Source organism: Barbatula barbatula (genome assembly GCF_947034865.1).
Source record: "Barbatula barbatula genome assembly, chromosome: 3".
NCBI classification, from domain to species: domain Eukaryota; kingdom Metazoa; phylum Chordata; class Actinopteri; order Cypriniformes; family Nemacheilidae; genus Barbatula; species Barbatula barbatula.
In genome coordinates this window covers 20,523,586-20,593,122 of record NC_136764.1, presented here as the reverse complement: position 1 = coordinate 20,593,122, position 69,537 = coordinate 20,523,586, and the positions used below count along the sequence as shown (strand labels likewise).

Genomic DNA, 69,537 nt, shown 5'->3' with positions numbered 1-69,537 from the left:
GTATATTGTAACAGGAATACTTCAACTATACTTACTTCAGTAAAAACATAATTAATTTTCCAAATGGCTAAATTATTTTTAAATGATATAGCAGCAGATCAGAAGTTAACACGCAGGCGTAACTCAAGGTGTACGTGATGTTTATTTACCATTTATCCGCAGGGCTGGCTCGCGGGCACTAGGCAAGACATAAATATGGGCCCACTAGTGTAAAAATTGTAATAGCACTGCAGTTTGACAAGTGAAAATAAAACACACAAAGATGACAATTTGTATGTAAACAGATTTAAATAAAGATAAGTTTGTCACCGACGGACATCCTCCACCATGCCCGGCCACCAGAACCGCTGGCGGATGGCAGCCAGCGATCTTCTGATGCCCGGGTGGCAAACGAGTCTGGAGGTGTGGCACCAACGGAGAACAGCCGCGCGAACCGAATCATGTACAAAAAGTAGATTCGCTGGACATCCCTTAGGGACCTCGATTCCGCTCAAAGCTCGCTTGACGCGATGTTCAATTCCCCACGCGACCCCCCCCAGCACGCACCCAGAGGGCAGGATGGTGTCAGGTGGGAGCGGATCACACAGGGAAGTAAAACACCGCGACAAGGCATCTGGCTTGGCATTCTTAGATCCCGGCCGATACGAGAGCACGAAATCGAAGCGCCCGAAGAAGAGTGCCCAGCGAGCCTGTCTGGAATTCAGCCGTTTTGCGGACCGAATATATTCCAGATTCTTGTGATCGGTCCACACAATGAAGGGGATGGTGGATGCCTCTAACCAGTGGCGCCACTCCCCCAGAGCCAAGCGAACAGCCAGCAGCTCTCGATTGCCGACATCGTAGTTCCGTTCTGTGGGAGACAAACGATGGGAAAAGTAAGCACACGGGTGTAACTTATTGTCACGAGGGGAAACCTGAGAAAGAACCGCCCCAACCCCCACCTCCGATGCATCACACTTCTCCGCTTTAACAAACAGCTGGTTCTCCAGCAGTCGGTGAAGCACCCGTCTGACGTGCTGAATGTGCACCTGGAGAGAAGAGGAAAAGATTAAAATGTCATCCAGGTACACAAATATGAACTTATTGATCATATCCCGCAGCACATCATTAACGAGCGCCTGAAAGACGGCCGGGGCATTAGAGAGTCCAAAAGGCATGACTCTATACTCAAAATGCCCCGTAGGGGTATTAAATGCCGTCTTCCATTCGTCCCCCTCTCTTATGCGGACCAGATGGTAAGCATTGCGAAGGTCCAGTTTCGTGAAGAACCTTGCGCCCTGCAATAACTCGAAGGCCGACGACATAAGTGGCAACGGGTACCGATTCTTAACGGTTATGTCGTTCAGTCCCCGGTAATCTATGCAGGGACGCAAGGAACCATCCTTTTTCTTCACGAAAAAAAACCCTGCACCGGCCGGAGACGAGGAGGGACGAATAACACCAGCTGCCAGAGAATCACTCAAATATTTCTCCATGGCTATCCGCTCGGAAGCGGACAAGGAGAAAAGCCGGCCGCGCGGCGGAGAAGTGCCCGGGAGAAGGTCGATAGCGCAGTCGTACTGACGATGCGGAGGAAGGAATGTGGCCCGGGACCTGGTGAAGACCGCTCGCAGGCTATGATAAACCTCCGGGACACGAGCCAGGTCAACTTGTTCATCCTGTAACACAGAAGGAACAGAAGAAAAAGCAGAACCAAGACAGTGAGCATGACAATACACGCTCCAACCAGAAACAAAATTATCTGCCCAGTTAATGGCAGGGTTATGTAACGATAGCCACGGGTGACCCAAAATAAGAGGAACGACAGAAGACTTTAATACAAAGAGAGTGAGCTCCTCACGGTGGTTGCCGGAGGTGATGAGACCTACCGAAGTGGTGGTAAATGATACCGTGCTGATCACCTTGCCGTCCAGGGAGTGGGCGAGAATGGGTGGATGGAGAGAAAAAAGGGGAATCCCCCTCTCACGAGCCCAGGTCTCGTCCACGAAATTGCCTTCCGCCCCTGAATCCACGAGGGCCGATTCACGGAACGAGTCATTGACACAGGTAAGCACGACCGGAAGAAGGGTACGCGAACCCAGGATGGGCAGATGGAGGTGCCGCTCGCCAGGACTCCCCTCTTTACCGACGAGCGCTGGCTTTTAACGGACAGGCAGCCGCTTGGTGTCCTTGTCCCACACAGTAGAGGCACACTCCGTCGTTTATGCGACGCATCTTTTCCTTGGCCGAGAGGCGAAGTCTGCCAAGTTGCATGGGTTCCGTTTCATCAGGAATAGGGGGTCTGCGAAGCGAAGCCCACGGATCCAACTGAGCGGTAGCTGATGACCTGACTCGCTGACGAACCTCTCTCCTCGCATCCAGCCGGATGGCCAACTCCACCAGTCCGTCAAAATCCCCAGGGAAATCCCTGGCATAAATCTCATCCTTGATTTCGCTGACGAGTCCCTCTAAGAAACGTGCCATCAGAGCTTCGGCATTCCAGGCACAAGTGGCGGCCAGGGTACGAAACTCGATCGAATAGTCCGTCACCGACCTACTGCCCTGTCGCAGTGAGGCAAGATGTCGAGAAGCCTCCCGAAGACTGAACGGTCAAACACCTTGATCATCTCCGCCTTAAAATCCTGAAAGTCGTGCCTGTAGCAAGCCTGTGCCTCCCACATAGCTGCTCCCCACCCGCGAGCCCGTCCGGTAAGAAGGGAAACCACGAATGCCACCTTGGCTCTATCAGAAGAGTAGGTGCGAGACTGGAGAGAAAACACAACTTCACACTGCGTGAGGAATGCTCTGCAAAGGGTGGGCTCACCGTCGTACAATGGTGGGTTATTTACCCGGGGCTCAGGAGGTAGTCCTTGAGAGGTTGCATCGAGCTGTAATGTGTGTTCCATCCGGGACGAAAGATCATTCACCAGAGTGGACAACGCATCCACCGTCCGCTGCGTTGCCGTTATGCCTTCCTGATGATGGCCCAATAACGCCCCCTGCCGCTCCACGGCCGTGTGCAACGCTGACGCATCCGCTGGGTCCATGATGGCCAGTGTGTTCTGTCACGAACAGATGGAAGACCCAAGAGCAGATGCGTTAGAGTTCAGTTTATTTAATGAAACAAAAAGGCAAACAAAGTTACGCGACAGTACAGCCGGAGTAATGCGGGAGAAGACAGGAATCGTAGTCGGGCAGGCGTTTTGTCGGTCGAGGCGCATGCAGTATCCGTACAGGGAGAAGAGAGAGCGTAGTCAAACAGGCGTAGGTCGGTCGAGGTGCGAACAATAACTGGAGACAGATGGCAAACTCTTAGTCGGAGCGAAGGATCGGAGAACCGAGAAGACAGCTGTAGAACGGCAACTCCTGAAACACAACCACCAGAACGAGCTGGGGGAAAACAAGATTAATCACAAGACAGGGTACGACCGATTGATGTCCCATAAAGGAAACAACACACTGGCAACGGAGGAGAGAGTTGAAGGAGAATATAAAGCAAAGGGAGGTAATGAGAAAATCAAGAGCAGGTGCGCGAAATGAAGAGCGCGTGAGTGGAAACAGCTGAGCGTGCACAGAAGTGAATGGTAAGTCAAACCTGAACCCTGACAAAGTTAAGACAAGGAGTAGATTCTGTAGAATTGTACCACAGTTTAGTATAGTAAATTATAATAGTATTTTTCATGTGGGTTACATTTAAGAGGGTAATGGACATGGTTCTGATTCTAGCTCCCGAAAAGTACCAATTAGATGCCATAGTTTGCCTAAGCCTACAACCGCAACCTTACTAAAATAAGTCCTTCTTGTCAGGACTCTGTTCTTCCTGTCTCGAGTTTTCTAGCTCCTTGGGCAGAGTTATGACATTGCCACGTTTTGTGTTATGTGTGGAGACACGTGGCTTTTGTTGTTACTTGGCACCACGTGTCCTCCTGTCATGTCTCTCAGCCCTACCCTTGTTTCTTCGTTAGTCATACCATTTGTGTTTAGTCTTGCCACCATCCCCGATCAATCTTCCCTTTAGTGCAGGGCTGTCCAAAGTCGGTCCTGGAGGGCCAGTGTCCTGCAAAGTTAAGCTTCAACCCTAATCAAACACACCTGAACCAGCTAATCAAGGTCTCGGTAGGCAGACTAGAAACTTCAAGACAGGTTGTTGGGCCAAGTTAGAGCTAAACTCTGCAGGACACCGGCCCTCCAGGACCGACTTTGGACACCCCTGCTTTAGTGTTTCATTCCCCTCACCTGCTCCGTTCAATCCTCCTGTTAGTTTTCCCTTAGTGTTTCATCCTTGTCACCTGCTTACCACTCTCCCTATGTAATCAGCCCTCTTTAGTGTCTCCCTTTTATATTTGTCCAGTTTCCCTCAGTCCTTTATTGAGTCATTGTCTAATTTTGTCTAAGGTTGTCTGAGATTTTTTCGTGACTGTGGGTCAATTTCAAAGTTTGTGGACTTATTTAGTTTTTCTTAAGGACTTACTTTGTTTCATTTTGTCCCCCTTGTGGGAAGTGTTTGTTTGCTAGTGTTTTGTTCATGTTTTCCCCATTGTGGGTTTTTTTATTTAACAAAGTTTTCTAAGTTAACCCTTTTGCCTGCATCTGGGTTCTGTCCTAACCAAACCGTGACACTTTATCTCTTAATCAATTGAGATGAGGAGCATTTCTTGATGTAACGTGAACATGACGTTGTTATGAGATACTAAATTTATTCTGTTCTTCAATTCCTTCTGTTATTCAATTCCTTTGTTTTTTTTCACTTACCGTTTCTTTGATTCCTTTGTTAATCAACAAGGTCCCTGTTGCACTTAATTACAGCTTGATGCGTGAATGCGGTTGGTGCAATAGCACAATTCATTTAAGGTTTGAGGCCCTTCGTGGGGTCCCAGGGAAACGCCTGTATTGCCTGTTGCACGGGCCAGCACTGTTTAGCCGTTATGCCGATCATTTTCATGAAAATGTTTCTTCTATCTTTGACTGATCGTAACCCACAGATGATGACAGTAATGGCAAGAGTAAAAGGTCCTGGCAGATCATAAGCAGGACAAATTGCGCACATAGGAAACCGAGCTACATAGAAAACACTTTTTACTTTTGGACCTTTTTAGAAATGTAGTGGAGTAGAAAGTATGATATTTGTCTTTCAAATGTAGTGAAGTTAAAGTACAAGTAAATAGTACTCAAGTAAAGTACAGATACTCAAAATGTGTACTTAAGTTCAGTTCAGTTAAATTTACTTTGTTACTGTCCACCTCTGAGCAGTGCAATACACTGGAAAGAGACTTAAACTGATCTGAACACAAAATTATCATGCCAACTTATTAGCTTGATCTTATCATACATGTAATCCGTAATCAAATTGTTATGTCTTAATGTAGACAAGAAGTTGGTAGATTCCTTTCAGTAACTTTATTAACGACTAACACGTTCAGGATAACATGCATGCACCAGCTCAGCATATCTAAACTTCTTATATCTGCCTTTCTATGCAACTCAGGTAGATCGAGTGCACCTAGCGGCACATTTATGTAACAACACCACCACATAATTTCCTTTTCATTAAGTGATGTTCCTGTAACCAATAAGTAAAACGAAACAAAATCAAGAACAGCAAATCTGCCATGCATCAACAATGTCACCCATAGTGAATCACATGAAGCAACACATGAAATGAATACAAAAGAGCATTTAAAGTAACAAGCAATATGAACCAACTACTCAATTACTATTCAGCACTTGACTTGAGTATTTCTTTGAAGTTTTTTCCTTCCATGAAGCAATTTGAATGGGGAAACACCTGTTACAGCATGAGGCGTAGCGCGGTAAATCTGCAGGAAGTCAGTTCCGGTTGTTTTCCATTGTGTGGATTGTAGGATTGCTGATTGAATTGTACTCTTGAGAACTCTGTGAAAGCGATCAATAGCAGCATTTGCAGCAGGATGATACACTGAAGTGCGGATGTGGTTAATATTCCTCTTTCAGGAATGCAGCAAACTCAGGGGAAGTGAACTGAGGCCCATTATCACTGACCAGAGAGGTTGGGTTGCCTTGTCTACTGAAGACAGAGTTAAGAAATGCAGTTGCCGGTTTCGTTGTTACAGACACAGTAAAGGCTACCTCAGGCCATTTACTATAACAGTCAGTGAGTGTCAGAGCATATCGACAGTCCCAGAGAGCCGTCTCGAATGGGCCCACAATGTCTATCGCCAGTTTTTCCCATGGTGCAGAAGGTAAACAGGCTGTAGTGGGACAGCAGAGATTTTCGCAGTTTTGTCCAGAGAGAGACATAACTGACAAGCAGGCCCTTCTGTTCCAAAGCTGTAATAGCATCAGCCAGATCATTACCGGTATTAGGCAGTGTATTAAACATTCTCTGACCTTCGGTTCCATGGCAGTGGAGAAGCAAAGCACGTTTTCTGGCTTCTGACAATAAATCCCAAGTAGCATTGATGACTAGCATGTTCCGGAACATCTTCAGCCAAGTGACTAGCAATTTAGCAGGCTCACTGGGACTAGGCAAAAGAGGATTGGGAAATGGAGCACTTACTGAAGCCATCCTCATAAAATCTTGCAAAAATGTTGCTATGTCTTAATGTAGACAAGAAGCTGGAAACTGTATTTACTTTACATTTACTTTACAATAAATGAAAATCGGCTGAGTCTGTTTTGCGGGTTGTGCATGGGTGGTGCGTGCATGGTATTCTGGTAAACCCGTGGGCTCATGGGATATAGAAGTATCTCAAGTATCCGTCGCTGAGTACTTCTGAATCTGGGCATAGCCAGTAAGCCATCCAGGAATTTCTCGCCTACTCTTTTATGAATACTGATGATTCAGACATACTACTATGCTCAAGTACTGTTTTCTCCTACTACATAGTAGGTAAGTAGGCATATTTGGACGCAACATTAGTATAATCACGTCCAAATCTCACGAAAAATAGACCACCACCCGGGTATTTCTGGCCTACTGTTTTGACGATTCGGACATACTATTTGTTTTCCTACTGCTTTTTGCCTACTATATAGTGAAGAAGTATGCCATTCGGATTCAGCCCGGGACTTTCGGACAGAGAAGACCGGTTTACCGATTCTTTTATTCGCCCTGACGTTAACTAATCAAGTCTATCACAGCGTTAAACAGACCAATCACAGCGCTTGCGGTCCACATTGAGTTGACTAGTTTTTGGAGAGGTGCACATCAGGGCACAGCATACGCCGTAGCTATAAATTGGGCTTAAGCCACTACAACCCGCGTCATAAAAACATTTTAGATTACTAGTTATAATAATATACATTTATTTATTTGTGGAGTGAAACGTTTTCAAACTTAAAAAATATCAGGGGCTTTTGGCAAAACACAAGTGGCTCAAGCTCCCAAAGCCACCCCTTCTCAACGTCACTGCGAAAAAGACATTTAGGCTTTTCTTTAACAAATTTACCTCCCACTCATTTGTTGCTTTTACCTTTACAATTTTGTAAATGAAAAGTAAGTTCCACCATATGATTACAGCTTTGTTCTGGGAGACGCAGCTTGTGCTGAAAGTTTGTCAAGGACACTTCATACAGCGGGCTGAAGTGTATTATTTATGGATCATCGTTTCAAAGAGAGTGAGGTCCATCCCTCCTACAGTCCCTCAATTACTGCATGTTTCTGAAATGTCCTGCCTACATGCAGTAGCCTACAGTACAGCTGTTATCCACGTATATTCGAAATGATCCTACTTAAAAAGGCTTAGTAAAATGTTGCATTGCTTTAAACTAAGTGGTCATTAGGATTTCAAGAGCAACACACAGTAGCCTACTTTATAATCACATGGTGCTACAGTAAGTTTGTATAACCCATTAATGTAGATTATGCAACATGTTCTGTCTTTGTAGACATTTAGTTCCAGGCTTTCTGTCAGCATAACAGATTTATCAAACTTCGGAATTAAATAACAGAACACAACTATTTGAAACTCGTTTAAAAGTTTGTGGTTTGTTTGACTCAGTTTGAACTAACAATAAATCAGTCTAAACCACTGTAGTTTAAACACAGTGAACAAAAAGTGAGGTCGAACATTTACCTAGGTGAAGAAGGAATACCTGAAAATAGTGTTTGAAAGTGGTGAAGAGGGTCTTTGTTAGATACATTAACAGGTGCATTTTCCAGCGCATGCGTCATGCTCTGCACACAGGTTGCTGCGCAACGCAATGCTAATGGAATTATTTCCAAGCTTTCCAGTGTGTTAGTCATAATTCACAACAACGTAAACAAATCGCAAAAACTTTCATAAAACTACACAAGTCCAATCTTATTGTACTCATCTACTTAGCACAGCCATAATGATTATAACGTCATATGACAAGCACACCAAGCAGCGCCGCACAAGTGTTTATCGCGTCCCATGAGAATCGAGGATTTAACTTCACACTTTTGAACATACTCTTTATGGAGTAGGTTAAACAAAACAGAACAAATGGTAAAAATAAAAGATTATCATGCAATTTCTCCATATAACCTGGAATCTTCCGTCTGCCTAACCACGAGACAAACTCATTGTAAAAAATGATCTGAACACAACATATATATCCTAGTTCTTAGGCTAAGGTCCAGTGGCACAGCATAGTTTTGAGCATGGTACAAAATAAAGTGATACTGTGTATCTGTATAACGTTACCATGTAACAACGTCAAATGTACTGTAACTACTGCGGCATATGTCTTTTTGCGGTTAAAGGTATCTAAAGTATGTACATTTTTTAATACTAGATTAGCCTATATCTTTACGGGACCAAGGACATGGTCAATTTGTCAGGTCTGCAGTGGAAGGAAGATTATGTTAATTCGCTGTTTATAATTAATATGTCACCATGTGCATGTACAACAAGAAAAATGATTAGTGGAAAAACAAACAAACCCAAATAGCCTGGCGTTTGTGTTATAGGGCTGAGATATATAAGGCTGATTGATTGTTGATACCTGTTCGTGGTTGATATAACCCATTCCACACTAGGGAGGTTTAAACATTTTAAATGGTCTTAAAATTGATAATATTATGTATAACATGATGTAATAATATGAATCCAGCATACGGTATTTCAGGAGGAATGCCTCATAAGGGCTGCTGCACACTACAAGACAATCGGGGTGAATTTGGGCCAGCTTTCAATCCTACCAATCGTCTTGATGGTAGTACCGATGATGTGACTTGATTTTGTTGTAGGTGTGTTAAGAGGGGTGGGCTAACCTGGTCCTGGAGAGTTTAGCTCCAAATGTCATCATTTACACACCCTCTTGTCATTTCAACCCTGTATGACTTTCTTTTTTCAGTAGAACACAAAAGAAAATTTCCTGAAGAATGTTGGTAACCGAACAGCACTGGAGCCCATTCACTTCAATTGTATGGACACAAAACCAATGCAAGTGAATGGAGGCCAGTTAAAAACATTCTTCAAAATATCTTCTTTTGCAAAATATAGAAAGTCATACAGGTTTGGAATTACAAGAGAAGTAAATGATGAAAAGGATTTTAACTATCACTTTAAGAGTGATTGAATCTGCTCGGGAGCACTTTAGGGCTGCTCAGATCAATAAATTGGATATTTACTGTTTTTTTGGGGAACCCAAGAGTACAAATGTACACGCATGATGTAACTTGTCACGTTATACAAAACGTACCCATGTAGAAAGTGAGCTGATGAAAGACAGAAGCATAACCACAGTGATGGCGCTGCCCGTCATCTTTATGTTCAGAGTAATCAGCATTCATATGCTTAACCTACAGTAATCTGGGCAACATTTTTAATGACCTTGGCATTACAAATGACGCACAGAATAGAAAGATGGCAGCAGTGCATTCATGTTTTTTATTAAAATATATACTTAAAAAATGTGAATATAAAACACTTGGACTTAACATTCATTCACACAAGCTCTGTGTGCTGCAGCTTTGTAATCTGCATGTTCTGCAAATCAAGCAAATTTCACACAAGCAAATGAAGTCGAGGAGAACTACCTTTCATCCAGATTTAAAAACACTGCCCTGTTCCTCAATGAGCTTGTCGGTGCTGTAAAGATAATGTTGCGATATTGTTTCAACAAGAGAGCAATTCAAAAGATGTGCAGAGAAGCTACGTCTTTATGCAATAAAACATTCTTTCAGGGCATCTACACTCACTTTCAAACTGAAATCATTCTGTAGCCCTATTCAGACATTGTTTTACAGGGGGACAAAAGTGACTCTTGCAATTACAGGGGATACAAGTGGTGCGTTTTTGCCTTATAAATCAAAGAGTCTTTCTTCCACCACGTGCAAGGAACTGTAACCTTATAGTTTGCGTCAACCTTGTTTCCACAGTTTAAAAATGATGTCTGTGATGTTTAAAGACAAAATGCAAGAAAGAATGCTGGGGTGTAATGATAAATTGCACATGTTTAATTCTATTGGTTAAGCCGCAAGCATGTGACCTGCAACTTTAAGAAGTTCTCTCTAAGGGTTTAGCTTTCATAATTCCGTTTTTACTTTTATTTTGTGTTAAAATTCAGTTTCATTTTTCAGTGCCAGATCTATTTATTTTTATTTATTTACATACAAACGGTTCAATTAAACCTCGAATATTGTAAAATCTCAATTTCCGTAAATATTTGAATCTGTTACAAGTTTCATTTTTTATGGCTCAATACTTTGATAAAATTGTAATTGTGAAACCAGTACCGTATCGTGTCATATATCACATCATTTATCGTGAGATGAGTGTGTCATTACCCCTAAAGGAAACAATAAAAATAATTTAAGATTCATTTTCTTTATAACCATTTTAATGTGGTATGTGTCTTGACAAGCCTAACCCTTCTCTCTTTCTGTATCCCTTATGAATTTGTATGCCTTGAGGCATTTTAACATACTATATCTGAATATATGTATCTGTATTACTGTTTGTAATTCTCGTTTTGGGATATGGTTCCCAAAACGTAGAGGAACAGGGAGTCCCGTGTAATCTGTCAAGATGAAGGCAGTCCTGTCATGTTTTTTTTTTGTTTATCGCAAGATCATCCATTCTTTTTTCTTGTCTTGTTATTTCTGCTAGTGAACAAAAAAACAATATCATCATCACAAAATCACCTTACCACGACACCGTCCACGAAAAATCCACCATGAAAGTGAAATTCAGCTCATGTTGTAGAAAACAAGGAGAAAGATTTCAGTTGATGCACCTCCTTTTTTCCCTTTGTCTTTTTTTCTGTTTCCTTTACGTCTCGCAGCCCAGAACGACAGCCAAGTTTACATATAGAGAAAATGAAGGTTCATTGAATGTCATCTTAATTGGCAACTCCCGTATCCTTCCCCATGTACATGTCAGCGAGCTTTTTAAACTGCGGTCCCCAGTTAGAGAGGTAATCATATTCATGGTCTCCCTCTGTCGCAGAAGACTCCAGAGAACTCAGTGACTCAGCAATTGATCCATTGCCCTCATAAGCATATGTGGCGAGGGAGTCATAGGGAGGTGCAAAAGGGTCTGTGTCATTTTCTTGCAGTCTGCTAATAATGAAATCCCTGACATTTGCACACTCCTTCATGGGTGAAGGTCTGAGATATGGAAACAGCATTTCGGGGATGATGTCACGTCTTAACTTGTTGCTCTCGATCACCTCCGGGTGGCGCAGTGTGCCGATGTCAAAGGCTTGTGTGTCCTCCTCACCACCACCCTCGTCATTATAGCTGACAACGTTATCCCTTACGTCCTCTTTGGACATGATCAGCGGTTCCTTTCTTCTCTGTTTCTTTAGAGCCGAGAACAGGACCACGATCACTGAGAAGAAAAGAGTAAACAGAAACTATATTTCGGAACATAAAATGGTTGGTGTTTTCAGCTGGTCCAAGATGATCTTTACTAGGGATGTGCTAAAATATAGATATAGCAAACTTTATTTTTTCACGATAGTCTAACCTGCTATTCGATAAATTTTTTTTATCACGTTTAACGCCATATACCGTACAGTCCATACAGCCAAGCAGGAGTGACCATGGTGCTCTAGCTTTCAGAGCCGACAAGTGGATGCACTTTGAGTTAAGATGCGCAGCCTATGTTTAGAGCGTGCATGAAACACGCATTCGACCCATCTTATTCACATGTGCTACCCACTAATGGGTGGTGAACCACAGTTGGTGAACCTCTGTGGAGGTCCATGCACGCCATGGCCACTATTTAAACCTCTTCTTAGACCGATTCCACATTAATACGTTTTCATTTAAAAAGAGAGTTTTTGTTTTTAAAACGCTGTCTGTCCACACTCGCGTTTTCCAAGTGCTGCCTATCCGTACTGAAACATAATGAAAACACGTAGCCTATATCCATGTAAAACATACTGTTAGACACTTTAACCTGTATAATTGCAAGCGCAGGGGCTTATTTACTTATGCCTTATGTTGCGGCAATGTAGAGGAAAGGCACAGAGGTTGGAATGTGGCACAAGACTATAAAGTATCAAAAACGAAAGTGAACCATCCTCACGCTCCGCTGCCGATCAACAACGGCAAGTTATTAGTTATTTCCTCTCCTAAAATGCAATCTAAAGTATGCACGAACTGACATTAACGCTATCAAACTTAAGAGCAACCAAAACAACCCTGCTGAAAAACTATAAAACCCTGACCAAAACCCATCTATCGTGATATGGATCATATCGCAAGTCCCTTGCCAATGCACAGCCCTAATCTTTACCTGGTTTCGAGAGCCGGTTAGTTGTTGTTAAAAGGCGGTTCACTGGCTTAGACTTGAAACCACCTATTCTGTTCCAGATACTATATGGGTGATTCTCATAAACTCTTGGTTTCAAGATATCAAACATGATTTTCTTAAACACTTGCGCTTCATTCTATTGGTTGAACTTCCAACTGTGACCTGCAGGTTTAAGAAGTTCTCTCGTGTTTGGCTTTCGTAATTCCGTTCTTAAATTTAATTTTGTGTTTTAGTTTTATCTTTCAGTGACAGGTCAATTAGTTTTTTTATTAATTTACATACAAACGGTTAAACCAAACCTTGATTATTGTAAATTTTGAATCTGTTATAAGTTAAAAAAAATTATTCTTTGTTCATAATATTGCGATACAATTGTAATTGTGAAACCAATACAGCATCGCACCGTGTCATATCATTACCCCCCTAATGGAAACAAATAATATAATGAAACATAAATTTACTTCATAACAAATGTTTATGTATGTGGTATGTGTCTCTATAATCTTCTCCCTTTATGTCTCCCTTATGAACTTGTATGCTTTGTAAGTATTGTAACATACCATATCTGTATCTGTCATACTGTTTGTAATTCTGGTATTGAGATATGGTACCATAAAAGTAGAGGAACAGGGAGTCCTCTCATGGTTTCTTTTGTTCTTTGTCACAAAATCATCCATTCACTTTGTTCTCAGCCTCGTTTTTTCTGCTAGTGCACAAAAAACAATATCCTCATCACAAAATCACCTTACCACGACGTCGTCCAAGAGCAATCTATCACCTTCTTTTTTCCCTTTTTGTCTTTTTTATGTTTAATATACAGCCCATAATATATATATATATCGCAGCCCAGAACGACATTTTACTAACAGTTAAACATAATTTAGAAAAAAAACTGTATCTCATTACTGAGATCTAAAAAACGATATTCTGTATACATAGTTTTCGGTCATTTGAGAACAGCTAGAAGAACATGCAGTTATCTTTTTCACAATATTTGAAAATGATAATACACTCACACCAGGACATGTTACGGTAATAATAATTTCAGCAGAAAAAGCTATAAAATACCAAAAATATATATTTTAGTATGATCACTTTTTGTGTTACTGAATTATAGGCTGTTTAAGAATTAACATCTTTATTCCCATAATGTTTCAGTGGTTTTGTGAGAGTGACCCGTACACCTCTGTCCAAATGTCAATGTGTATCATACAGTCTTGCATAAAAGACAGTTGATGTTGCACATTGTGCTGTGGCTTTTATCTAAAACCTCACTGGGATTACACCGTACACTAGTCTGTCAGGCAACATGGTTGTTAAGAAGCATGAAAATTGTACAGTGTGTGTCGGGCTTAAGCTGGATCTCCAGTAGACTTGTTTTTGTTTTCTCATAAATTGATGTGACATGGGTTATAAAAACAAATCTGGGGCATCACTGAGATAATGGTTATTGCATCCAAGCATAAGGTGAACATAAACTCACAAAGCAGGATAAGGATGCAGATGAGTATTGCCACTAGCGCTCCAGTGCTCAGGCCAGCAGAGAGCAGTAATGCATCAACGCTGCAGGAACGCATGTTGCCGGTGGCGTCACAGCTACACACACGAATGGTCAACGTGCTGGTACTGCTCTGGATGGGGTAGTCGCTGTCGGAGATAACAACTGGCAGATTGTAGACACTCATTTCACGCCTGTTAAATCCACTTCTTCTGGTCTGAATTCTGGCTGTGTTATCTGGGGGTAGGTGTTAAGAAAACATTCACACAGCAAGCGCTGAAGATATTATCTTATGCTGAGTCAAACAAAACATATAAATCTATTCTTCCCGGTGCCAACAAAATAAAAAGATTTAGTGCATGAATTTTACATAAGCTTCAAGATTTATACGTCAAAGGAAAGATTTATTCACCTTCATTATCAAAGATGGTGAAGTTTGGATTCGGGGAACTCAGACTGAATACAAATTTGTGACCCACAAGAGGTTCATCCGTGTCAATGGCACTGATTGTCTGTAGGAGCTGGAAAGGTAGACATAGCATATAAATATTTAAAACAAAAATAATGACACCTACTGTTTTAAACACTAAATAATAACATAAAAGTGTAGTTATAAATACCTGCCCAGCGTTTACATTCTCGCACACAAAAGTCTCATAAATCATGGCAAACTCCGGAGCATTATCATTTACATCCAAAACCTTTATCAAGACAGGAACACGGCTTCTTTGGTAAGGGTTATCTAGAGGAATAATGCAAAGAATAAAGCCAGATTGTTATTTTCTATTTGTTTACAGCGTTTTATCCGTATTTTGAAATTCGCAGTTCATTCCATTGTGCTTAAGGGTACACTCTTAAAAATAAGGGTGCTCAAAAGGTTCTTAACAGCGATGCCATAGAAGAACCATTTTCGGTTCCACAAATAACCATTCAGTCCAAGGTTCTGTAAAGGTCCATTTCTTTCTTACTTTTTTATAATCTGAAGAACTTTTTCGCCCCCAAGAACCTTTTGTGAAACAGAAAGGTAATCCAAAAGTCAAAGATTCTTTATGGAACATCAAAGAAGCTTTTGAAGCACCATTTTTAAATAATGTAACAGAAGTGTGCGTAACATTTATTTCAAATGCCCTTTCAGAAAAAAAAATCTATTTTTTTAAGGGCAAAGTGTATTTCATGCATTATGTATTCACATACTCATTTCGCTCGCCAAGATGGACAGGTTGTGCCACTTTGACACCTCCCTGTCAAGAGACCTCAAAATTGTGATGGATCCATTCTTGGGGTCAATGTTGTAAAGCCTCTCAGGGTCCGAGTGCTGATCTATTGCGTATCTATAGGAGGGTGTGAGAAATATATAAAAGAGACATTCATAGTCATATTAAATTCACTTAACAGTTGCACCGCTTTTTTATACAAAAACCTGCAATCCAGTTTTATCAGGCAGGCGTTATCTGAACTGTTTCACAATGTCATGTGTATTTTTTGCCTTACAGTGCCTTATTTAAAAAAGTCCCAATTTACATTGAACTATTACGGAACGTAAACTGAATGTTGTTTAAAGAAACATTTGTGTACATTTTCTAGCACTCAACGCAGCAGAATTTAGGTAAATGATGGAGAAGAGTCTCATAATAGGAATACATCCAGACACACTTAGCAGTTGAGCACACTTACCATATTTCAAAGAGCCAATTGAGGTGCAAATGCAGTGGTGGAGTGATGGTATACAGTCCTAGTAAATTATGCCAGATTGCGGTAATCTGCTGCAACCTACCAAACCAGAACTCAGAGCGGGCCTACAAGATGGGGAATTGCGGCGTGCAAATTGCATTCAGCACTAATAGTTGAACACGCTCGTAGAGTTACCTAATTTGCATAATTACTTCAGTGAATCGGGTCCCTGAAACAATACAGACGGTGCATGCAAATAAACAACACCATCAGCATGGCGCATTTCTTTTAGTGCATGTCCGTCCCCAGACACTGTAAGTACTGAATAGATAAAATCCTCACAGGATTGGGTAATCTGTAGCGTCGGGGTCCCAGGCTGTAATGATTCCAATTGCAGTGCCTTTTGGTGTATCCTCATTGACCTCAAAGACATACTGAGGCCTGCTGAAGACGGGTGGCTCGTCCACGTCTTTGGATGTGACCTTGACGATGGCTGTGTCTGAGAACGGCCCCAGATGAAGGAAATTGGGGTCCTGGTGCATGTTAGACACCTCCACTTTTACAGTGTACACTCGCTTGCTTTCATAGTCCAGTTTCTATGTGAAGGTCAAGAAGAGTGGTTGTACATATTTGTATGTTGCAAATGAGCATCGTAAACATCAGTACAGTGTTTTACCTTTTTGACAACAATAACACCCTCTTGGGTTATGTCATCTGTAATTATGTCAAGGTATTCTTTGCCATCTCCATCCATAATTCTGTATTTCATTTCAGCGTTCTCACCCTCATCCCCGTCATTGGCTTTGATTCGCCCCACTGTTGACCCAATATCCGCTGACTCATAGGTGCTTAGGTGGTAAGAACCTTTTAAAGAAAAGAGATTACGTTGGCTTCAGGCATACGGTTCACACCATTTATGCAATATAAATTTACGAGTTATCTTGTTATTGACTCACTCTTAATGCTGTTCCATACTTTCATTTATAAAACAAATACGTACTTCCGCTAAAATCTCAGCCAGCTAGGTCACTTCCACTTTCATAGCACTAAGGGGATTTTCACCAAGTGATAAAGATGTGTTTAGGAAGAAAATGTTCAAATTTCGGCGACCCGACAGCACCACGGGTCAGCATTGTTAAGTGCCTCTTTGATCATGCCTCTAGTAAGTGCAAAAGTTCACTTTCCTCCTTTTCATATTTGTTGATGTACCTTTGAACGGATAGCCTGAAGGGTTGTCGAAGTATGGCGAGGTGTTTGAATAATTAGACTCATGTTGTTGATCGTAATCCCATGTGCATCCCTACAGAGTTACAGAGCTGACAAAGATTTTGAGCGGAAGGATGTCATCGCTCCGTGTGCATATAATCTCTCAATCCCTAAAATTCTTTCTAATGTATTTTTTGTGTTCAATGGGTTTCTGTAAGGTGCAGGTTTGGAACAGCATATGAGCGTGAATGAATAATGACAGCACTTGCAAAATATTGACGTCGTACTGTAAGCAAAACGTGGTGGGCTGTCATTAACATCCGTTAAGGTGACGTTGACAATGGCGGTTCCAGACAGACCACCCATCTGTCCTGCCATGTCTTTAGCTTGTATAACCACCTGGTACTCATTTCTCACTTCCCGATCCATGTTAGACAGGGCTATCCTGACAATTCCTGCAGAAGAAAACAGAGTTTATCATCGAAATGATCACACAGGTTAACACAAAGGAAGCGACAAATGGAAATGTACTCATTTTCTCACCCTCATGTGGTTAATAACATATATGATGCACAAATGAAGATCATGTTTGGTCAATTCAGTACAATATGAAAGTAAATGAAACAAATGTTTATTGGTTAACAAAGTTTCAAAGAGTATATATGTGACGGCAGCAATTCTGCGTTGTCATGTAGGCACAATTTTACGTTAAAATTATTAGGTTGTTTTTTACTGAAATTAATTGGAGCGCATTAAACGTGTTCAGCAGGCAGTATATACATTTTGCTGACACTCTTGGGTGCTTTTTTAAGTGTCATATTGCCATTGTATTGCACTCACTCACCTGGATATTTATTTAATTCTCAGCTTTTGTGTTATAGAGAGGAAAGAAAGTCATACAGCTTCTCTGAACAACATGAGGGTGAGAAGAATACTTACAACTGGGGTTGCTGCAAAAATGAATTAAAGCATGCAACACAATTGTGCAAAAAAAATAAAAACTCCAAATGATTTTTAATGTAATTTTTTAGTTAATGGATTTGCATTCTTTATATTATCGCTAGATTTACCAAACTAAACTTCCACCAAAGGTTTATATAGAAAGGACACACAGTGTTCAGCAACACCGAACCTTCCTCACCCATCAAAAGGCACAAGCAAAAAATCACAATAGGTGTTGGCAGTGAATATATTTTTAGCCATATGTTTCGTAGACTCACCTGTCTCGGGCTCCACCGAGAAGTATGGTTGACCCTGCAGGATACTGTACACAAGTTTAGCACTGTTCCCATATGTGGCATCATCTGCATCGGTGGCGTTCACTTCGATCACAAAAGTACCTGCAAAATCCCAAACAAGTCTTTTTATTCTCTTAGTCGTTTCTTTTAAACCGAAGTGAGATCAATTGAAGTGGTGAGCATAAAAAAATACAATTAAAATCTCAAATTAAACCTAGAATCTAAATCAAACTGAGAGTGTTAGTCCATTGATGTTACAGTAGCTTTTGTACAGTTTAAAATTTATGTGCTAACAAATCAGGTTATCCCTTATATTTTTTTATATTAAAAACTATTTAACTAGGGATGCACCGATATGTACATTTCCCTCGATAACCAATAATTCTTTAACATTGGAAGCCGGTAACTGATATATTGGTCTTTGATCCCTAAGACTGAAACAAAAGGCAAAAAGTGGACAACTGCTTTTATTTGAAAACATCGACAGCAGAAAACAAAGTAACCATTAGTTCTCTTTTTTCCCCTGAAAGTTATGCACCAAGCCTACAGTTCTTCAAACCTTCAAACCTTTCGGGTATATTTTTTTATTTAATGAACAAATTATAGATCCAGAGCAACCCAGAAAATTAATGATAGCCACAAGTCTAACAGGTCTCAAGACAGAAAGCATTCATACAGCAGTCTGATTCAAACAATATGCTTTTGTTCCTGTAATTTACACATTCATAAATACTGAATCTACATACTGTACCCACATCAACAACCATGAATTCCATCGATTCCAGAGGAAATGATATATGATTTATCGGCTACAATATATCTGCCTAAATTACATTATCAGCTGATACCGATAACATTAAATATCACCATTTGTCGACTGATACCGATATGGCCGATAATTTATCGTGCATTACTAATATTAACAATATTTTGGTTTTGATTTGTTTTGAAATGTTTTGCATTGTCCCATTTGATTCCATGTGTTATTTTTAGCATAAATGAGTAAAGTCAATATCCAAATCATAAATGAAACAAATCTCCAGCAAAAAGCATCCTTTGAGAAAAGAGCTCTAGGTAGAAAGGTGGATCTATAAAATACATTTTCTGTCTAAGTAAGGAGTAAATGTAATTAAACGGTGTCTCCTGCTATTCATAATACCATGACAGTTACATTTCCTAGCCGCGTGCCATCTTTACATTTATTATCATGGGTTCAGTTTTAAAAAGGAAACAAATAGTTGTGTTGTTGTTTTGTTTTTAGAACTGCATTATTAGCATTCATTATATGGTTCAAAGACTGTAGTGCCTCTAACTCAGATTTACCTCCGTTCCTTAAATGAATAAACACAGATGAAATTGCTTTTGGCCTAGGGTTATGTGTCAGAAGGTAACCATAATGACGCCTTGTAATAGGACTCGCTCCTTGATTGAGGGCAATAATTTCATAAATAAGTTGTACGTTCTCTTATATTGGATTGGTACACGGGAGCCTGTATGAAGGAAGGAAGAGCATCATTAGATTTTCTTTGGGGAGCTGATACCAAACAGACTGCTGCACTGCTTGAGGACTGACTTGATTGGAAACAGGACAACCAGAGGTTATTATGATATTACTGAGAAGCAGCGTGAAGTCCCTGAATATTCATGTACTGTGAATATGTATGGTGGCATGTCACCGCTAGAACAGAGCCACTGATTGTGTGAGACAGTGCTGATAGATGATGTGGGAATGGGAATTAGATGTAAATAGAAAATGTGATAAGATGAACAAATAGAATCTCCTCCATCAGGAGCTACATCAGGGCTTGGGGGAGACGATGCCTTGTGGGCATCTATATCTGTTTAATATTTGCATATGACAGCCTGTGAAGCGCCTTGTAAATCGTTTCAAAAGGTGCAATGTAAATAATGCTTCACTCACTTATTATTTAAGAAATGGTGTGACTATTCATAAAAAACAATGTTTAAGTAATATGGTTGCTATTTATTAGTAGGATCATGGAATGGGTTCACATAGGCTATACTACAAGCTCTCTCGCTGAAGAACAAGTCATTTTGCCGATTTTTCCCATTGCCAATTCAGATCTGTAAAATGCCCCGGGTGGGACAATAGCATGATGCAGGGGCTAAAAAATACTAGTAATGACATCAGCTATTTGTGAAATCACGCATAAAGGATGATATACGACAAGCGGCGAACGTGACTGACTCTTATTTTGTAATCACAAAATGGAACACCCTTTTCTATTACCACATGAGACCAAGTATAAAGAAAAAACTTGAATTGAAAACCAGTAACACAGAGCCATCCTTTACCTCAAAATACTGCAGTGACAGAAATATCACACCTCTTTGCAGTATCCTCGCATGACACATAAATGAACTTCAAATAGCAACAACGGGAGAAAAAGTAATTTTCATTCACTCACCGACGTCTGACATTTCAGGTACACTGGCACTGTAGACAGCCTGGGTAAATTTGGGCTCATTGTCATTGATGTCATGTATCTTGACAATGAATTCGGTGGCAGGCTCCAGAGGGAGGCCAGTAATCTTGTTGAAAGCTTGAGCCTGCAGTGTGTAAGAGGCCTTTTCCTCTCTGTCCAGTCTCTGAGTGGCATGTAAATCCCCAGACTTCTCATCGATACGGAAAACCGTGCCCGCACCTTCCCCAGAGAGAACGTATCTGGCGGTTCCATCACCACTGTCTTTGTCCGAGCGAAGCTGTTTTGGCAAAAAGCAGACTGCAGCTTAACCCAAGTTTAAACGCGTTGTAAAACGCAAATTTAACATTTGGCACATACGGTAATGCGCACCTGAGCTTTAATCAAACGTTAGAGTCGTCCTTCCTATAGCTGTAAAATGGTAATCCGATGTGCTGCCATGTTTTATTCACTCGTGGACTTTGAGCAAGCACGCAGTTATATTTCCAATCATGGTTAGCAACCTTTAAGAAGAAGCTCTTGGAGTGAAAGCTCTCTGGGGACAATAGAAACTCATAAAAGCCAGATTCGTACAAGTCTTCAGAACGTATTCCATTAAATACTAATGAAGCTTTTAGTCCTTTTAACCACAGAGCTAGCTTTTTTACATCATTGCTAGTGGCGTTTCTGAGAAAATATTCAGGCTTGCAGAACATGACCACAATGACCAATGCGCAATTTTAAACATTTTAATAGGGACAGTAGTATCTGAATTTTTAATCTTTGCACTCACTGTTCTCATAATTTTCCTCTTTAGTTACCAGAGCCACAATAAGAAATAATGTAAAAATATTACTAATAATACACAAATTGATAGTAACTACCCGGTTGAAAAAACAGCACATGCTTGTTTGGTATGTCTTGATGCTGGTTTGTGCTGGTCATGTGCTGGGCCGTTGCTGGTTAGTTTATTTGGCCAAAAATGTGTTTATTTGGCCAAATGCCATCCCACTGTCCCTTTCTGATGCCTGACCGACGGGATACATTTAGGCCTGTTCTAATAGGCACAAATGAATTAAATAACAAATCTACCGAGCAGGTGTTTTATGAGTTTATGAGTGCAGATGTAGGTCCAACATCAGGTCATGAAGTCATTAGAGTCACAGAGGCATGTAATGCGTTTATCCTGAGCTCTAAAAGGCTGTTTTTAGAAAGAGCCAGAGGGCAAAATCCACCGGCTGACTGCTCAGTAGGATCTCGCAACAAACTAGCCTTTTTGCCATCCACGCTGACTGACAGGAAGGTCAAATGAAAGGCGCTGGAGCTTTGTGATGCAGGCAGACAAGGAGATTGGTAAATAGAATCTTTTTGTCATTTAGATCTTATATAAAGTGTAATGAAGCCGTCACCAAGTTATGCAAACGCACAAAGATTTTACACATTCGGGCTTGTTTAATGTGCCGTGGTTTGCTATTGAGTTTCCAAAAATGTCTTAAATGTTAAAAGATGCATTATTTAGGGTAAAACTGATTGTGGCGTTCTGCGTTTTTCTACTTCTGTACATAAGCAGAACAATCAGTGCTTTAATAATAGGGACTGCTCTGTTGAATGTCAGTATGGGCTCTTCTTTCATGTTTAATGTGGCATAAATATAGCATGCCGGTGAACTGCAGTCTGATGAATTGCAGTCCCTTCCTTCACAGAGCCACTGCAGATGGGTGGAAAGTCAATGGGGGGAATGAAAAAGAGTGAGTGAAATAGCCCATAATTGTTGATTCCTGTCAGGTCTCCGGCGAGCCTCTTTATCCTGAAAATGAGAGCGGTAAAGACTAAACTCTGCTCAAGTATTCTGTCTCAGCACTATTCTCGTCCACTCTCGTTCGCTCTCTGTCTTGTGAATATTCATGCCTCAGCGACTGTGTAATTCATATTTGCGCTACTTTATTTGCTTTGATGATGGCATCGAGTTTTTCCAAGGTCCTGCCACACAGCGCCGTGTTCAAATACAGTGTCAAACCGCATAAAGCTCAGGAAAATGAAAGCGGAATACAAAAATGATGCAATTTCCATTTCTCGCATCTTCTCTGAGCACTGTTTTGTAAGACAAGGTAGATCATTTTGGAGCTACAGTGCAATGCAAGTTATCACAGTCTCTCACCTTGCCGACATACTGAGAGTTGCTTCCTGTGTATTCCTCCGACAGGAAGAATTGCCTCCACATCCAATCCCTCCTGAATCTGTGCAGCACCGTTTTATCTTCTTCCATCAGATGATTCCAGTTGTGAAGGAGATTTCCATCACTCCTCTCTAGCAATATGACTGGAGAGCTCAGGTGGGGAAAGATCAGTGGGAGCAGCCAGAGGAAGTGATTCATTATCATCGTAGCCAATCGATCGTCGAGACGACCGCAAGTCCGTACGAATAAACTAAGAAGAGGGGCAGCGCTGAATCGAAAGCAATGTAGATGGCAACATCAGCAACCCTGACATTGTTGAACTGGCTTTGATCCTCCTTTGATTCCCTATAAAAAATAATTAAATCAAAAAAGTTACAGTGTTGGTGGAGGTCATTGCGGCCCTTGTCAAGATGCAACACCCGTTTTCAACGCTGTAAGCCTTTGTAAGCATGTCCCGCGGGCCCCTCAGTTTATTCACTTAACAAAAATGGAGCCTCGAGCAAATGCCTGCATATAACTCAAATGACTACGTCAGTAAACATTACATACTAGATCAGGGTTACGTTCAGAACAGAATTTGGCTCTTGGGTGAGTTAAGGTCTTCGTTATGAATCGATCCAGATAACATTTCATCAACACGAACTGATAAGCACCGAAAACAAAGTCTGCAAGTGAATGAAGTCACGAGACAACCCTTATTATCGAATTGATCTCTTTTTCCAATGCTATCTTCTGTTCTCTTGTCATCTTAATATGTTCCGCGTACAAATCGATTTCCCGAGAGTACCATTGTATGGCTGTTGCAACTACATTTGACAACATAAAAAGCAACATATATAAAGGGATCAATAGCAGAGCTTGATTATATATCACTGAATGTCTCGGGTTTGATTCAGATGCTGGTCACACTATGTAAAAGCTCTTGCGCGCACTGCCGCAAATAGTGATTGCCGTTGGCAGAGCGGCTTGCCGCTGTGTTGATGCCTTAGCTTTCAGGCTGAGTGTTTAACCATGACAGCCGATGTGCGATACATTCAATTAACTTGGACTAAGTGAAACACTATTCACCTCCTTTTTGGCTCTTTAAGAGAAATTTACCCTTAAATGCTTGATCTGAATGTCTCAATATGTTTCAGTGCCTTTCTGAAAAGATATCAACCTTGCCGTTAATTTACCGGACCGCACACAAACATATCGTTTAACACAGCTCTGGTGAGCGTATTTAGCTGTCGGATTTGTGGAATGAGATGCTACGTTGTAATAACCAACTATCTTTATGACCACTCACATCTTGGTATATTCATAGCATTATGTCTGCCTGTGGGTTTGTAGACGATAGATGGACATAATATATTTGTAGAATAATTTCTTTGTAATTTGTAAACCAGACATGATTAGTTTCAAATGCGTTTTTCCTGATCATTGAATGAAGCTTGCCTGGCAGAGCGTAGCTCCAGCAATGCCAAGGTCATGGGTCCAAACACAAATCGAAAATATGTTTACCTTGAATGCACCATAGAACTTGGTTAAAGGGATAGTTCACCCAAAAATGAAAATCGTGTCATCTTTAACTCACCGTAGTTTCTTTTCAAACCTGTATGACTTTCACAAAACATATTTGAAGAATAACGGCGGTACCCATTCACGTGCATTGGTTTTGTGTCCAGACAATAGAAGTGAATGGGTAACGCCGTTGTTTAGAATATTTTGAAGAATGTTCAAGTGTTAGTTCACCCAAAAATTAAAATAACTTCATAATTTACTCACCCTCAGATTGTTCCAAACCTTTATACATGTATTTGTTCTGCTAAACACAAAGGAAGATATTTGTAAAAATGACAGTAAGCGTGCAGATCTCGTCCCCCATTTACTGCCAAATAGTAGGGAAAATAAATACAATGGGAGTCAATGGGGGATGAGATCTGCTCGGTTACTGACATACTTACAAATATATTCCTTTGTGTTTAGCAGAACAAATACTTGTATAAAGGTCCGGAACAATCTGATGCTGAGTAAATGATGACAGGATATTCATTTTTGGGTGAACTCTCCCTTTAATAACATTATTCAGAATATCTTCTTTTTATGTTCTGCAAAAGAAAGAAAGTCATACAGTTTTGAAATGACATGAGGGTGAGAAAATGATGACAGAATGTTCATGTTTGAGTGAACTATCCCTTTAAGCTCTGCCAATTTTTGCATGTATTTGCATGTTGTATTTACCATACAACATTGCTGTGTAAATATCGATTTGACTGTTCAATTTGGTTTAATAAAGTGCTGTTTACTTCCTTGTTAATTCCCCTCCTTGCCCTGGGCTTGAATAAAACCATTCCTGTTTTGTAACATGTAATCCACTTTGATTATTATTGTGATTAAATGCCGCAGTTATAATATAAACTCTTTCCATGAGCCTTATTAGAATATTAATCCTAGATGCTCGCTGAATAACAAGCAGCCTTTGACACCTCATGAATTTTAAGTTAAAAGTGGTCAGCGATATGGCCAAGGAGAAATAGATGGGCATTAGATACGCTCACGGGACATTCCGTATATCACCTATTAATTAGAGAATTACTATTAAAGTCCTCAGCTTCCAGTCAAGTACGCTTAGTCCTTGTATCCAAGTCATTGCGGCGTCGAATCAGGAATCCTTAATGGTAGATAATACCTGCTTTTCCTCCACCTTCTACCATTCTATGCAAATGTAATGCAAATATACCCATTAGTGTCCTTTCCGTATGTATAACACATGCACGGAAAACTAAATGAGCATCTCTGTTTAAGCTCATCTGTGTGTAAGAAATAAGCCCCAGATGCAACAGTTACCACTTGGTGGAGCCCAAGACCTTTTTCAGCGCTCTCCTTCAAGGATGGATCTCTCCATCACTCCATCCTGGACGGCTCTCGCAGCTGGCCTCTCTCTTGCAATATTAATGCCCTGTCTTCTTTGTTTTGAAACTTTGGTACAGATCAGATATGCACCATGTTGATTGCCTGCCTGGAGGACCTGCTTTGATTCTAGGTTCGCAGACTCAAGGCAATCATTTACACCCAGAGTTATTAGACAGAACACTTTCTCTGATTTCGTGTGGCAGTGAGGATCTAATGAATTCAAGAGCGAGTTTGGGTAGGAGCTGATGGGGGTCCTGTCTGATTTTAAAAATGATGCGTGTTGTCAGAGAAGGGCAGTGAGGTGGGGAGGGTTGCTCGATACATACGTACGCTGTTAACAGTGCCGTGGCGTATAACTCCGTTTGGGATTCAGACTGATGCTCCCTCGTTGGAAGTTAATGTCTTGCAATTACTAGTTTAGCTGTTTTCAATCATCCACCTGTTAAAATGGTTTGCTTTTGCCTCAGGTTAGTACATAAATATTATTGCCTGTCACAAAAGAAATAAATTGATTGTATCTTTGGCCTCATAATGAGGCAAATTGCCTCGTATAGGACCACCTCATCGTGAGGCAGAAAGCAGGGAAGATAAAAGAGAGAAAATGATAGCGAGAGACACGCAGAGAGGGAGAGTTGAGAGTGGAAGCATGTGGGGCTTTATCTCATGATTTATCTCTGCGTTGAAAGCCAATTATACATGTGACACTGGCTCAGAGGAAGTGTGCGCTTTAATTTGTGTGAAACAGTCATGCCATTATGTGTTCACGTTGGATGTATAAATCACTGACGCCATACAATGGCTTGAGTCGAGCTCGGTGGCTCAGAAGCACAGAGCTTAAAAATCTGATGGGTTGCCAAACCATCTGAAGTCTATGATACTAATGAATCAAAGCTTTACGTAGATATCGTTTGACGGGGCTGTTAGTTGTTTGAAAGGTTATATTAAATACATACACCAGAATGAATTCTTATTAGCAGTTTTGCGCTATGCTCACATTGATTTGTCTACAGTCTTGAATTTAAATGTTGCGTTTGTACCCAAGTGGTGGAGAACGGCTATCCTTCCCTACAAGAACACTTTAGATAGCCGCTTAGGCAGGTTTAGTGTTGCGGCTTTGGTCAGTGTACTCTCCGAATCTGTACTGCTTTAGTTAAACCCTGGGTTAAGGATGCCAAACAGCCACAGTGACACATGAAAGCCATTCCCGTTCGTCGGGCTTTGATGCGTCTTTGTCGAGGATCAAACATGCACAGATCTCCCGACACGTGTACACGCCTTCCTGTAAAAAGCTATGATGCGATCAATCAGATAAAACAGAGGAGGATGTTTGAAAGTTCAGCTGCAGTCGCAACTCCTTTTTGGGGGGTAAACTTTAACCAGAAATGGATGATTTTCTTAATATAATAATTGCAAGCTAAAATGATGCCTGAACCATTATGCAACACACACACACACACATGCATAAAAATATATTTTTTGTACAATCCAACAGTATACAAACACAAGTACAAACACAATACTAGCTATATCAGAGCCTCAAAAGGTGCTGTGGGTTTAACTAAACACTATGCTTTTACTATTTTGTATTTTATAATGCTTTATTTTTCGATATTCTTTTACATTTACAGTGTATTTTTTACATTTTCTGTTTCGTATAAGCTTTATACTTCCTGAGCTTGTGACCATCCAAGGCTTGCTCACCTGCACCCACATAACAAAAAGGCAATGCTCCATCACCAGTGCAGAGCACAAATCAAAGAGCAGATGGCATTTGTTATTATGTAGCACGTCTGTTGTATTACGACAAATGGAAAAGGCCATAAAAATGCGACACATGTTGAGGTTATTACCCTGAAAACACAGTTTAGATTTTAGTTTCCAACACCTCATTAATTGTCACAAGAACTAACAACTAGTTACTGAATAACCATTCTTTTCATGTAATTCAAATTTGAAGCTCAAACGTAGCATAACTCAAGGCTCTTACCTTAACAAAACGGTCCCCTTTGCTCTTCTCGGAGCATGTCATCCTCATGGAAATACGATGCTGGCTTCTGTGCTTGCCTCTTGGCAGCGCTCAGATTTCAAGACTGACTACAGTTGTGTGTGAGTCTCCAGCTGCCTCTCTCTCTCTCTCTCTCCCTCCCTCTATCACTCACTCTCTCACACATAAACCCCTCTCTCTCTCTCTCTACATCCTTTCTTTCTTGCTCTGCTGGAAAAGGATGCAGTTTGCAGAGGGGAGCATGCTCTGATTGGTTGCCATTCATAAGATTGTGATTGGGGATGGAGTTGACTTGCGGTGGGGGGGGGGGGAGTCAAGCGAGAGACCAATGTTGGCTGAAGACCAGGGCATTAAAATGAGGACAGTGGGTTTAACACAGCAGGCATGATGACTTTCAAGAAATAAATCTTGGACTAAAACATTGTTAAAGGCCAAGCCCCAGGGATATCTGACACGCTTAAAACTGCAAATCTATGTTTCAACGTAAAGAAGGGACAGCAGTTTTCATCGCGCTCATAAGCACAAATATAACTGTCAGTTTTATCTGCAGAGCAAATAAATCAGATCACTAAGTGGAGCTGACAGTCTTATTCAACAAAAGAAGGAGTTGTATGCAGTTGAAAGGACATCGGAAGGGCAGTACAATGAAATTCGGGGGAAATACAAAAATATGGAATTTTGGTAGAGACCGGGGCTAGTTGTCAGACGGTGAATATTTCAGTTATAGGTATATACCTTAATGTCTACAAAAACAATTGACCGACATCTATTTTGTTTCCTTGAATTTTGGGGCATGTTGTCACACGATTTAGGATATTTATCAAAATGGCATCTGGCAATAAAAAGCCTTTCACTTGCTTTTGTGCAAAACACAAACAATTTATTAAGTTCTAAACAAAGGTTGTCAATTGTTTCACTGTACATGCTGTATACTGTATATAACGTTTTTATTATGACAATTCACATGGCACCCCTGATCCACACCAACAATCATCCAACCAATTTGCAGTAAAAATAAAACAAGCCCAACCCCCTATTTTGTTCTGTCAATACTTATTAAAAGTACATCACGTTACTCAAGTCAAGTCGGTCGTATGATTATTATGAAGGTCTGGGAACTTGGGCTATCATTGGCCAAGGCCCACCCAAGAGGTAAAGCAACCAATCACGTTTCGTTTTGTGCCGCGTCGTGTTTAAAGATGTGGAAATGACTGGTGTACATTCACGAACGTGTCAAAAGTTAACAGCAACAATGTTGATACTTTTAAGAATTTACCGTTTAGGCAATCGTGGAGAATTCTTATTGCAACCAATGTAAAAATAAGCGCTAACTTCTTCAATCAGATTGCTTTGTGTTGTCCCCAGGTGGACCGTTAAAGAACGCTTCGGGAAATCCTGTAGAATTCAACCATCAGATGATGACTTTGAACTTGCTGAAGTGTGCCTTATTCATTTGACGTTAATCGCAACTTAACAGGGACATTAAAGTCAAACTATGGGAATCCATGAAGATCCATATGATTTGTTTCTCTTTCATAACAAAATTGCTAAAAGTTGACACACAGGGCTTTTTATTGTGTGTACAGTATGCAGTGTGTGGATAAGTGTCACCACGGATAAGTGGTGCAGATGAGAGTGTATTGAATATGTTCTGACTCTCTCTGAGCTAGGAAGAGCCAAGGTGGAGATGGCAAATACAGCTTTTCATTTCAGCCCTGCTTTGATGTGCTATAGGAGGTGGATCAAAGACCACACCAATGTATCTGTCCTAAAGCGCAGGTGTTGGGAGAACTTCCAGTCAGTGTATTAGGATACGAATAAACAAATACGTTTGTAATACGCCACATGAGCCAAGATGTACATTTGTTTTTATTTTCTCTACCCGGTACAGTCTCTACCCAGCTTCAAAGCGTGTGGATTTAAGTTAACTCAACAGGGCTTGCTACTCGAAATAATGGGTTATAATGTTGTGGAAAAGGTGGCCATAGGTGATAAGAGTGTGTGTAATTTGATTACATTATTTTTACAATAACATCAATGCTTTTCTTGACGCTGTGCACAGTTTACAAGGATCCTTGTGTGCCCTTGAGGGCAAATAATCTCTAATTGGCTTAAACCAGGTGCTTCAAGGATGCTAATGTACAACATAATTTAATAGATCTCGGTTCAAATGGACCTTGCTCCATTTTCATTGCTCTGATTTAGAACATTGATTAAATCTTACACAGGTTCCGGGATTCAATAGATCGCTCCCTAATACTGTTTGCTACTACCTTCATATCAAAGATGGCAAATGGACAGCTGTTGTCTTAAGGCTGGTAGGCCCTTGTAGTCTAAAGTTTTCCTGATATTTTTAATTTGTATTTGCAGAAATACCATTTCATAATTTAACATTTTTTAATAAAGTTGTTTTACGCTTTCGCTTTTAGTTTTTTTACCATCGACAGTACACACGAGAATATTTTCACACATTTATACATTTCGATATTATTACTCATACACAGAAATGACAAGGTACTGGCATAACACTGAGCTCCAAACATCAGTTTAACATACGTAACAGTTACTGAAAATGAGTCGTCCGAAGTGTACATTTGATCGTTTTCGTCTAGTATGACTCATACTGTCCTCATGAACCAAATTCCAGTCACCCATCATTGCTTTATCCCACCTTCCCTGTGCTATAGAACTTTTCAGACAGTTTCTGCATATATCACGTTAATCTTGAGTATTTATAGAATAGTATCGCACCCTTCAAATATCATCATTGGTTTGATCACATATATAAAAGACAGATACAGCTTTACGATTGTTTCCGAAAACATACAACCCGTGCGAAGGGAAAGGGGGCGGAACTAAAGCACGTGTACACACATTGCCAAGAAAACACAGACATCAGTTTCACTCACCGCGTGCGGTTGATGTCCAGTGTTCTGTCGAATTGTCCTACCCTGTCAGATTTTCCTACCGCAGTGCGAAACTTACTATAATCTTAACTACATTGACAAAATAAACAGGCAAAATACCCTGTCAGATACTCCTACCATCTTAAATTAAACATGTGGAATTAATTTACAGCGTAAACCCTATCAAATTGTACTACCAGTATTACATAAACATGTAGAATGATTTAAAAAGGAAGGTACACTTTCAGTTTCCCGTAGCATTTAAAAATAAACAGGTAGGAATTTTTTATAGCGTAACATTGATGTGCGCATGCCTAGTAGGATAATCTGACGGGTAGGATGAAATTTCGGGACACAGGCATTTTTAAGTTTCAACCAATCTCCAAATCCAGCGTTATATACACCGTATATAAAATTCATCACCCAAATGCAGTGAACAAACAAACACAGCTGAACTTCGCGAGCGTTGTGCCCTCTCTCTCTTTCCTGCACACAAGTAAAAAGTGACTTTTGCGCATTCTCCTTCTCTCGCTCTCCTTGGTTGATGCGTGGGCATGCTTTTCTGTGAGAATTCTCCAATAAGGGACTAAGAAAAGTTGTTACGAAACGGATTTTCATGTTCGAAAAAAGCTTCCCGAAACCTATACGAATGCTGGGGGAGTGTATCGAGCACAGAAATACTACGTCATACGTCCAACTTGTTTATTGACAAGTTGACCATGTCAAGCACGAGAAGATGAGAAGACAACACGTTTAACTTTGTAAAGAAGTCAGAATGCACAAAACACCGTTGCACGGCCGCTTTAAATATGTGAACATTTGGTTTTGTTTACAACAATTTGTTAAACTGTGTAATGTGCCATACATCACTAAAATCTAAAAAGATCTGATGTTTTCACAACATGGATGATATAGAATGAAGTTAATCAGCTCACCAGACCTGTAACTGTTGTTACTTATTTCATAAGAGGGTACACAAGAGTCTTAGATATATTGTAGTGCTATTTAAATTTAGGGGTCAAAGAAAGGATAAAAATGGTTAGGTACAGTTAAAAATATACTATTTTATGCACATAACCTTGTAGAATGTTTTACAGAGACCTTATACGCAAAATTAAATGATGAAGTGTTATAACCCCTGTAAAATAGTTCAGTCGTTTCCAAATGATGTGTTATTTCTTTGTTCTTGTCTTCCACTATTAGCCTCTTCACATATTTGTTTTAGGAAGCACTTTCTGTTTGCACACTGCTTGAGGCCACGGGTATATTCCTCCTTCAGTCCATATTTGTTTGTAGTCCAGTCTGATATATAAATCATTTTTATTAGACAACTTGTATTAAATGCATTATTACATGTATTCAAATGTAGTTATTGTATTGCACATTCTTGTCTAATGTTTCATTTTCAATCTAAAATGAATCACGACCCCTATCTTAATCCATTAATTCATGCACCATGTACACGCCACTTCATTTTTTAATAAATTTAGCTGGTTCAAAGTGCTTGGAACATCGCACATTAGAAACATGGTACCAAGAACTGATGACAGATGGATGGTAAATGAAATGTTAATGCATTCAAACTCCTTACCCAACGTCTGGGCACCATTACAGAGATAGCAAAGTGAAAACATCAACTGCAAAGATGATTGAATGCCACAGTTAAAAGTCAAAGACAAAATGTGTGGCAAAACAAGATAATAATATATCCCTGCCTATTTTGGTGCTTGGCATTAAGCGTTGCAGGAGCATGTGTAATATCATACAAACACCACCTCCTCTTCCCCTGACAGTACCACACCTCCACCTCGTCCATGCCCTCCCTTTACATTACTCCTGCACATGGACATTTTCACATTCATGAATCTGTTGACATTTCTAGCCAGTGCTCTGGTATACGTGCATTATATTTACAGTTAGTCGTTTCACATGCACTTTAATCCAAAGGGACCTGATGATGTGATTCAAAACAAACGATTCATCTTACAGAAGCCAACAGTGCACAAAATGTCAGACAATACTTATAAGCTTATTAAAGCTATAGCATGAGTACAAAAATCTGTTTTTAAAAAAGACTGTCCTTAGCTGATTTTCAAAGGACGAGAAGAACCGTTACTTGGCTAAACTTGTCTCTCCGATATTTTGAATTTAGACTGCAATACCGAGCTCAACCGCTAGCTGTCAATGTACCCCGCCGTTTGTTTAACTGCGTCAAAACTACAGGACCCATTCAACAAATTGTTTATTTAATAAAATGAACATTCACTTTAATAATATAAAAAATGTATACAAACATAAATTAAATTAAATATAAATAATAATATTATTAGAAACTATACTATACTATATAGTTTATACTATACATATATATATAAAGCCGTGGAAACAAAATATTTTCAGTTTTTCTGAATTTATTCTAAAGGTATGCATTTAGGTAAAATGATCATTGTGCGAATAGACTTGCGTAGTCTTCATACTGAAGGAAGGGGAACTTTGGAAAAGGAAACGAAAACAAAACTGTTACGAATAGTTGCCAGCAGAGAGCGTTATCCTTTTTCGTCGGACTCCATTTCCCAGTGGCCTTTGCACCGCTGATTACACCCACACCTGAAACTCATTAACATTGCTTTAAAATCTCAGCATTTGCTGGGATTCAATGCGAAGTCTTGTTTTTGTCCTGGCTGATATTTCTAAGTGGTTCTGAGCGCTGCGCTGCGGATTAGCCGTTGTTGACTTTGGACTATAACTGGATTTCATACCTTTGCTACCTTCCCTGGCCATCGCCTGTTGATATACTACTGAACGTTGTCTGTCATCGTTACAAAAACAAGTTCATAATCACATTCAAGCAATACAACTGTTATATTTCTACACTATTTAGTTTCTACACTAAAATGAAGTTTAAAAATATATTTGTATGTATGAGTCTTTTTATGAGTCTTTCACATGCTGTTGCATAGCTTTGTCACTCCTGTGGTTTTATTTTGTTCAAATTTAACAGACAATGGACTGGGATGACCAAATACATACAGAAATGCTTCTTAAATGAAATTTGGAATGGACTCTGGAATGGAATTTTTCTGGGGCTGTATATTGCGTACTGATAAAATGTAAGTTAGTCACTTCAAAATCAACAAATCTTCCAAGTGCCTTCATTTAAATTACTAGTGAGCAATTGCTCGACAAATGCTTGGTTAACACTGCAGGAGTAATGAAGGTCACACGTATGAAAGTCTTCTCTCTCACAGATCATCATTAAATCATTTCAAGGTCATTTAGATTCAGACGTGACTGAAAGTAGTGATGTCTGAGCCAGTTAACACTGCAATTACTTCGTTCATTTACTAGTTTAACTCATTCAGGCCGATCCGCAGAACTGTTACGTGCATGAAAAGCGAGTATAATTCCATTCACATTGTCATCAGTCAATCACGGCGCTGCGGAGGTATCCTGTGTGTTGTTTTGAACCTGAATTTCCCCTGAGGAACAATGAAGTACATCCATCTTCCCGACTGCCCGCCATTCTATTTCTCGAGATTAAAATTGGATTTGTATTTAAAATGAAGCAGATATGGAAATGAATGCTCCCGTGCGACAAGCATTTTTCCTCAACAGGTTGCATCGGCTTAGCATAATAAATTGCACGGCTTAACAGACACGGCCAATTGATTAGCAAATGAAGAGGCCTCCGGTTATGTGTGCAAAGACAAAGGCGGCTTAGCTGTCTGGCAATAGTTGTCGAAGATGTTGACGGATTGTTATTATTAGGGAATTTCAGTCACGCAACACGATTTATCATCAGCACTGTAGTATCTTGCTGACAGCACCTCTTTCTCTCCAGAACGCGGCATTAGCAGTAGATCCGCGGCTCTGTCTGTTTCAACCTGTGTCTCCCTCCTGCAGGGCTTCACATGTGGCTGTGTACGGACTGAATACTTTCGCTCCATTCTTACCTCCGTGGCTTTCTGACACTAATTCAAAATGCTCTGCTGCCGTAACATTTTAAGGCTTTTTCATTTTTGTCACAAAAAGCCAATTATAGATGTAAATTCATAATTAAGACTAATGAGCGATGGGCTGAATTATGGCTAACGCTCAAATTTGACATTTCGCGCTGGGGCTTAATTATATAAGAATGTGAGGCAATCCTTTGACTATAGAGGAACCCCCACTATGCGCCTAATACCCCATTGATTGAAATGATAATTGTCTGTTTACAGAAAGAGCCCAGGTGCACTGACATTCTGCTGGTTTACCATGAGCATCAGAATTGGCCAATCAAGCCAGAGCTCCAGCTGACAAGCCTGGTGAGGAAATTACTAACACTTGAGCAACAGATGGCTTTGGCCTCCACACAGGCCGAGTGGCTATCATGGATGCTCCAGTTGGGAGAGCTTTGGAGGAATTCTCGCTGTGCTGAGAGTGGTGGCTTTCTAGAAATCATTCTGCTGACGATTTTCTCTGGAGATTTCAGTTAGGGATACAACAGTTTGTTTATCATTCCATTTTCTCCTAAAACTAACACGTGTTGATATTGTTGAAAAGAGTGTACAATCGTGTTGTGACACTAACACACTGGGGCCTGTGTTATGTGATGCTGTAAAATGTCTGTATGCTGTGAAAATGTCTGTAATGACTCATTCACGCTCATTTACATTCTGTAATTGTATGCATATACAACTAAATATAAAAAGTATAGAGTCAATGGATTATATCCATCTGGTATTCGTTGGCTTGACTAAAAATGGAGGCAGCTGGTTGGATGATATGGATGATATGTGTGCACCTTCGTACACTCTTGACCTTTAGCAAATGTGCAAATGGCGATTCATTATCTTGGGCACGCAGCACATACAGTTACTTACAGTATTATTATATGTGTTGAATTGAAATGGCATTTTTAATATCACTTGTTGTCAGTACTAGTATATTGTGAAGGGGGTGTCACAATATTGCGTTATATAACCGCGAAAACCGTGATTATTGATACCATACAAATACAGTATGACAGCGGAAATAATTCAGAACCCATTTCAAGTTTTGCCTGAAGAGTCACAATGTTACAAACTCTTTTAATTTAATTTCATACAATTAATATACTTGGTAAATGTGAGCAAAGAAGGCTGTAAAAAAATATATGCATCTTTTCTCATTTTGATCTTTAAGTAGGGGGAATATCAAATTGTAAAAAATTGTTTTCTTCTATACATGTTGGCCACGATTATTTGCCCCCTTGTAAAGAATACACTAAATTCTTTAGAAAAACAGCTGAAAAGTTTTTTTCTTTTCAGTCCAGATCATTCAAATGTTGGTGCTTCTTCTTCTTGACTTCATCCCACTCATTTTCCGCCAGGAACATGGGAAAGCTATGGCAAGATCTTGATTTTGTGTTCATTGACACATTTTTTGTTGATTTGGATGTTTGTTTTGAACCAATGTGCTGATGGAATCTTACCACGTCCCATTATAATATTTCCATAAGAGCAAGTCAGGTTTAGATTTTTATATCTGATACTTTTATATTTAATAATGGGGCAATTTTAATCCCTGTGTGCACCAAATCTATCTCGTGTTATTTCACAAAATGGCGACAGAGAATGGACGTAGGGAAAACATTTTTTCTGCCTCACTGCTGCCATAGGCATTCATTCATCTTGTTTTCTCACAGGCATTCATTTTGTGTACCAAAAGAAAAAGTAGCATATGTTTTCAGATTTTTTTCATGGTTACTAGATGTAAAAAACTAGATGTAATATTACAAATACATTGTTTTTGGAGCGATTTATGTATTAACAAAGTTTGATATATGTCAGACAAATCATCATAAAGGGAGCACTACATGCCTAACTTCTTCTAGTCTTCGCAACTGTTCTGTGTAGTGAACGGAGCAAGAGCTATGATCGGACAAGCATTTATCCTATTTCCGATTTGTACACGTTACGCTGTGAGATAGGTCTACTGCTGACAAAACTAAATGTTTTAGTTCATATGGCCAATAGACCCCAGTTCTGTTTGGCAAATAAATTTTTGCATGAGAGCAGAAGATTTGTTTCTTGAACAGTGTCCCAAACAACTTGAGGTGACAGAGGGGCAGTTTTCCTTTAGTTTAATAAAAAAATGTCTTACACTTTTCGCTACTGTAGACAGACTGACAAACCCCCCGAGCCAGATTCCCAGTGAAATGCTCTCAGACAGCAAGTGCAGTGAGTTTGCTTCTTTCTTCTCTGATAAAATCAATAATATTAGAAAGGTGATCAGCACATCCTTGAGTAGCGCTGGGGTCAGGCAGATCACACCACAACCTGAGAAAGTAGTTACAATGTCTGATTTTGAAGAAATTGATGGCAAAAATTTGGAAGAAACCGTTCAACACCTTAAAACATCAACCTGCGCCCTTGACGCACTTCCCACATCTTTTTTCAAAAGTGTGTTAAACTGTTTAGAAGCAGATCTCCTAGATGTGGTAAATGCCTCACTTCTCTCTGGAAGTTTCCCAAACTCCCTGAAAACTGCTGTTGTCAAACCCCTCCTGAAAAAGAGCAATCTGGATAAGACCATATTAAACAACTATAGACCGATCTCAAATCTTCCCTTCATAGGTAAGATCATTGAAAAAGTTGTCTTCAACCAGCTGAACAAATTCTTAAGCTCAAACGGATACTTTGACAATTTTCAATCTGGGTTCCGCCCACATCACAGCACAGAGACAGCACTCATTAAGATAGTAAACGACATTCGCTTAAGTACTGATTCAGGCAAATTATCCGTGCTGGTCCTACTCGACCTCAGTGCTGCATTTGACACGGTCTATCACAACATACTTATAGACAGGCTGGAAAACTGGGTGGGGCTTTCTGGGATAGTCCTAAAATGGTTCAGGTCATACCTAGAAGCAAGAGGTTATTATGTGAGTATAGGTGACCATAAGTCTGAGTGGACATCCATGACATGCGGAGTCCCCCAAGGCTCAATTCTTGCGCCTCTCCTATTCAACCTGTACATGCTCCCAATGAGCCAAATAATGAGAAATAACCAAATTGCTTACCACAGCTATGCAGACGAAACACAGATATACTTAGCCCTATCGCCTAACGATTACAGCCCCATTGACTCCTTGCTCAAATGCATTGATGAAATAAATAGTTGGATGTGCCAAAACTTTCTTCAGTTAAACAAAGACAAAACTGAAGTCATTGCGTTTGGAAATAAAGATGAAGTTCTCAAGGTGAACGCGTACCTTCACTCTAAAGGTCAAACAACAAAAAATCAAGTCAGGAATCTCGGTGTGTCTCTAGAGTCAGACCTTAGCTTCAGTAGTCATGTCAAAGCAATAACTAAATCAGCATACTATCATCTGAAAAATATTGCAAGAATTAGATGCTTTGTTTCTAGTCAAGACTTAGAGAAACTAGTGCATGCTTTCATCACCAGCAGGGTGGATTATTGTAATGGGCTCCTTACTGGCCTTCGCAAAAAGACCATAAGACAGATGCAGCTCATACAGAACGCTGCGGCAAGGATTCTGAGCAGAACCAGAAAATATGATCATATCACACCAGTCCTCAGGTCTTTACACTGGCTACCAGTTACATATAGGATAGATTTAAAAATTCTATTACTGGTATATAAATCGTTCAATGGCCTAGGACCTCAATACATTGCAGATATGCTCATTGAATACAGACCCAAAAGAACACTCAGGTCATTAGGATCGCATCAGCTAGAAATACCAAGGGTTCTCTCCAAGCAAGGAGAGTCTGCATTTAGCTATTATGCGAGCCGCAGCTGGAACCAGCTTCCAGAAGAGATCAGATGTGCTCCCACAGTAGCCACATTCAAATCCAGACTCAAAACACATCTGTTTAACTTTGCATTTGATTAATGTGCCACTGTGCCTCTGACCGTCCGACTGTTTGTGCTGTACTTTATTTTATTGATTATCTAATCTAAACTATATTTTATTTTATTTTATTAACTGGTTAATTTTTATTTTTCTTATTTCTTCTAAACTATATTTTATTTTTTTATTCTTAACTGGTTACTTTTATTTTTCTTATTTCTTAACTGTTTTATCAAATGGATATTTTTAATTTCTTCTATGTAAAGCACTTTGAATTGCCATTGTGTATGAAATGTGCTATACAAATAAACTTGCCTTGCCTTGCCTTGCCTTGCCTACACAAAGATTCAACTGGTTATAGACCTCATATTTAGGTTTGGGTAATCCCTGACCAAGGCCTCAGAGACACGGATGCCTTTGTGCACAGCTGGTCACGGGACAAGCGGAAGTACATCTCACCCCCAGTGAGCCACAGTGAGTCAGATTCCTAAGGGGTGTGCGGAGGACTAATCCCCCCACCGTCCACGCTCCGTAACCTCCTGGGACCTTAACGTGGTCCTGGTGGGCCTGCATAAGGCCCCATTCGAGCCCCCGGAGAACCCAATCTTTCTCTCTAATGATGAAGACGCTTCTCCTGTCGGCGCTTGACCAGGGACCCCAGAGACCCCTCAACTCCCTTCTGGGTCCAGGTAGGGAACTTGCAGGCGCTCTCCCTGGGAGGAAATCCCAACCCTCTCCCTGTCATGTCCAGCACGCGCCCTGCGCCTCCACTCAGACCAAACACAGAGCTTTGTCTGTATTAGGGGACAGCAGGGAGGCTGTCTCCAAACAGAGACTGGCGCACTTGATCATTGACACCATCACTTGACTTACCGATCCCAGGCCCCTACCCACTGCACTGACGCTCACTCCGCTTGGGTGTTGCCTCCTCGTGGGCACTGGCTAAGAGCGCCTCTCTGGCAGACATCTGTAGAACTACGGGTTGGGCTGCGTCCAGCTTTTTTGCACGGTGTCGAACCATGTCGAACCGGGTCTTGAGTGAGACTGACAACGGTTGTCTCTCTAGAGTAGCAAGGCCACTGCCTGTACGGCCGGTAGTAAGACCCTCTCGTCGTGGTCACACGAATTTATGCCTCACTAATCCACTGGATGGTTACGATTCGCTAAGACGCTCAATCGTGACTCGCTTAGGCTTGTCAGTATCGTTCCGCTGGAAATCGTGACTCGATGCAGCACCGTGCCGTTTTCAACAGCAATCCCATTCTGTCAGTCTCGACACAACGTCGAGAGACCAACAGAAAGAGAACGTCTTGGTTACGGATGTAACCTCTATTCCCTCATGGAGGGAACAAGATGTTGCATCCATCATGCCACGTTCGCTGCGCAGGCCCGCTGCAGTGAAAGAGAGTGGCTCTAAGGTTCCTCAGCCCAAAAAGGTGAATGAATGGGCCATCCCATTCGCCAAGTGCATGGGCCTTTTCAAAGTTTAATCAAAGATGATAGGTTCTCAAGTCAAACCCCATTCTGTCAGTCTCGACCCAACATCTCGTTCCCTCCATCAGCGAACTGAGGTTACATCCGTTACAAAGACATTTTCTCTCTTTCTCTACTGCTGCTGTAAGCTCCGCTATGTTTACGTGTGAGGTGTGCACTCTTTAATAGATCCGGCAGGTGACATCCGCCTTATTTGTTCCAAACACGTCACATTATAATATTTAGTAAAGTAAAAGAAATATATTTTTGAAATTTGTGAATCGATTCGAAACGCTAGCTGATTAAATCGATATCATATGTGAATCGATTTTTTTTCTCCCACCTCTAACTTGCATCATTGCATAACATTACACAATAAAATGGATTACCTCTAAACGGAAATAATTTTTCAATATTTTCAACAATCATCTTATTGCCATCTGTTTTTGTTTTGCACATAAAGGGGGAAACAAGTCTTGATCATTCATTTATGAGCATCTGACAACACTGTCGGACATTTATGACATTTAAATATACAAACAAATATGTATGTTGTAAAGCTTGAGATTGTGCGTGGTATTTAGGGAGGTTAATTGTGTGTCATCATTTCAGCATTTGTTCCACCAGTGTAAAGTTTTCTGACTGTACTATATTAAGGCAAGGTGCAGTGAAACGCCATGTTTAAAGCTACAGTAGTTTAGGCAGAATCTTTACTCTGGTGTTATATGGTAATGTGAGCTGTGTGTAATGTAAGTGATTAAATCAAGGATTTCTATTCTTACTGGCCGATCAATCCTCTTTGCCCAGCCTTGAATCTGATGCTAATGGCTATTTTTGTCAGATGATGTGGATAGCTGTTACAGCACCTTTCAGTCCAAGGCTGATGGTTTGTTCTGTCTATTCAGGCGCTCACTTTATAACAGTGAAAGTGTCAAATTTGTAAATAGTCAGTTCGGTTTTTGAGAAATGTGTGTATTATTTATCATTTATAAATGACCACTTTTTAAAACTGTTGAAAATCATTGTTCGATCAAGTCACCCTTTTCCTTCCGAAACCTCAGATGTCCAAATTCTCAGTTTTTCAGGAAATAAAAAAACACTATACTTTTCAACATAGTGTTGTCAGAGTTGACAAGCACTTTTAAATACTTGTGTATTAGTTAGATATTTGCAAAACCCAGTGGCAAACAAGAATGACTAATAATAATGATGACTTAATATATAGATGACTTATAAATCACCATAGACAAGGTTTCAGAAGAACAGCAGCGCTATATAAAACTTTCACAAATTTAATTAGACAAGAAAGCCCAATAAAAGCATAAATAATACAGAATACTAGAATTAAATGCAAGAAAACAATTATACTCGCAAAATGTTTTTATTGTTTAGTTGTTTATCTTGTTTCTTGGAGCTATTTAAATTAAAACTTGAGTGTTTTTGTGATCACTTCCACAGTTTTGCCAGTTTCTCTTGCTTTAACTTTAATTATAGGACACAGTGAGTGAACACATTGCACACATCATTTAGTTGACAATTATCTACTTTTTGAGTGGAAGGGTTTTCTGAAATGGTATGGCGCATGCCTTTATTTTGAAGATGACAGAAGCCAGAATACAAGCCATTAAGATGCCACCACTGATGCGAGAGTTTATAGAATCCTGGCTGTTGTAACTTGGTCAGGCATTACAGTATGAGTACAGCTTAAGGTGGGCCACATATGGAAGTATAGAAATAGGGCTCATGTGCAAACAGAGTATTTGTGACAATTCTAAGGGCAGTAAGGTGGGTAATCCCTCTGCGGTCTCTCTGTTTCTCTGATTCCTCCTCACAGAGCCGTGAACAATCTTGCAATCTTTCAGGGAGTCTTTAGGAATTTTCGTGTTCTCCCAGATGGAGCTGGTGCAGCGCAGCCTGGCAATAACAACATAGCCCACTTACATGAGGAGCTCTGGGGGATATTGTGCACATCTGCTGCTCAGCATAGCTTGACTTTGTCTTAAGTGTCCTTCCGTGCATACTACGATCAAATACCAATGTTCATCCAGTATAGCAATGTTAAAGAAGGTGGAAGTGCCTAGCTCTTGTGCAATTATGAGACGGGTTACAATACCCATCTTCACAGAACCATCTGAGATACTCGTCTTCCAGATATACACGCTGATGGTTTGGCGAAGTTGCTACAGAAAGACTCTTGCCCACAAGGCGAAGTTATTTTGCCAGTCATTGCGTAGGATGATAAAAAGCCTGGACTAACTCAAAGTGACCCGCTGGCTCTGCCAGCAACTCTTGCCTCCCATTATTATGAGAGATTCCTCAGAGATAAAATATGTAGTTATTGACCTTTTCAGTTTCAAAATGTTCTGTAATGTTTGACTTGTTGCAATGTTTTCTTGAAGGCGCTTCACGCGGTCTCTGGGTAAAGGGAGGTGACGGGGCTCTGCAGAGAGAGAGAGACAGGTTATCTGTAAGGCTGTAATTTTTGGGCCTTCATCCTTAGCAAAATATATAAACCTCATTTACAGAAAGCTTCAGGGGTTGGCTGCTTATTTCTTGTGCTTGTTATCACCATTTCTGATCAAAGCGACACAGTCAATGTCTTAATGGGAATAGAAAGTCGTCCCTTAGAAAGTGACTGGAGTCTGTTACAATTGCTCTTTTTCCCTATTTCAGTTGTCAAATTCATATCAGTTAATGGCCGTGGATGCACCAGTGTCTCACACATTGCATGCTGTGACAAATTGCGAGATACATAATGACCCTGGCAATAACTGCACGATTCCAGTCAAATTGCAGCTTAGACTAAAATTGCTTGGCACCTTTAAATGACTTATTATCGAAATATGCGATTTTGTGTGAGGTGAGATTACACGATGAATGGGATGTCACTCACTATAAATACCGTAATTCTCAAGGTTAACGCCTCAGATCTTATAGAGATGGTGTTGAATGCTTATTAATGTAGATTGACATCTGTAGCATATAAATGTACAGTGATGCAACTGTATCAACACAATAATCTGAAAAGCCAAACATCTAAATGAGGAGTTTAGCGGAAGCCCACACATGGACTGGCAGGATTGCATTAACAGTAGTCCAGATTGTGAGATGTCACAAACTGGTATGGCATCCTTTCTATTACCAATGCAAATGGTTGCTTTGAGAACAAATTATTCACAGAAGTTCCGTCCTGTTTCTTCCGAGTTTGTGATTTTGTGGTTGTGATCAAGCAGTGACATGCAGGTATATTTAGGTTTGCTGTTAAAATGCCAGTGTAAACGCTAAGCAAACCAGGGGTAAATGTATTTATCTTTTTTGGTCCGTACCAAAATTGCCAAGAGAATCAAAGAGCACTTTTCCACCATTGCACTGATTCGTTCCACGTTGCTTCTATTGTTCCGGATAAAAATTCAGAGCCAGGAAGGGATTGTATTAGTGGCATGTCGAACCAGCCTCACGTGGAAACTGAACTATAACCGTTTAGTTTACATACTTTAGTTCACCTTCAAAAAGAATATTCCGTCATCATTTACTCATCCTTTGGTCATTTCAAACCTGTATGACCTTCTATCTTCTGCAGATCACAAAAGAAGATATTTTTAAGAATGTTGTTAACAGCCTCCCATTCACTTGCATTGGTTACAATAGCAATACAATACAAAAATATATATCTTTTTTAAATATCTTTTGTGTTTTGCAGAATAAAAAAGACATATAGGTTTGAAATGACAAGAGATCGTGAAAATGATGACCGAATTGTCATTTTAAAAGTGAACTTCTTTAGAACGGTTCGGCGCGATGGTGGAAAACCACAAAAACTACTGTACAAACATGAACACACCCTTATTTTATTTGAACCCCACAGCTGTTTTTTATTTTTTTATGTTTGTCACTGCGCTTTGCAAAAAAATCTTACCAATACAAAGTCTTGTCAACTTTGACAACACGAAGTGAAAAACAGCGAATTTTGACTTTAGTATTTTTAATTTTGAAGTTTTGGAAGGACAACAGCGTTTTGCTTTATTAGACGGAGGAAGGGCCATTCTACAATAAATCCACGATTGATCAAAAGTTTGTGTTTACACAGTATATATCTGTGCACATTATTTTGATTTACAAACACAGACGCATACAGTACATGTATGTATTTATGAAAAATATAAAAATGAATAAATGTTTATATATAATAGGCTAGTTGCACAAGACGGCATCTATGAGCTTTTGCCACGCCAGAGTCGGCAGACTAATTTCCAGTCGTGTAACACTATCGAGTTGTTTTGGCTTATATCGCTGATATATTACTTTCTTATTTTTTATTAAAAAAACACCCCAGAATCCTCCATTTCCCATACGTATTACACAACCGGAAATTAGTCTGCCGACCCTGGCGTCCCAAAATCTCACCCGCACCATCTTGTGCAACTAGAGAAATGATAAATAACTACTCGTATGTACATGTTAATATTTCCAAAATGTTTAATTCTGGATCCAATTAATCACGAATGCTCATTGAACAGCCTAGACTAAGGGTATCTAAGGATCGATAAAAATTACTTGACCTTTTTTATTAGCATTCTTTACTTAGTATATGGAGCTCATAGCCATCAAATTGTGTAAAGGATTTTTCAGCTACAGACAATCATCAACAGGAAGTTCTAACAATTATGAAATGTCTTGCCATGGCTTTATTACTTGTCATTAGCGGGCATTTTTTATCTAAAAGGACTTACATTACACTAATTGCTCGAGCAGCATCCTGAGGTTAAGTGCACTGCTTCACACCACAGTACTCACTGTGCTGATAGGAGACCTTATTATATCTCCGGTTCATGACTATCATTCTCTAAAATACAATCGTAGTAAAAAGTGCCCCAGAACTGATGCTTTCCTACATAGCGAATAAAGACGAAATTATTTTTTTTGGGGTGAACTGTCCCTTTGAGAAAACAACTGCTGTAACAGTACAAAGAGAGCGGCAGCGAAAGAAATCGCTAAAATAATGTCATACAGAGGCCATGCATTTTTATCTCTCAATATTTCTTCGTAACAGTTTCAATAGGAATTTGGAATAACAAATTCAATGTTAAAGCATCTCTGTGGAAGACACCTTGAAACATTCTAAGGCAGAGCAGATTGATTTGACTGAATGAGCGACACATTAAAGCAAGTTCAAATACATTGCAGTAAAACATGCGTAAGTCTCATCTCATAATGTTGATGGAATTTAATTAAAAAAGCGAGCAATTGCTCCATTAAGAGGAAACGGCGTGTTAAACAACAGAGGTGCACTCGTAGGTGTCAGCCTCAGAGCATGGCTCATCCACAGTTTCAAAATCATAAAAGGAATCCAATTGCGCACATTTTCATACACGGATTATTTTATTTATTTATATGCAATAATATTACGAATCCCGAATATGAATACCTTAAAAATATTGTGCAAGTATCATCTGAATGACATATTCAAATGCCATGGCTTTTATTTCAGCGTTATGAAAAAGGGAAGGAAAATTATTTTTGTAAACAGTGTGGCAAGCGATTTAATGGTTAATGTGAAACTGTAATTGAGGTAGCCAATCAATGGACTAAGTAATTAGAAATTACAATGTCCTCAATTTGATTACTGTATTTTTCAACAGTGTGTGTGGGGAGAGAGGAATGAAGGGAGAGCGAGAGAAAGAGAAGAGAGAGAGAGGGGGCAGGCAGGCAAAGTGCCTGGCTTAATAGAGTGCTTTCAGAGCAACGGGGTCTGCTGGAGAGGCTTGGCGGCGGAATTTAATGTCTGTAAAAATTTCTTTTGATATCGCCCTCCAATACAACATTCTACATTCATTCCTTCAAAGGATAACATAACTAGGACATCTTGGCATTAAGTGGAAAGATTTAAGCAGAGCGCAAGTGCAAATTCGCAAGCTTTGTAAAGATACTAGGCTATATGCCATTAGAGTCACTACAACTTAAACAACGGAATCTTAACAATCACTCATTTGTCCCGGGGTGGTGCCTTGTGTGTGTATGTGTGAATATATACACCTCTGTGAAAGTGCGGAAAATATTAGACGATAAACCTGTCGACTGTAAAAGCAATTTTGTGTAGGAAAAAAGTCCTACGGAGTCGAGATGACGCAAGGTAGCCCTCCAGACTGACATCTGACAAGCTTGTCACAAGTAGCTCTAATTCTAATCTCAGTCATGGCTGGCATAGTGTGTCAGGTGAAAATTGGAAAGCCCAATTGTTGCTTTGAGATGAAAAACCTTTTTACCAGCTGTGTCCACCACTGGGTTCATGCATGTGTGTATTGAGGCAGCCAATAGTTACATTGTGGACGGGACAGTAGAGCAAACTGCTTACTCTTTCTCTGAAGCACAGGACATACTGGCTCTTAGTTTTGATTCTCTGTGTGTGTGAGTTATTATCTTACGCTATAGATCTGTCAGATCAGCAATATACACGCAAGTCAAAATGCTGATGTAAATGACCCGTCCGATTTTATATTCCAATCACGTATATGTCCAAGTAAATATGAATGGCATGTATAAATGCCATGGGCAGTGGATTGTTTCTTTTCACCGGTTGCTAAGTAACCTTGGTGCTGTAAGTGTGTGATTAGGTTCTCCTGAGCATCAAGGAAAAACTCACTGGATGCTCAATGCGTTTCATATTCCGATGTGAATCTCTTCACATTTCCCATTGTCCTATTTAATTGAGGGACGGCTTGGAAAAAGAGGGGGTTCAATACTAGCCCTTGAGTCCGTTAAAGAAGGCAAAAGAAAGTAAACAAAATGTTGCTTTTATGTTTTAAATGTTTAGAAGCACTTTATTAAAAAGAGTCATGTGTAAAATGTTCATATAACGTATAATTGATAGTAAATTAAAACATTTAATAAAAAACTTTGTATAATTAGCTTCCCAGTGGCTCGGTGGTTAGAGCCTCGCACTAGCAACAACAAGGTCATGGGTGCGATCGCATATAACAAAGCAATGTAAGCATCTGCCAAATGCATAAATGTAATGTAAATAAATTAAATGTTACCATTTTAAATGAAATACGTAAAAATATGTTAGAAGTAATTTGGGATATATTTTTACAGTTGAAGTTGAATTTTAGTTAAAATTTCGATTTAGTTATACTGTACATCGCTGCTTTCCTTCAGATGGGCCGAAATATAACCGTATACCACGGTTTGAATAGTCACTGTTTTAAAGCCACAAAAAAAATCTGTTCCTAAGGTATAAGCTCTTATCAAAAACGTAAAGTGCAGGAATCCATCAGGTTCTGTAATGCTTTTTGTTTATGCTTATTTTGTTGTTTGATCATCACCATATTTAATTTATTTATAAATGTATGTAAGCATGTAAGTTTAATTTCTACAAATGCAGGTAAAAAATTACTTGAACGAGATGCCATACCTTGAAAAAGGATTGGGAACCACTGATTTAACCTGACAAACTGTTCATGTTTACTACTGTTCCAAATATTTTGTGTTGCTTAAAAACAAAATATATTGTGTTCTTTACCCAGATATTTAAAAGAACACATTTTAAAGCTGTAATGGCAATACCGTGAAACAATGATTTTTGGCGTAAGGCGTATCATGCCATTAAAATCTTATACCGGCCCATGCATACATACATATATGGTTAGATCATTCCTTAAGCAGGTTAGAAATGTAAAGTTGAAAGTGTTGTACTGTGTCATTCTGTTTAAACTAAACAACATGTACAATGTCAAGAACAATGTAAACAAACATGATTTGCCGGACCGATTTGTTTAACTTTCTTTTAGTACTATGGTACTCCTTGCTTTCCTGATTTCTCAAGGCTTTCACAGCCTGCGTTTCAACAAAAACAACAGCTGCAATAGAACGAACTGTGTTTAAACACAGCAGGACTCCTTAATTATTTGTTAATGAACTTTGTGTCATGTTATCTGAATTTTGCAGCAGACTAGGAAAAAATCGGGCGCTGTATTTGAGAAAACAGTCATGCTGTTCATAGAAATTCAGAAGAACACAGCACCACCGTGAATAACAAGCTTAACGGTTATATGAGCCCATTCTCATGTTTAGGGCTTCAGTACTGATACAGCTACACCACAAATCCATGGCCCATAGGATCCGTTTAACAGGCCGTATCATATCGGCTACATCTGTTACTCAGGTTTACAATGCTCTTGAGTGCTGAGATAAAAAAGTATGATATCAAAACCTTTTTTCAAAGTTGAGTTTTCTTCTGTTCTCAGACTGTGGTTATATCGAGTAGCTAAGTGCTGTATTGTTAAGGGACCGTGTGCATGAAGAAAGCAAAGGACTGTATGATAGGTTAATCCTAAATACCATCCTTGATCTTCTCTATGTGCATTGAGCTCTATCCACATAAAACTATCTTTTGAGTGAAGTAAGTAGTCAACAATGAGAGAAGAATAAGGGCGGTTTCACATTAGCACTTTTGGTGCGCACCCGGGTCCGACTTCAGAGTCTGGTTCATTTGGATCACGTAAACGCTGTCTTCCGAACCCAGGTGCGCACAAAAATGTTTGTGTTTCACTCACTTTCCTGACGTGCGTGACTGGCGCGCTCCAAGCAGGGAGCTGTTTGCCTCCAGCGTTCTATAGAGCATTTGCAGTACATTCATAAAACGGACGAAAGTGACGTTATGCACCGAAGCTTTGGAAACAAAACGAACGGCACAAACACATAAATGTATAAAAGTTAAGCGAACAATGTTATTCATTTTGATGACGCAAACGAGCAAATATAATGCAAACGGACACGAATAAAATAATACGAACGCAGTCCAGCGGGGGCAGGCGATGGAACTAGGGTTCAGACCAGGCAATCGAACTAAATGTGAAACCACCCTAAAGCATTTCAGATTCAATAGTTTGTATCGATCATAGTTTATGCAAACATGCGTGTTATTTGCTTTGTTCAAGTGTTGTAATTTTGGCCTCAAATAAATGGCAAAAGTTCTAAAATCTTGATCTTATAATTTTTAGTGTACTTTATACGTTACATAGTAGATTTAGAAATGTCTCTGTAGTATTTTCTAAACGTATGCAAATTTATTAGTATGCAACAGATACGAGCTCTCTCCGGGATGGATTAGGCAGGTCAGGGTTATAATTTACACTGGCATAGACTGCATTACAATTCTTCCCTACGTGTCAAAAGAAGGACAAAACCCTAACAGAGGCCACAATGCATCACAGAGAGATTGATAAGAGATGAGATTGTAAAGAGCCCATGAAGAATGTCCACTAAATCAACAGGGAGGGTAAAACTAAGAGGCTTGTTGTGTAGTGACATTTTCATGCTCGTGTACTTATATATTTCAGATGTTTTATCATTTTAATATAATTTAAGCAAAATTGTATTCAGTCCTAATAGAAGGTTTCAGTGTACTGGGAATTGACATGTTTATTTTACTTTTGTTTTGTCATCCATATTGCCACATTATTTTCCAGTTTGTATGAATGATGCCTTCAAGAAACTAATGATGGTGAACTTGAAAATTACATGTTCTTCTAGATGTGTGTCGGGGGGATGTGCTAAACAGATGCATCTTGTAATTCTGACGTTTTTTGTAACAGTTTCAACCATATGGTGCATGACACTTGACATAGTAATTCTGGTACTGATGATAGAAATAAAACACAGGTCTTAATTCTAGCTTGTTTTGATAACTGTGATTTGTTTCATTGAACGCATCAGTGCATTCATTCATTTGTAAATAAATCTCTATGGAGAGATATGCACTGCACGTAGCAGCACTGTCCAGGTGTGGAAAACGAGATAGTAATTGGACAAAATTACATTTAAATTATGTGAAATTGACGTAAACAGGGGGTGTAAACCCAGTGTGAATTAATTTGGCTCTATCTGGTGGGTTTCACCGTCAATTTTGTTGACACAACATTCTTTCAAGGAGCTGTAGATTTTGGTTTCCAGAACCACCAGTGTTTTTGTTATATTTGTATTCTCTTTTGTTGTTATAAAGCCTGTATTGTTTGGCTGGAGAACATTGCAGCAACGGTTAAGACATGATATTTTGTTGGCACTTTCAATGGAAGAAGAACATTGTTGTTTTGCAACCGTCAAGACTTTTAAGAATTAATTACAGAAGAGCTGAACCAATGAGAGATTCTTGTTGAATTCCTCCCATGCAGGTTAATATTATTGGGCTGTTTTTACCATCTGGATACTTTCTGAGAACAGCTGGATGTCAAGAATAAATGCTGGCAGCACACTCGTCCTGCGAAATATTGGCAAATGCTCAGGGATCTGCTGTACCGGGCCAATTAAGTCTTGCGTATTAGCGACACACATGTAGCTCATGTGACAAGTTATTGACTTGTTTACATCTAGCTGTTCCTTTTCCAATTATCTTTTTAACCTTCAATTGTTAACAATTGTGTGGCCGGTCAATTACAGATATAACACAACTGTACACGGGGCGGAGAGCTGGGGCGACGCGTACTGTACATTTCACATATAATGAGACTTTACCCGTCTGTTCAGTTGACCGGTACTGCTTTAAAAAAGTCTGCCTTCAGGATCCGGCAATGAAACAAAACTCCATTTCAGAGGTTGAAACATGTCAATTCCATCTGACAGACATATCAGTCAGAGGCGATAGATTTAATATACTGTACTCTGAGCAGTCTCAATTTCAAGAGTTGGGATTGCACCTAGACAAAATATATGCCTGGTTGAGGCTGATGCTCAGAAAGTTCACATTTTACATTAATATGTCAATTGTCATGTCAGTTTGGAAATTAACTGTATGATGTCACATGGCTTAACAGGTCAAAATAGCGTGACAGCGTTTGATAATCATACGCTTGCACTACCAGTTAACCGTATAGGATCACTTAACAAAAATGTTTCTTGTGGTCTTAAAAATCTTTAATCTGAATATTTCAATATTTGACTTTCGCAGGCAAAAATATAATTGAGCCAACATATACATTTCTTTTCATTTGAAATGAGTAAAATAACAATAATGAGAGTCCAGAATGGAAACTTCTTGAATACTGTTTGAAAAGCTTTCCAGGTTGAGACCTCAAAATAGTGGATGATAAAATGGCAGCTGTACTATTTGGCAAATTCTAGACAAAGTGTGATTTCTTTGAAGATGATACAATATAACAGAGTTAATCTATTTTGATTTTAATCACAACACAATTCCCACATTTATAATGGCCATTCTGGGGTTTTATGGGTTTACTATTACTCTAAAATGAGGGAAAAGTGTGAATAAAGAATGAGTAAGTGTTTCCAAAAACAATATTTTAGGACACTTTTTGTTGCTATTTAAACAGTTGAAAAGCTAATTATTCAAAGCATCTTTCATTAGTTATTCTCTATTTTTTAATCAGTAGGCCATCCTGAGGATCAGCGCCGTGCACAGAACTTTTGAGGGGCATGTGCTGAAAAATCTTAATGACAAATTTAACCAATCCAAATAAAAGTCTTAAAAGCTTTAGATCTACCCACTGTTAATAAAGTCTAACAGGTAGGAAATATAAGTAAATTGTATGAAGTTCTCAAACACATTAGGACTCTTTACAGAAGGATACTCATTAAAGCTACAAAACGCATTAATTTCTTCTTTTCATTTGTTCTTAGATTATCTCACAGCAGCCAGTTTAAGAATACAGCCCTTTGTGTATTTTTGTTCAGTCTAGCACGAAGGAGAACGTAATACTGGTGCGCTGTCAGTGACGCAGCCTTTGGCACGTGAATTCGGTTTATACATCAGAAGGGACCACAGAAGCGTTGCGTTGTGCCACGCAGCTAGAAGCAGTTACTATACTGTACGCGTCAAAGCAAAGGCTTTGCATAAGAGCGTGATTGTATAATGTAACGCTAGAAAAAGCATGACAGAAAATTGCGTTCAATAGTTTTAAAGCGTCAATCTGAAAAGTTGATGACATCTGGGAAAACCCATCACATGGTGAAATTGTATAGGCTATTACAAGCCCCTTTCGAGCCCCTTCCAAATCCAAGTTTTTACAACATGAATTAACCATGCAACCATACAAAATGATTCATTAATAAATGAATAATTTTATCCATCAGAAATAAAAAATTACATTTATTTTTACCAAGGTGACGAGGATCACTCAGTGGCTTTGTGTCAAACCCAAATGCAGTTAGCATTAACGCTACAACGTTTTTGACCAGCGAATGTATGTAAATTTGCCTTTTGTCCGTCACCATCAAAACGCAGACATCGCCGTTTTCATCAACAGGTAAAAACGTTGTTGTAGCTACATGTATATGGGTGCTGTTTTCCTGTAGTAAAATACATTTATCTAATTTATAAAACATGAAATGTGCACATGCAAGCCTCAAATACATATAAATTTACAAAGCAAACGCTGTACTTTTTCAAACAACAAGATCTTTTATTTAAAAACAACATTACCCTTGCAAGACGTTCAGCTGATGTGGAATGAACTGCAGTTCAGTCAAGATGATGGTGGTGGAGGCCATGAGGTTTTACTGACAGTTAAGCGTATCCAACAAGATTTAGTCACAAGCTCTTTCTAACCGTTCATTGGCTAAATATTTGTAGAACAGGCAGACAGACGTAAAGGGTGACCAATAGCATTGATTAAATCAAATAAAAGAAACATACAAGGGCACTTCATAGTGTAAAGGGCAAAAAGGGCATGTGAACAGGTTGAGCCCAACCGTGCACGTGCCTGCTGAGGATTGAACTCACAACCTTTAAGTTGATATTGCAATTCTCCACCAGTTCAGCTACAGGAACAGCTGAACTGGTGGAGAATTGTGATATCAACTTAAAGGTTGTGAGTACAACATATGTATTTCTAAACTGTATGTGTCAGCCTTCGGGCGCGCAATAGCATGCCTTTATGGACATCGTGAAACAGAATACATGACCATCCTACACTCGGCTTTGAATGGAACGCAGCATTATTCTGCGAATTAAAGACTTAATCAGAGTCATGTCGTAAGCTGCGACGAATATGGTTTTCCCACGACAATTGAATGACCTCAAAGCTCTCGATTTTTCCGACTTGGAGATCAGAGTCCTAAAGTCGCACGTCCTCGTTTGTCATTTTCTAACACCATCAAGGAGCTTCATTTCCAGTTAGACCGAGTTCAGATACAATATCAAACATTTGGACGAAGTTCATGCATTTGTGGTAATCTTACAGACCACTGCCAGTTCAGTGCCTGCACCCCTAATCCTACCCCACAGGCTGCAATCTCCCCAAACTAATTATGCCATGCCTCCATACTGCGGCTGTTCCTCTTTCAAACACCGAGCCCTTCGCTGATACAGACACACTTCTGTTCACCAGAGCCTCCTCTTTTTTCTCTCTTTTTTCCTTCCTCTCTATTTCTCTGAATTATGCATGCTGTTTCTATCATTCATACTCTTCCGAAGACTTTTCTGCTGGCAATTAGCGATATTGAGGAACTGCACAGAGAGAATGCGAGCAAGAGATTCTGTGTTTGTGGGTTATAAACGGCTTGCTTTGTGTTGAATTAATAGCTGACTCAGAAGGTTGGTTTTGAATAGTTGTTCTTTCTGATGTGAAAGGCAGCATCGTGAAACCTTATTTGAAATCGAAACCGTCACGTAGCAGAGAAGCACGGTTTATAGAATCATGTTGTTATATTCACTGAGAGATCCGCTGTCAGAGAGGAATGGCTTGCAAGAAACCGTATCTTCGTTTTTTATGCCTTTTTTTCCAGGAAGGTTCAAAGAGTGCGTATTTGAGGAATCTACAGTATTTACAGTATTTGAATGTAACCAACATTGCTTATGAGATTGATCAGGACTGTCAAGAGAAAGTTAGCCGTGGTTTATTACAGGTGTGAAAACGAAGTTTACACAACAATGTAATATTTGTTTTTATGGATTTCTCAAGAATGTGTATGTTTTGCAAAGGCGAGGAGCAGATGTTGGAAAGTAATGCAAATTACATCTGCAATACAGCAGCGTGGGCAGAGAAAAACAATGCTTAATCCAGATAATACAACTAAACAGAATCATGTATACAGTAGTTAGAGATTTTACAATTTGAAGAATATACCTTATATCTATCTTTTTGTTGAACATAAAAATGAGCATCCAAGCATGCTAAAGTGTTTTGAAGCAGACTTTATGTTGTTTGATATAGTCAAAATAGACAGATGCCAGTCTAAATAGTGACAGGTTGCATAACATGGCCTCATCCTTTAAAAAAAAGTTAACTCTAAGAAATCGGTAAAACAGTATGAGGCGAGCAGGTCGGGACGAAGGCCGTGGGGGAACGGCGCAAGGCCGGTGACTTGAGTGATAGCAAGCGTCCGCTGCGCCTGCACCGGTCTCGCATCTCACGGAGGAGCTCCGGAAGCGTATGAGAGGAGCGACAACAGGGAAGGTCGAGAGAGGACCAGGCCTGGACTTTATGTTGTATTTTTGTGTGTTTGTATGGCCAGCAGTCGACCTTGAGATTCCTTTTGTTGTTTGTTTATTTTATTAAAAGTCTGTTTTATGTTTGCTGGTTCCCGCCTCCTTCCTTCCGTTATTGAACTTTGTTTCACAGTATTTTAAAAACAGGTTCATCAATAAAAGTCTACTCAGAAAAGGCTTTTCAGTCTATGTTGAAAGGATGCTCCACCCAAAACAATTATATTCTATCATGAATTACTAGGAACAGCAAGGAACTAAGGAAGATATTTCTCAAAAATGTTAGCAACTGCTATTTCTGGGAAATCATTGACTACCGTTTGATATACAGTACTGTGCAAAAGTCTTAAAGTTAATATTTTAACCCCCCTCCCCTGGTTTGAAAGCAGTTATTTGTACATTTTGCGGTCAGTATGAAATACCAGTTAACATTTCCAAGCATTTCTTTTGCCATTATCTGTAATAATCCTGTGAGTTTTTAGTATGCACAAGAAGTGTGAAAAAACATGTTTCGTGCTGACACACTACAGCAAAGCCTATAAGTGACTGACTGAACATTTTTTGTTTTGGTTGAAAATACTATCATGCCTAAGACTTTGGCAGGGTACTGTAAATGTAAGATCTGAGCCCTGGTGCAACGCTGGTAGAGAATCAGAAAAGTACAGAACCTGAGTAAAGAAGCTCAGTGGTAAGAGCATTGCGTTAACAACGCAAGGTTGTGGGTTCGATCCCAGGGGATTGCAGATATCTATGTATAGGATAATGCTGTAAGTGTTAAACGTAAGTCGCTTTGGATAAAAGCGTCTGCCAAATGCTTAAATGTAAATGTAAGAAAACTGCAGTTCAATCTATGTTGGCCCGTCTCACCATAGGTTCAGTCAAATTTGTAGTAATTGAATCTTCCACCTGAGGGCAGTGCTAAATAATTTAAGAGTATTAAATTATAGTACCATCAATTAACAGAATTAATCTTCGTATCAGTTCCTTTATTACAGCTTGAAAGAATATAAAAGTCGTTGTTGCCCTCAGTCTATTTATTAATTTTTATTTCATATTTTAACATTTATCCAACCACTCTTGGTGTCTTATATACTGCATTGCATTTGCTATCAGAAGAGATATATAAAATAGTGGTAGGAGACATGAACAAGAGATTGTTTTTAAAAACTCAATTATCTTGCCTCCGTCAGCGGAATTTTCACTGTAGCCCTGGGCAAGTTTCTTTCGCTTATAACTTTGTTGTTTATAAAAGAATAGATAATGCATAGTGTTCTCTGTTGAAAATGTGTTTATTAACAGAAACACAGAAGACATATACTGTATAAATCCAAGCGCACACCACAGGACTATGCCAAAAATGAATTCATGTCTCGATGCTAAGAAAAGTGAATAGTTTACAGTACATTATCAAACATGTCTAGATATACTGTATGTTGATCTCTGTATAGATGTTCACATTCTAATACACAGCGTTGATTCAAAATATCATTCATGTAACCCCGTGGCCCTGTGAGGTACGACATTCACTTGCATCTCTCTACATACAGTAGGCTAATGGAATGATTTTGACATGTATACCAGCATCAACATCGGTTGCATAGCTTATTATAGCTTATATAATATGAATGTGAGACATGTGCATCATTATTGACTTACTGGTAAAATAAGAACTTGAATCAAAACAATCACAACAACAATGATATACAGCTAACCAGTGGCCTTTATCACAAAGCCGGTTTGGGTTTTTACTCGTGGTAAGTTCGCGTTTAGTTTAAGCACACTCTGAGTTTTTGGGCACAAGAAAGTGGATTGGTTTTGAGCGGGTTTCATCGCCATGGTAACTAAGACTACGCGGCTAACCTGCTCCGGAGCAGGTTTTATTCTGGGTAAGAGATCTCAAACCCAAACTAAACCAATCAGTGACAAAGTGACTTATGAATAGAAATGATAAAAAATACAAAACAGAGAGATGATGTGTTTTGATCTGTCCTCTTTATTTTGGTAAATGTGATTTGATTTTGTGGATGAGAAAAATAACAGACAGGGTTTCTGACTTGGTAAAGAAAGAAACATTAAAACTGAGCTTCAAAAATCACAGAACCAGACTTTCGTCCTAAAAGTTCATGTTCCTTCTTCTCATCTTCTGACTGAATTTTTAGATCAACTCTTTCCCTACTGGATCTCTACATGTATGTTGCATAAGCTGATATGCAGTGGGTATCTACACAAGATGTTTATTTGTTAGTATAATCTTCGGTCGCGTCAGGATTATATTAAAGAACGTTAAGCGCGAAGCCCGTCGGGAGGTCCCACCATCACACAATGCCTCATGGTAAATAAAGATCTGACACTGTGATATCAAAGCCTTCCCTCGCTGCAGCCCGCGCTATCATGGGACGTTTACACAAATCTGTGCACTGCTTACTGTGAGGGAACAAGAGCGTTTCATTACGTTATTTATAAAGATGTATGTTTTTCACTAGTGCTTTCCACATTGGTGATCCCATTTGCCACATTGAACTCAGGGCTGCACATATAGCAAACAGCGACTGCAATTTCTCCGTCTGTCGAGTTCTTCTCCAGCTATCATTTACGTTACGTTTTCATATGCTCTCATAATGTAACAGCTGGCCCAAAGGTTTTCATTTTTTATTGATGTGCTTTAATAACATATTCCCTGCTGCATGCGGTATACATAATTTGTTCCTCTGGTTTGAAGGCATCTATCAGTTCTCTTCATCCCACATGTGCGATGCTCCCCCCCTTGAGGACTCTAAACCTGTTACTGTTGACTTTAATTCCAGCACTTCGGGCTGTAGTTCACATTTGAACTGAAAATGATCATCTCCAGATACTGTGCTGAATAGGTGTTTTGTAGCTCAAGGTGTATTCCGATTCAAATTAAAGAAAAATAAGTCTGTATTTGTTGTTGTCTTTGAGGTAAAAGTAATTTTCTGTTTTCTGTGCAGTTTTTTTGTGCACTTAAAGGGATAGTTCATCCATAAAAGGTCTGTCCAAAACTGGAGTGCGTTTCCCAAAAGCTTTGTTAGCCTATGGTTAAGCTATGGTCACAAGTTCCGTCGTTCCAGCATAGTTCATCGATTTAAGTGTTTCCTGAAACCATCGTTCCAATGATAAATCGCAAGCAGCACCGTTGCGTGGTTGGAAGTACATGTCTAGCATGAAGTATTCTTTATTATGACATGTAGACTTACATGCATCATGCTTTTGAGCAAAGTAAGAACGCAACATGCAGTGCCTTCTACATCAATCATTCTAAATATATACAAATTACATTTGACATCTTTTAGTTTGTCAAGACTAAACTGGTTTTTTAAAGTGTGCACGCAATTGAGCCTACGTGCTCTAGGACCCTGGGTAATCCCTGAGCGAAGTGACATAGGATGAAATTTAAGAATTTTATTAAATATCGTTAAATAAAACAATAGAGAGCAAAAACGCGATAACAAAAAAGTTATTTACAGCAATAATATTATATTAAATAGTTCTGAAAAGATTCATTAGAAGACTGTATTAGTCCACCACCTATGTGATGTCATCAACGTTGTTGAACCAACATTGTTCAAATGACAGATGAGCGACAAAGTTACTATGTTTTCGTGAGTAGCTAGTTAGTTTCTCATAAGATGCATCGTACTATTGTGGTTAACCAGCAAGTTATAATGTTGTTCGGGAAAAGCACCCCTGTATGACTTTCTTCTGCGAAAACAGACCGGGAAACCAGCTTTGGATTCATTTTACTTTTAGCATCAACATGGCTTTCATATCTTTCTCATTCTTTAACCTGTTAAAGCGTAGAACAATTCAGTTGTCTTTAGTTCATGTGCACACAGTTCTTCACACTACACCATCATTTTAAAAACATCACCTAAGCAACAGCACACAAAAGAAGGTGGCATGCTTAAGTAGGATGCACCTTAGTATGTGAATCTTATCACTGTAACTGAATCAGAGCGGAACCCATGGTGGAGAGTTGATCAGGATTTCTTCCAACTCCTCCCCGTTGGAGCATCCATGATGGCCACTCAGCCTGTGTGGAGGCCAAAGCCATCTGTTGCTCAAGTGTTAGTAATTTCCTCACCAGGCTTGTCAGCTGGAGCTCTGGCTTGATTGGCCAATTCTAATGCTCATGGTAAACCAGCAGGATGTTACTGCACCTGGGCTCTTTCTGCAGGCAATTATCATTTTTAGTCAATGATAACAAAAGAGCCTGCAACTTGCTATGTGGTATAAGCATCTTCTTCGGTTCTTGAGTATGCTAACTTAAAGTGCCAACTTCAGATGTTAAAAACCCGGTATCACGCCAAAGCGTGAAACTTAACAAAGTCAAAGCGTAACACTAGCCAGGTTTCCCTTACCCTTCAAAATGCGCAAATTGAAATAGCACATTGAAGATGTGAAGGCCAAATGGAATCACGTCAATTTCGCAAAAACTCCCATGTATTCCGAAAAAGTTCTCACGCTCACATGAGGTGTTTTTTCAGGCAATACGATAAAGGCATATTTTGCAGAACTGCAATGGAAGCACTTTTTGTCGTATTTACAAGTCACGTGGTGTATAAAAAACTCACATGACCATTCGTGAAATGTTTTGGCAGAACATTTGGAAAGAAAGGATGTAAGGAATCCACATTAAGTATATGAAAATATAAGAGGAAATATAGACATTTGTCTTCACTCTTTCATCACAGTGGGAGGCACTATGCACTAAAGTTTGTTTGCAACCTGCCATAAAACGTACAAAGAAAAAGTACGGCCAGAAAGACTTATCGCGAGAAGAATCAAAATAAACTTTAGTCGCATAACATCATTTAATGTAAACATAGTCATTCTGCAATGTTATTTTATTGATATTTAGAAAACAACACTTACATTTTGTGCAAATCTGTAATATTAACCTGGCTACTGACACGCATGTTCGAATGGACTAGCATGTCTGTTATACGCTGTGGCATCATACTGGGTTGGAAATCGATATACATGGCTGATTTAAATTTTTAGCAGAAGGTCACGTGGAATTTAAATGCCTTTTTCTAAAATCAAATATTTGTCTTTAAAATTTTATTTTGAATTGATTATATGTTAGAATTACATATTCTGGTTGGGCAGATATATAATCATAGTTCATTGCATGCATCATTTTCAAAAATTTCTGTGATAAAATGTATACATTATTATCTAATAGATAATACAAACAAGTATGTAATACATGGCCTTAATGTGGCTTTATTGGTGTTTTAAAAGTCATTGTAGTAAATTGGTAGTGTAAGTACACCATACACCATATGTGTGAGCAATCTTTACTAAATGAACAAATTAAATGAATACTAATGATATTTATATCATTAGTAATGATATTAGTAATGATATCATTAATACTAATGATATTTAATATATCTTTTATATAATTATTTTTCTGATATTGTTCTGTGTTGTTCAGGTATGACTTAGTGTACCAGCTTGTTGCTCTGGAAGCAACATCTGTGCCTTAGGACAGCTACATTGCTGTGGTCTTTGATCCACCTCATATAGCACATCAAAGCAGGACTGAAATGAAAAGCTAACCTTGGCTCCATCCAGCTCAGAGAGAAAGAGGAATCTATCTATTCTCTTCTCTCTCATCTGCACCGCATGACCGCATGACACTTCTGGCTAAGCACAGATGTGTACAATACTGAAACTACCTCTGAAAATCACTGACAATGACTTTTCAAGAGCCACAGAAAGGCCCCATGAATCATTGCAGGGTGTGGATAAAGGGACATTTCAAGTCTCGAATTTTCATTGCAACAATTTTTTCTGTTGTTGATCATGATTTAAAGGGATAGTGTACCGTTTAGGTGATAGGCATGCTGACAGAGCACATATGTTGCACACAGCGGGAAAGATGATGACTGTGAATGTAATTATGAAACCAAATGACATATGCTGACTTTCAGCATGCATGTTATTTATTTAGTTTCATTTTCCTCCAAAATAAAATAATGTTTTTCAAAACAAAGTCCAGGCTTAAATATACACCGATACTGCTGTGTCGGGCTACAATGTTTACACTTTTGCAGAGATAGAAAATATTTTTCTCTGAGCTAAATAACACTACCATTTTGCAGTACAATTATATTGTTTCAGGTATTGATGTTTGCTGTTATCTCTTGCAGTCTCACATCACCTTCCCATCATCTCTGCCATCAGTGCCATCTCAGCCGTCTCCTTCTCGCCGCTCTCACTCCTGTGTCAGCCAATGAAAGACCGCACTGCAAAGTGCATCCTTATCTAAGCCAAGAGTGGATGGAAAGGGGAGGAAAAGAACGTGACACACAGACGCAGAAACAGACTTTAACAGATTCTGTGATGTTTAGAAAGAATTGGATTACCATATTGCTCCAAAAAGGTCAAAGAAATCTCAAACTAAGGTAAGCACCACAAATTCAAATTATTTGAGTTAAGGACAGTTAAGATTTCAGGTTTATTGCTATAAAATAAGATACAAAAAAATAAACAAAGATCTTATTGGGCTCATTGTACTTTTATGTGTGTTCTGTTTTTACACCAATGAAGAAATAACAATTGTTCTTGTTTAAGGGGATTACATTTTAATTTGATAGCACAGATTAAATGGTATGTGTGTATAGTTCCATTCAGGGTCGGAACAGATTTCTTTTCATATATACAGTATACAAGATTGTGTTTCTATTTATTGTAATGTGTTTTTGCCTCCGGCCCATGCTGTCAACCCTAAGAAATCACTTTTGCTTAAACATATTCAGAATGTTTTATTTATCTGTCGCAGATATTTGGAACACAGCTCACGACTGAGTAGAACGATTGAGTTTACTTAGTTAGAAGGGACTCGGAAAGTTAATCTCCGTGAAATTCCAGCTGTTCCTTTAAAGTTTAGGTGACACAACAAACATCTTTTTCTTAATGGGTTTGTCGTGTTGCGACACATTATAATTGAAAGTATAGGAAAATTCTGATGGGTTCTATTGCCTTGTCGAGTCGCACCACGTCTGATGTAGACACAGTGCTACAAGTTATTTCAAATACTTTGAATTGCTGTAAATTAAACGTTTCTGTAATGTATAACTTCAAAATGCTTATCTTATTTTGGTGAGTGATGTTATAATGAAGTTATGTAAAAGCAACTAAAAATGTAAAATAACCAGTTGAATTGACTTTTTAAGTCAGTCAAACTGTGTCTGGCATGGTTTGGGACTCTCAGCTTAAGGTAGCCCCGCCCTAAATTTACGCTATTGGTTGAGAGCAATAGTAACATTTACAATATATTTTGAGTGACTTGCTCAGATACATATCTTCACAGTGACAGTGCGTTGTTTGCACTTTTTTGAAGATGTTAAATTTTTAGACTTATTTATAGATTTAATAATTTCACTGGAAAGAAATGCAAGAAAGAAATTGGAAATTGGAAGAAACGCTTGCAGAAGGTGTGTATTGTTTAGGGGCCATTAGCATCTGAACGCAGGATGAGCTTCTTTCTCACTATTTCCCGCTGTTCACACTCATTAGTTATATTTGCGGAAGACAGAGAGCCACGACTCCAGAAACGTGAACGGTATGAAATGCGTGCATCATCCACGCTCATGGCGCTTGCTTGTGCATTCAGTGTCCAAGCATATAAACGATTATCAAGTGACATTTTTCGTCATAGGACTACTGTTTTTAAGTGTAATGCACAGCAACAGCCATGTGAGTGTCTCCAAATTACATTTTGGGAAGCACCTACTGTGAGAGCTGGAGTCGAAAAGTGGAGTAGCCAGTGGGCGGATCACCCACTATATATGATAAAGTATAGGGGGCAATTCTCACTATTAACAAGTGGTTATAAGCATGCCTATTATTGGCATATTGGTGTATTAGTACTTATAAAGCACATATTCTGCATGACCATATTCTACATCCCTAATCATATACCTAACAACTACCTTAATAACTATTAAAAAGCAACAAATTAAGAGTTTATTGGTGAAAAGGTTGTAGTTTATGGTTTGTTAATAGCGTGACTTGCCCCATACTGAAGTTTGACCTATTGTTTTTGTCGTCTTTGTCATGATTCTGCCTTTTCTTGATTTTCTGGTCTGGGGCAGAATCATGACAGACCCACATGTTTTATGTGGAGAGAAACATATTATTGTCAATCAGGACTTAATATGGATTCTCTCCAGTCTCGTCATTTGGCCCCGCCCCTCTCGTTCCTAGTATAGCAACCGCTATGGCTACATTTAATTATTGTGTTTTTAAAGACAAACATTAAGAAAATTATAAAAATGAAAAAACATTTATATATTATTTAAATTATGCGGATGTGTTTGTAAATACAAAATGATCATCCAAAGTGTTTTCTATGGTCCTTACACTCTTACTGTCAAATAAAGATCGGATGTGAGACTCTAAATCTAAAATCTCTAATTTTGTCAGCCTTACAGAGCAAGCTCATTTAAACACTAACAATAATAGTAGAAGCGATAATTCACTGGGTTTGAGGAGTAATTCAGATTTACCACGGTTGCGTAATGAATATACGCTAAAAACAAAAAAAAAACAGTACAAAAGACAAACTAGAAGGCAAGCTAATGCTAAAGATACAATATTAAAACGTGCAGGTGCAAGGATACAAGCAAACTGCAGGCAAACAAGAGCCGGAAGTTTAATCACGATTAATCATTTGACAGCCCTTCTAATTTCATTTTTACTCCGTTATCTTGGCGAGTGTGATTCAGTTAAATATTCTGCTTAACCAAGTATACACACTTTTTTAGAAAAGTTATAACAAAACTTTATTATGTTCTTACTAATAATCAAATGACAAGTAAGTCAAAGTGTAGAACAAGAAGACTGCTGATTCAGCTATTTAGATCACTTGACATTCGACACAGTTGATTAGATTATTCAGATTATTCATCAGGAGATGTAGCTGCCTCAAGGATCGATTAGGAGCAATGATGATGGATCACTTCTTCTGGTTGTGTCCCTCACCTGAGTGCTTTAGTGAAAAAAGTTGTTGCAAAGAGACTTTTAAAATTTAATTATTTAACACCTAACCAATCTAGTGCAGTGAAATAAGAAAAGTACCATGTAGGCCAGATATGGTAGATTCAGAGGTTTTTGGCATGAACCACAGGACGTAACACTATGTTTACTGATAAACTGAAATGGCTAACCAAGCTAACCATAAAGTAGCACTCTCTTAAAGTCGTTTTTAAGAGAGATGTGGCTAAATTTGATCAGTTCTTCCTCACAAATGGTGGTTGAACTAAACCACCACTAGGCTGATTTCAAGCTTGACAGATTTCAATTTATTTATTTGATGGATTCTTTTCATACCCACAGCAGAAGCAACATGTCTATGTCTTATAGAGGCTTCTGAGATGGGTGGGATTTATTTGGAAAGAAGGGGTGGGAAGTTAGCAGTCCAATACTACTAGACTGTCCACAAGAAAACCAACCGAACCCTTTATTGTACACAGTGCTTGGAATGTTTGGTCTTAGAAGAATACATGCAACCTGAAAAGCATGAGAGTGTATAACAGCAAAAAAGAAAACATTTATTTCAGTCCTTGAAAAAAATATTTGCCCCAAAAGTGTCATTGTCATTTATAACAGAGGTTGGGTGTGTACAAATTGAACTCAACCATGGGTTGAAACAACCCAGCATTTTTTAGAACGATGTTATCATGATAAATTGTATTGGATCAGTTAGCTAAATAAAATTGTTTTTTTTGCAGTATGTTTTCATTTGGGTTTTTGTCACCATTCAAATAATTTGGATATAACTGTAGAATAAAATAATCCCTTATCTCTAAAATGCAAAAATATGTCATCACAAAGTTTTTCGATATACTGTTTAGGGTGTATTATTATTATTTAGATTACTTTCCAAATTATTTTCAGATATTCATTTTATTAGTGTAAAAGAAATCTGCTTTTAAACAACAATTTGGCTGTGTATGCGAAAAAAAGGCTGTTCATGTTTAATTCACTTTTTTTTGCATCTTGTAGACTTAATTAAGATTGTACATATAAAAAGGGAACAGAATTTAGAGTAACTGAAGTATGTGTGTATGCTATTGAAATATTTCACAAGGTCAAGCTCCAGCGTGAATCTGAAAATACTTAACATCATAATTCTGAATGTGATGGAAAAAATTCTTCAGATTGCTCACATGTGGCATCCCTTTACACAAGGTCCGAGTCAACATCGTATCAGTTTCCAACTGCGGGCTTAAGCCACAAATTCAAAGTGTGTTTAAATGTCCCAAAGGGGGAATTAGGCAAACTTTCCAGACCTATGAAAAAAGATTGTTTCAATTTTTAACTTTGTCCGTTTAGGACCACTGTAGAAACAATGTAATGGGACCCGGGGTGTATAGATGGAAATAGCTCATTCAAAGATAACAAGAACACAAATATTACACACAGCACCTTCACAGTATACTGTATAATACTCTCTAGAAGGAGCAGGGCCTGTGACGTCATTATGCTGATGGGTTTGCTTTTCCCTGGGCAGTATACATACAGCAGTGAGTGACATTCATTTGGTCTGGCACACTGTTCCTTGTCTCCTGTATCGCTGTGGCAGTGCAGCTGGAGTGCATTATTTGATAGAAATGCAGAGAAGCGACTGCAAAAACATGAGTTGTGACAGCATTTAACTGTCATTGCTCTTAAGTTTTTCCTAAAAGACAGGAAACAAGACAAGACTGATTTTCCCATTATATTTTGAATGAGGGCCCTATTCTCTTGAACAAACAAATATGTCCCCACATGATGAATACACAGGTTTTCTTTACAATTTTAATGGCTTTCCTGTAGCTCAACCGGTGGTTCAGTTCTGAGGTTACAGGTTCAAAAAACAGGGAATGCACATGTATATTGTAAAACTAGCGTTGCTTTTGATGAAAGTGTAAAACGTGTGACATTTAATATCAACGTGTCTAAACGTGGCCGTGGTTAGTCAATTCAATATCCAGTCTATCAAATATTTGCACACCCGCCAAACTAACCAACACAGCGGCAGTTCAGCAGAATACTAGGCAACAGTCATTATTTTCTTCCTACTGTTGTTTGAACAACAGAGAAATGTTTCTTCGCCTCTAGCAGCAGGTCTATGGGGTTGTAGGGTCAGATGCTCCCCTCATAAGCAGGAGGCTAAAGGCTGGACGAGACTTAATGAGCTGTCGCATTCAGCTGCCGACATCCTCCAGGCCTCCACATGCACGCGGACACTCTCTCTTTTTCTTTCTCTGACCTTCTACTGTCAGCAGGCCTGGTCTCAGAATCAATTCATCCTACACAGGACGAGATTGGAGAAGTGGGACAAGATGAAATGGGGGTTGAAATACTGTCAAGCTTCGCTCTGAAATGGCCCTCCGGCACCCCACATACTTCAGGGTTTCAAGATTCAGGATTTATTGAAATTTCTTACATGCAGAATTTTCGGATGCATTCAGAATGTGAACACTTGAAATTGCTTTGAAGGAGAGAAACGAATAAAATATAAACAAACCTTTTGCTGTGACCTGTGCTGCTTCACCAGGGTACACTGGGTTCAAGATAGTATGATCGCTACAGAGTGACCTTAACCAAATCATGCAATCTATAAAAAGTATGAGCGCCCCTCGCGTAGGCTGTCGGTTTGAGTTTAACATGCACTCTTTAGCTATGTAATGCTGGATGAGATGTGTCCCTTACGGTATTGCTAGGCATTCACAACAAGGCTGTTATTCGCTTTGACTACTTCAAGTGTGTGTGTTTGTTTATATGCATTTGTAACTTTCTGCATTGACTCACGGTTCATAGACTCACAGTTCATATTTGTAGATGTGAATTAGTTTCCGCTGCAAAATTGTGATGGGCCAGCTGTTGTGGAATAATCCTGGCATCATATTGTCCCATCACAAAAGTAGGCGACGGAATGTGCATTTTATGAGCTAAAAACAATTTTATCTTCATGACACAGGTGTGTGGATATCTAAATTTAATTGTTTCAAGTTTAAAATATGAATAATCTTGCGGTGGCATTTGGAAAATTGCTAAGCGGAGCTCCTAGGGCTAAATTAACCCCGGGAGGAATAGACGGCATTCCTGCAGGTGCTGATTAAGCCCAATCAAAGAAAGATTAAAAACAGTAAAAAGAAATAAATTAAATCATATTGGTTGTGCCATTTATATAAGGCTTCTTCGTAGGGCTTTTTTTAGTATATAAAATATTCAAATATTCAAATATTGATGGCATGAAATAAGACAGTTGTTTTAAAAAATGTTGGGATGTCACAGCCTTTAATGAGGTGCACAGGCTCAGGATCTATGCATCCCATGGGGAACTGAAAATGGGAGTTTGCTTTGGAAAAGTTTTAATGAAGCTTTAGAACTGAAAAATGTTATTTTCAATGCAGGAACTAAGTGAACAAAAGCAGCCTTTTGTTTGCATGGCCATGTTACTACACTAGGAACAGTCACGTTTATCATATTGTTTATGTAATGACAGTACTGTACTGTAAATAATGTCCATGCAAATTTTGGTTTTACTTAAAGTTTAGTGTTAATATTATTTAGTGGGTCACTTTCAAAAAGTACACATTTGCATACATGTATACATGTGTATACATGAATGTACATAAGAGTACCTTTTTAAAGGGTACCTTTTGGACTTTTTTGGTATATTCTCTACAGTTGTTTCTGTTATTACATTGTATTTTGCAGTTTTCTACATTGGGTATATCTATAATAAAAAGCTTTCCCTCTGAAACCTTCGAACTTCGCTGTTTTTCAGGAAAGGGAAAGAACACTATACTTTTACATGACTGCCTACTGTGTTGCCAATGTTGACAAGCACTTTTTGATACTTTTTAATGGTTAAATATTTGCAAAACCCAGTTACAAAACATAACGGGTGACTCATGATGATTTATGGCATAAATAAATATCATAAAATATGGAAATACAAGGTTTCAGAAGAAAAGCAGCGATATATTAATTTTATAATATAAAGTACAATAATATGGAAAATAAATTGTATAAGATTGTAGGTAGAGCCTTTTTACTCAAAACCAGAAATATTCGAAAGAGTTTTTCATATAATAAAAAACAGGTTAACTCTACAATTGTGCGGAAAGGCTTGTGTTTGAAAAGATTGATGCCTCTAAAGAGCATCTCGAATCTTAAACAACCTACACGCTACAAGGTTCTAGTTCATTGGCATGATGTCTGTACAGAAGCAGAGAAGCAACTGCACATTTTCTGAGGGTATGCGAGACAAGTTTTGGCAAATGGTCTTTGTTTTTTCCCCACTTACATTAAAACGAAAACTTAGGCAATTTTTTTATTGTTTTGTTTGCATTAAATATGAATGAACCACAGACTATGTTAAACATACTTGAAAAACTTAATAACATACATTATAAAACAAATCACTAAAATCTGTAGATTTCCCCCTAACTTTAAAACATTTGACAGATGCTTTTATCCAAAGATACTAACATAGCATTATCCTATACATTTGTTCCTAAGTATATGGAGAAGCCCAAAAGCCCTTGTTTCTCAGACCCTATTTAACCTAAAACAAAAATGGAAAAAGACTGAAGTGGAGTTAATGCTTATTTTTGACCGGGCTTACAGTAGTATCCCTCCTTTTGAAATGTCTGGGTGACTGGTACTGTCGACTGTAGAAATAGAAATACAGTGAGAAAATAAGAAATACTGAGTTTGGATGGATGGAGACATTTGGGTGTCACAAGATTGTGTCTCAAAACTTGATAAGCTGCCAAGCAAGATCTTTGTGCATTAGAGATGTGCATCTGGTGAGACTGCTGCACACATAAGGCAGATAAATAATGCACTCTTATAAGATTCCTCATTTTAACCTAAATTTGAGACGGTATCACATACAGTGTATGTTTTATGAAAGTGGCAAACCCGTCATACATTGATTCAAAAATATTCAGAATGAACTATTTTGGTAGAATATTAGCTTGTGAACATTATAATTAAAGGCGAATGTTCAATGTGATTCTTGTGTGAGTGTATCGCACGAGAGTAATTGCAAAGTTGCTACCTCTAAAGAGCATTTCAAATCAGTGACTTATGCGAGGTTCCAGTTCGGTTGGCATGCTTTCTGTAGACAGAAGCCCATGTGGGCAGAAGAAAATGAGTCAACTCCCTAGGGTTTCAGAGCCTGTCAACAAAAATAGAAAGATATTGAATGGAAAAGGAGCTGATTTAGAGATCTTAGTTGTGGCTAGGCATAAGGTGATGAGTAGCATTCTGTTTTTAAATGCCTGAGAGTCCGGAGATGTTATTGAGAGAGAAAGAAAATATTAGATGTCAAGTTATGCATATTTTAAATGAAAATGAAGAAAGATTTGGAGAAGTATAAACATTAACCTCTTGGAGTTGATCTGGCCATAGAAACGTGTTTGGTAGCTGATTGGATCTGTTATTCACATTCTGTATAAACCAGGAAAAACAAGTATGGTTATTTCATTTATTAGTCAATTTCATGCTAAAATTCTGTCCTGTTACAAAAATGGACCCATCTTCCATTTGAAAACCACGTAAAGAAATAAAATGGTTTCCTGAGGTTGACCAATCTAATTAGTAAAACATGTGTATTAGATGCATTGAAGAAAAGCAATGATTATTCAGCAAATATTACCCATTCTGTATTTTAAGGGATTCTGTCTTAAATTACTTACTCTCAAGTTGGTCCAAGTCTGTATATATCTCTTTGTTCAGTTGAACACTCACCTAAAGGATTATTAGGAACACCTGTTCAATTTCTCAATAATGCAATTATCTAATCAACCAATCACATGGCAGTTGCTTCAATGCATTTAGGGGTGTGGTCCTGGTCAAGACAATCTCCTGAACTCCAAACTGAATGTCAGAATGGGAAAGAAAGGTGATTTAAGCAATTTTGAGCGTGGCATGGTTGTTGGTGCCAGATGGTCTGAGTATTTCACAATCTGCTCAGTAACTGGGATTTTCATGCACAACCATTTCTAGGGTTTACAAAGAATGGTGTGAAAAGGGAAAAACATCCA

At 39.1% G+C, this 69,537-nt stretch overlaps 1 protein-coding gene across 1 annotated transcript; it reads right to left on the bottom strand.

The window, feature by feature from the left end:
- Window positions 1–9,802: 9,802 nt before the first annotated feature.
- On the bottom strand, window positions 9,803–27,888 carry cdh10a (cadherin 10, type 2a (T2-cadherin)). Its single transcript, XM_079452673.1, has 12 exons — window positions 27,784–27,888; window positions 22,884–23,246; window positions 20,732–21,026; window positions 18,285–18,404; window positions 17,352–17,519; window positions 16,535–16,722; window positions 16,201–16,454; window positions 15,382–15,518; window positions 14,808–14,929; window positions 14,600–14,708; window positions 14,173–14,424; window positions 9,803–11,759 (listed from the first exon to the last, which is right to left on the bottom strand). Exons 2-12 carry the CDS (start codon window positions 23,103–23,105, stop codon window positions 11,269–11,271), a joined length of 2,358 nt encoding a protein of 785 aa, XP_079308799.1. The 5' UTR covers window positions 23,106–23,246; window positions 27,784–27,888; the 3' UTR covers window positions 9,803–11,268.
- Between the last annotated feature and the right edge of the window lie 41,649 nt (window positions 27,889–69,537).

Coding starts and splice junctions, on each gene's coding strand:
- cdh10a (XM_079452673.1), bottom strand. CDS start 23,105: ATGATAATGAATCACTTCCTCTGGCTGCTCCCACTGATCTTTCCCCAC. Junction 21,027..22,883: donor ACTCTCAGTATGTCGGCAAG/GTGAGAGACTGT, acceptor TTGCCAAAACAG/CTTCGCTCGGACAAAGACAG. Junction 16,455..16,534: donor GTGTTATTGTTGTCAAAAAG/GTAAAACACTGT, acceptor ACCTTCACATAG/AAACTGGACTATGAAAGCAA.